The sequence below is a fragment of the Medicago sativa genome, chromosome 6 (assembly GCF_051527215.1).
Source record: "Medicago sativa cultivar Bolivia chromosome 6, Bolivia_mono, whole genome shotgun sequence".
NCBI lineage: Eukaryota > Viridiplantae > Streptophyta > Magnoliopsida > Fabales > Fabaceae > Medicago > Medicago sativa.
The window spans coordinates 3266152-3338240 of NC_140754.1; the positions used below are offsets into that span (position 1 = coordinate 3266152).

Here is a 72089-nt window from a genome sequence, read left to right on the forward strand (position 1 = left end):
TTTCTCCGGTCCTGACATTATTAATTTATAGAGTTTTAACTGTATATATTTTGACTTCAATGAGTCTATTTTAGGCATATCTTGTGCTTGAATAGTTCTCGCCCTTTTTTATTATATTTCATTTGGCTTCTTCAAACAAAAATGATTTAGTCCAGTGCTATTTATCGTTTTTTGGGATTGACATGTAGTAGCTTTTATTTAGATCGATTTAAATGAAAACATTTTTAGATTTTAGTGTTCTTTTAAATCGGTTTAGAATTTAACACCTACTTTTTTATAAGCAATATTATTAAGATAAGATTATTAGTATAGATCACTGGACACTCTAATCCAATACAAAAAGTGAAACAACTAACCCCTTAGACAAGCAACAGGTGAATACGTATGACAAGAGGCTTTGGGTGGGTGATGATTTGTCTCGTAGCTCAGGAATCTTAATAAATTACATTTGTATATATCAAATGCTTTTTTTTTTTTGAAGGATATATCAAATGCTTAATAAAGTATAACTTTAACAATATTGGCTTGTGTCATCACTATGTATGTGAGGTTAACTCGATAGTAGTTATTTAATTTGCTTGTGTATTATTTCTGTTGTTTATATAGAGGGAAACTGCATAATATGTCATTCAATGTTTATGCACAAAATTTCTTCATATAAGTAGAGAAAGAAAAAAAAATGAAAGTTGGACTTGGACCAACCAAATAAATATTTTTAAAGGTAAATTAGTAATTTGACACAAAAAAGAAAGAAGATATATATTTTATTATATAAATGAGCACTGCTACAATTTTGTCTTGTATATATTTATCAGCCCTATAGCTAATATAATTTCTTTTCTATTTCAACTATATTAAGGATTAAGGAAATGTGAAAGAAGAAAAAATATGGAATTTGAGTCTCATATGAGTATATGTAAAGTGAAAAAAAAATAATAGTTGTTTTTCATAAGCATGAGAAAATTAATAGTCGATATATGTCTTTTTTTGTTACACTCGATATATATCGAGTGAAGGCAGAGTTTAGACATATATCATATATGTGTAAACTCTGTCTTCACTTTAATTTACCAACTTAAAATCTAAACTTTTTTATGATCTTTCATCAAAAAATGTTGTGCTCTTAAATCCTAATCTCAACTCTTTGGATCCGTCTTGTTTGCAGAAAAATTAGGGGTTTGTGAGGTGGAGAATATACATAGGTGTTATTTGATCACATGTTTCTAGGTGGGAGCTAAGTGGCATAAAACGTGAATTGTTCCCTTGATTCCATATTCATGAGATGCTTGGAAGATGGAGAATAATATATTGTTGAAATTTGAGTAACGTAGTTTATATATCATTTCTTCAAGAAAGATTCTCACAAATTTTAATTGTTATCTTGTAAAGGATAAAGCAAATCAAGCCATTACTTCTTATTAGGACGAGTGGATGGATCACTTTGTTTATTTTATTTTCATGTATTTTCTATTGGGTCAAGATATATTCCCGTATAATTTAACCAATGGAAAAGACAACTGGCTGACACATGGAAGGTTTATATAAACTTATTAAAAATATGCTTGAATTAAAATATACACAATATTTCGTGATGTGCAATGATTTTAAAGTATTAGTGTACACTCTCTAACAATCTCATATGAGTCCCTAAAAATAATTTCGTATGGAATTAAATTCATGTAGATTTTTTTTACGGAAAAAATGCACGTAGATGTTTTTTTTTTAGAGGACGTAGAAATTAGAATTGGGTCATGTAATAAGACTGATAATAAGTTTCACAAAATAAGAGAATGAGTTATACAAATAAGTATTATAAGAGTGTTTGGCTAGCAATTACGTAATTACGTATTTTGGGGTGCTATGTCCATCAAGTATTAGCTATGTGGTAAAAGTTTAATATTTTTTTCGAAAGAAAAAGTTTAATATTGTAATATCAAAATATCAAGGAATGATGTTTACATTTCTTCTCAAATGATTATTAAAAGGGAAATGTTAACTTGTGCCCTTGGGGCACAAGTTTAGAAACTAAACATAGAAATTTTTTCTTGGAAATTGTTCATTCAATATATTAAAAGTTTAAAATTTTGTCTTTTCAATACAAATGTTACTTTTTAATTCCATTTTTAGTTTCTTAACTTGTGCCCTAAGGGCACAAGTTAACATGACCCTTATTAAAAATATTACCTCCGTCCCTAAATATAGCAGCCTTTTGCAAAAATTACGGAGATTTAGAAAATTGGTTGTAGTATTAAATGTGTATATAATTACTATTGTTTTTACAATTTTATCCTTAAGAGAGAGAGTTAATTTATGTTTTCAACATAATATTTATTGTTGATTGAAGAAAAAGATGCAAAATAAATAAGGGTATGTTGGTAAAGAATTAATTAATGTACTTGGAAATATCAAAGGGGTCTTATAAAAAGGGACAAAAAAATTTCTCAAAAAGGTCTTATAATTAGGGACGGAGGTAGTAATTAGTATCACTATAATTACGTGAGTATAGCTTACACCCTCTGGTCACTATTATAAGCAAAAATCTACTTTTTAGGTTCATTCAATAAATGATGAATGTGGTCCATTAAATAGACCACATACATCATTTATTGAATGAACCTAAAAAATGAAATTTTGCTTATAATAATGACCGGAGGGTGTAGTTGATAGGAATATTACATCATATACACAAAAAGTCAGAGTTTGAGTGTGTGAGTGTGTGTGTGTCTATATATATATATATATATACACACTATGATGCTTCTGGTATAATATCTAGTCATGTGTTTTGTCTTGCACTAGCCACTTTGATTGCCCTTGCACAACCAATCATATCTTCAATTTGCAGATAGCTATACATTAATTGGATGGGGGGATTTTTAGGGAAAGCCAAAAGAAAGTGATAGTATTTATTTTTAAATTACGAGTTATATAAAGTTTGTAAAGTAATCAAAAGACTAATTAAAATTCTAAAATTTACCGATTAATGTTACAAAATAGTTGTCTAAATAAATAAATATTTGGGATATGATTAGAACAATCATGGGGATAGCGAGCAAACTAGAAAGGATCATTGGGATATAGTTTGTCTTGACATAGATAAGGGTGGTTTAGGTGAGGCGAAGAGGCTATGGACATACCAAGAGGGCTTGAGGGTGGTGTGGGGTCAGGTTGAATGAGGGTGACTATTTGGTGAATGGGGGAAGTGGTTTGATGATTATGTGTTCCGAGTGGTGAGAAATGAAGAAGGAATGTCATTTTTACATGCAATTGTTTCTGATACTTAATAACACTGATGAGTATTCTCTCATAGATGTATATGATAGAGAAATGATATTTGAACATCCATTTTATAACAACTTTTGTGACAACTTTCTCTCTCATACTCACATTACTTTTTACTTTATCTCCCTATTACTTTGATTTTCATGCAAATATCTACTTTTTCTTTGTAAATGGTGGTTGTACCAGAAGTTGTCAACCAAATGGTTGTTCAAATAACACTCCTCATATGATATGTTCACTCAAGATAGAGGAGTGATATTTGTACAACTAATATTAGACAACTTTGCGACAACCACTTTTTGTTAGGTGTCTCTTCTTCTTAGTTCCTACTGAATTTGCTTGCAACAAGGTGTCTCTTTTTGTTAGGTGTTATTTCAAAAATAGAATATCAACTATGGATAATTTGATTCATCGTGATATTAGTAACTTTGATTGTTTATCACATTTAGAAGGGTGTAGAAAGGAAGAAAATGTTTATCATCTAATTCATTTTTTTGTGATTTCTTTGGGGGTGTGATATATGTATTATTGATTTTCTTGGACATTTATAGTGTCCTTCCTATAATATCGTTGTTATTCTCCTCAATTTCCATTTTTGCAGTATTCTCTTGGGTCATAAGGATTTTCGCGATGATCTTCAGGTAATTTGGTTGGGTTGTGCTTGAATTTTGTGGAAAGAACGTGATAATCAGTTTTTTAGTTAGAAAGAACTTTCGTTATCGCAGATTTTAGATCAAGTAGTAAAATTCATATAATAGTGGTGCTTTAAATCTAAGAAGAAAAACTTTCAGTATGATTTGAATTTTTTGTGGCTCATTAATCCTCTTAGTTTTTTTTTCTTTTTTTGACATATAACCACTTGAAGTTTTCGCTTTATAACCTTTTTTTGTGTGTAAGTTTACTCTTGTTGAGAGTTATTTTGTTCTTATAATAGAATAGTCTTTGTTCACTTTAATAATAGATTCCTTTAGCTTTTTCAAACGAAAAAACTATTATACTTGAAATACCAAGAAAATACAAGTATCATTTGTATAGGATTTAGTTATAATTTGTCAAACTATAGTGGAAAAATGAACTGAAAATGTTGAGAATATGGTACCATTAGAAATTGAGACTAGACATATAAGGAGATGGAATAATGTGGGAATTACGCGTCCATACTGCGTCGCTCTTCCCAGCAGCATCTCAAATTAACATCATTCTCACAAGTCCAAACAAAATAACCTAGCAGTGGCACCCTATGGCTTAAGTTAAGAATAATACTATATACTATACTACTGTCACTATATACAATATACCTCTACGAATAATATTATACAACCTCCGGTCTTATATAATATATAAAAGAAAGTTTTGTCAACAAAAACTGATGTATCTCGTCTAAACTTTGAATCAAAAACATCAACTTTTGTTGATCCAATTTTTTCTTATATATAAGATTGGATGGAATATTATGTTGTATCATGGAATGTGAGTAAACAGTCAAATTAGTCCCGAACTTTGTAAGGATTTCAGGTGAGCTTATGACTTTACGAACATTTCAAAAAAAAATCTCAGACTTGGTCAAATTTTACTCATATTTGTCATTCAAAGAATATGATAAGGAATAAATTGATAATAATTGGATAAAGTTGGGACCAATTTGATAGTAAATTGTCAAAAAATAGGAACTTAATTGATTATAAGTAGCTTTATATATGGACCAACTTAACGGTTTAATATCCCTAAAAAAAAAAAAAAAAAAAAAAAAAAAAAAAAAAAAAAAACCTTAACGGTTTAATAGAATATGTAACATTTTTTGAATATTCACAATAGTATAGATTTATTTGAGAGTATCCTACAAAATCATCAACTAATTTGATTGTTTACTCTTCTTATACTTTTTATCTTCAACAATTCATTTTAACCTAAAATGTATGGATACATACCACCTACTATATATACTTATACTTTTTTTTTTTTAGGATTACCATGCTTATCCTTTCTTTTTTGAAAGGTACAATACTTATACTTATCTTGTACACAATAGCAATTTATAGCATAACCTAATCCAAATGTACATTTTGAGTATGATCCTATCACATGCATGAAATGACAGTTTGCCCTTCTATCTTTATTTAAAAAATCAAATAAATTTTATCAAATAAATGAATGCATTATTTTTTATTTACTTTCAAGAGATTACTATATTATGAGAAAGTCAGAGGCTGATGGATTCAATGGATGAAGATGTAAGCCAATAACAATGATGCATCCAATGTTTCATTTAATTAAGTGTCTGCCACTACAATTCCCCAACAAATTTATGTGACTGCATCATCTTAGGAGTATAACAGTATTAGTAACTATAACTATAAATGTCAAAACAATAATATATAGCATACTTTGGTCTCTCTCTCTTCCAAAATAAAAATCTATATATTTTTCACATCTTGAATTCAAGCCCCACCATGTGGATTTAATGCAATCCACTTCTTTTTAGTGTATTGTTTTGGATCTTTCTTATATAGTTTAATAGACATTGTTTGTGATGCGTTGGAGATGTTGGCTCAAATGAAAGCATACATAGTAGTTTCGAGTTTTAACAACAAACATAACCATGTGGCCACCTATATTTGGATTCAACTTACTAATTCAATATTCCACTATTGTAACTAGATTAGTGTACCTTTCTCAATGTGCCCCAAAATTAAGAAAACAAAGTTTCATATGTGCTTTGATGGTCATATACTTTAAAATGAATGATGTACCAGTATCCGATAAGTATCTTACATCAATATCTGTCTGATACGTATCAGAAGAATATCCAGAGATTAATTTTATCACGCATAAGTGATATAAGTCTTGAACTTGTTAAATGTACATTTGATTTCATTCTAAAAGTCAACTCAAATGATATATTGAGCTTTATGTTGTCAAAGTTTCAAGTCTAGTGTGTGTATAAACATATACATATATATTTGTGTGTTTGAAAAACTTCATCCTTTGACTTGCTTTTTAGAAGTATAATTCTAATTCATTTAACATCATCATACAAAAGTTTTTTCACCCTTAGATTATTAAGTCCCACCATATATAATTTTGGCTGACACTATCTAGTGGAGATTAGATCTCTAAAGTTAATTCAAATCGTGACTCTTTCAAATAATGGTGATACTTAGCACCTATGACCTATCACATGAGTACCAAAAAAAGTGACATGCCTCTTTTTGACTGAACCACCAAAACCTTCCTAAAGACTTAAATGACCTCTAGAAGGTCCAGTCCCATGTTATCATCACTTCGCCTTGTCCCAAGACTCGTGCTTGGGGGGCTGTGAACCGTCATAATATTCCTAAAGGCTTAGAAGCCCTCCAGAAAGGCTCTAAGACCTCCAGAATGGCTCAGGCGCCCTCCAGAAGGGCTCCTGAGACTCTGGCGCGCTCGCCTTGAGGCACCGCCCTTCTAGGCTTCTAGAAACCTCTAGAAACCGCCTAAAATACATAAATACCCCTGTTGCTTGGGAACCAAGCAACCGAAACCCAAGCCCATGACAGGCTATAAATACTACTCTTGAGAGCATTCTCAAGGCATCTAATCATCAGTCTAAACCCTAGAATCCTAGTATTCCTTACCGTACTTTTCTGCAAGTACAGTTGGCGTCGTCTGTGGGAACCTCGGTAAAACTAACCTAGCCCACACCCTTATTCTAATCGCTATTTAGAAAACACAAACGATAAACTCTATATCGCATTCCTCACTGAGATGGAGAAACCTTTTCTCAATCTCTCAGGCCATATCCACGATGACCCAATCCTCCGGTCACGATGTCGTTCGATGAAAATCAGTTTGAAAGCATGGCAGCAACCTCGCCGCGATAAGAAGTTGCTTCGTCGCCGCATGTCAACACCTCATCTCGTTCTCACACAGAGTAACCACCTCCAAAGTTATACATGGCAAAGTAACTATCGCTACCCACTACGGCAGTTGTTTTCTCATTTCGTCCACCAGGGGCGAGAGAGGTCGCGATTGTAATGTTTTCAGGTACCCCTCCAGCTGTCTCCAAACGATGGCCCATAAAACGATTCCCGAACCTCAGTTTTCATCTCGCCGGGAAGAATTTGGTCGAAGCCGCCGACGCTGCTCGTCCTGCGTATGAATCCAATTACATCCGAATGAATTTTTCGATCAGGTTTTGCATTCCTTTATTATTTAAACACGCACATGTATCTCCCATGGAATAGAATCGAAGCATAAAACAAGTTTCGTAAGTTACGCACCAACTGTGTTGGTAATTGGATTATCGCTCTTTTTCTCTTTCTTATTGAACTGTCTCTGATTTGAAATCAATTAACAGATTGAAACACTAGTTTAAATTATCACCTATATACCTATCTTTTTTTGTTAGTTATGAGTTTTTTGAAGTAGCTTTAGATTGAAGGCTTAAATTTCAATCTCTTATGACGTTCTATATTTGGTGAAGTACATACCCAGTATAGTTAATATTATCCATTGTTGTTACTTATTATGAGCAATTCCACTCCTTTCGTTGGAATATGAAGCTGGAAAAATTACTGGGACATTAATTGCTGATTTATGCTTTTCTACCTGTAGTAAACCAATTGATTGTGTACTTGATAGTAGAGCAGCTGGCCGTGTATGTTACAAGTTAGATATGTTTTATTCCTATAGGAAAGTGGATGGAATTCAAGTTAAATTGCTGAACGGAAATCAATGTTGGCTGAGATTACTAGTGCTATTCATGGCAACTAGTTCAAATATATTAAATGATGTTCTATATTTGCCCTTCTTTAATATCAATTTATTTTCATAACGAATGTTTGAATTAGATTGTGGATTCGATGATGATTGGTTTAGGAATGCTGAACAATGGACTTTACCACCTGGAAGCTACTGTTTTAAGTCTGAAGTGTCAGCTTCAAGTCACCTAATTTGTACTCAGATGAACACTCCAAGGGAACACTGTGCAACCGTAGCAACATCACTCGAGACTCAAGAGCGAAATTTAACAATCAGGTTTCATCTTCCCGATCATTAAGTGTAGAACAAACTGTATGACTAAGGTAATCCAAAAGTACTCATTTATCCAATCAAATTGGTGCCTTATGTCTTTGAAAAAATATTAGTTGTATGAATCGACATCCTCATTTGCTTTGGAGATTATTTTTGGTACATATACATGGACGACCAACTGCCTGATTATTATTCTTTGCTAATCTATTATTTCAGCAACAATATTTCATATCTATTCTGATGGACGAGTGAGTGTAAGAGGAGTAAGAAGTAAGATAATGGGCGAGTTAGTTCCAATTCAACTAGATGAGTTAAGCCACAACTTAATATGAGAAAGAAGAGAATAAGAAATATAGGTAGAAGATATAGTTCCCTTTAACGCGAGAAAAAATAGAATAGTATACTTAAGTAAAAGACGTAATTCATTTAGCAGTAGAATAACAAGAGTAAAATAGCTATAAGTATTCCTTTGTCACTAGCAGAATTATTACAACACCCTTTAACTATCCTAGGTACCCAATGGCACAAGTGAAGTGTAGTATTGTTAAAAGGTCACATAAAAGGGATTCTGTCAAGGAAAGCCTTGGTATTTAAGTGGTCCAGGTGACCCACCTCTCTTTCCTGGGAACCCCTTTTATGCACCATTTACTTTGCAAACTAAACTAATGCTTAGTAAAACATAAGTATTAGACTAATAGCCACATGTTAGGATGAAGACAAAATGGACCCAAATAGAAGAATAAAATGAAGCAGAAGACTTAGTTCTAACTTCATAGGAGGGGGTAGAGACATAGAAAATAAAGTACCAAGCAAGTTAAAATTCAAGTTAGTAGGGAAAATAGAGGGAGTATAAAATAAATAGAACGAAGTGGGCAAGTTAGTATGAATCTAATAAGGAAATAGCGAATTTCGATTTAGGAAAAGTAGTAGGAAGAATTAAATCCAATCTAATAAGAAGAAAGAAAAATATCACAAGATAATTAAGAAAGTTGTGGAGTGAGAAAGGCGAAAAAGAATAGGAAGAGGAGTAAGAAATGTGGGCGAGTTAATAAGAGAAGAATAGTTAGTTCTCATTAAGAATGATTGCATATGATTAAAGGCTCCTTTATTTATGATATTGATTTCTTGAAAGTATGGAAGAATTGTTATATTTCAGATAAATAAGGCTTGGGAGGCAAAACAAGCCCGCCAAAGGCAAGATTAACGAAAGGAGAGTACTCGCCAAACAACACGCCATAATGCATATGGAAGCTATTGTCCCGCCATTAAGAACAGGAATATGAAACTCTAAGTTATCCTAACCTTTATCAAACTTTGAGATTTGTTTTGCAGGTTTTTAACAAAGATAAAAGCCTTCTCAGAGTGAAGCCTTCCCTCAGAGTGGGAAGCATGATTAAAGCCTTCTCAGAGAAAAGTCTTCCCCCAGAGCGGGAAGCAAAAGTCCTCCTTCAGAGTAGGAGGCGCCTTCCATCAGAGTTGGAAGTGAAAAGTCTTCCCCCAGAGCGGGAAGCCAAAAGTCCTCCTTCAGAGTAGGAGGCGCCTTCCATCAGAGTTGGAAGTGAAAAGTCTTCCCCCAGAGCGGGAAGCCAAAAGTCCTCCTTCAGAGTAGGAGGCGCCTTCCATCAGAGTTGGAAGTGAAAAGTCTTCCCCCAGAGCGGGAAGCCAAAAGTCCTCCTTCAGAGTAGGAGGCGCCTTCCATCAGAGTTGGAAGTGAAAAGTCTTCCCCCAGAGCGGGAAGCCAAAAGTCCTCCTTCAGAGTAGGAGGCGCCTTCCATCAGAGTTGGAAGTGAAAAGTCTTCCCCCAGAGCGGGAAGCCAAAAGTCCTCCTTCAGAGTAGGAGGCGCCTTCCATCAGAGTTGGAAGTGAAAAGTCTTCCCCCAGAGCGGGAAGCAAAAGTCCTCCTTCAGAGTAGGAGGCGCCTTCCATCAGAGTTGGAAGTGAAAAGTCTTCCCCCAGAGCGGGAAGCTAAAAGTCCTCCTTCAGAGTAGGAGGCGCCTTCCATCAGAGTTGGAAGTGAAAAGTCTTCCCCCAGAGCGGGAAGCCAAAAGTCCTCCTTCAGAGTAGGAGGCGCCTTCCATCAGAGTTGGAAGTGAAAAGTCTTCCCCCAGAGCGGGAAGCAAAAGTCTTCCCTCAGAGTGGGAGGCGCCTTCCATCAGAGTTGGAAGTGTAAAATAAAAGGTCTTCCCTCAGAGTGGGAAGCACGCCTTCCCTCAGAGTGGGAAGTGCGATTAAAAAAGCGCTACTACTACGACATCAACGAAATCTACAAAATCGACAAGCACCCCAAACGTCAAAGGCTCTGGCGGGGTGAAAAATCGGCAAATCGACTCCATTAGAAAAACAAGAGAGTGGAAAAATAAAGTCTCCAAATCGCCAAACAAATGAAGGTCAACCGAGCCGACAAAAGTCGCCGGAACATCAACGCCAAATGTTGAGAATCTGAGGTGACACAGTCACCGGAGCATATAAGAAAATAAGCACGACAATTCAAAATCGTTGAAAATCCCCGAAGCATCAAAAGTAATAAAATTGTTTATGTAAATCTCCAAAACGAATTCGGCAAACAAAATCGATGCAAATTTAATGAGGAATCGCCATAAAGAAGTCAACTCGTCACGACGTACAAACCACTTCGCCTTGTGCCAAGACTCGTGCTTGGGGGGCTGTGAGAGGTCGACCTATAAAACAATTCGAATATATACTCCTTGGGGGTCTTCGAAGAAAACGTAAAAACACCCTAGGGGGACTCTCCAAGTTCGGACAAACGACGCCCATAGGCACATACAAAACATTAAGCAAATTCAAACACTTCGTCTTGTCCCAAGACTCGTGCTTGGGGGGCTGTGAACCACCAAAACCTTCCTAAAGACTTAAATGACCTCTAGAAGGTCCAGTCCCATGTTATCATCACTTCGCCTTGTCCCAAGACTCGTGCTTGGGGGGCTGTGAACCGTCATAATATTCCTAAAGGCTTAGAAGCCCTCCAGAAAGGCTCTAAGACCTCCAGAATGGCTCAGGCGCCCTCCAGAAGGGCTCCTGAGACTCTGGCGCGCTCGCCTTGAGGCACCGCCCTTCTAGGCTTCTAGAAACCTCTAGAAACCGCCTAAAATACATAAATACCCCTGTTGCTTGGGAACCAAGCAACCGAAACCCAAGCCCATGACAGGCTATAAATACTACTCTTGAGAGCATTCTCAAGGCATCTAATCATCAGTCTAAACCCTAGAATCCTAGTATTCCTTACCGTACTTTTCTGCAAGTACATTGACAAAAATCAAGGTCATCTCTTAGCAGAGATTAATCGATCAAGTTAATTAAAATTTATTTATGAGGTTGATTTCTCGTTAATCGTAACAAATGTTACTATGTGAACCGATTAGAGATCAAAGAATATTGCTATTTACAGCAAAAGATTTTTTCACGAATCATTCACGAGCCTAGTGTTCGTTCACTTGATATATTCCTTAAATCATACCCCACAACCTTCTTGTTTTCTGCCCAGGAAGAGATTTAATTGGTTAATTGTGTTTTGCGATGAGCTCGTGACAATATTTCTTAGGTTAAATAGCTGCTTGAGATCAAACTATCAAGTGAATGAATAAGAGATTTAAAGTTTCTCATTTATAATGTAATTGAGATCTATTTAAGGGATTAATCGGTATCTTCAAACAAATATTTTTAATATTAAGGATGAATTTTTATCATCTTTATTTTTTATTTTTGTCAAATAAAATAGTGATTAAAATTCATCTCTTAAGATAAATAAGTAAGGAATATGGTGTTTAAACACCGACCTCTACATACTTCAATGTTCTGTCAACTGAGCTACATTCGCGGATATTATCATCCTTTTAATATCCTTAAAATAAAAATATGTGTGTACTTTCGAAAGAAAAAAAAATAGAAAAAAACACACGATCATATTCAAGTGTAAATACAAAACATATACTACCAACCGTCATTGGTCACGAGAATAACGTGGTGATTTTGGCTAGTCTGAAAAATTTACCATTGATATAACTGCTACGTAATCTCATTATACATTATTTTTTTACAACAAGGTGGGTTTATTGCATTATTTATTACAGCAGAAAAGACTTTTCTCACTAGATGCACGTACATGTGGACTTACTTTGTATATTTGAACTATGAGCAATGTGACATGGTTGAAAAAGTATAATTGTAATGTAAGCTTATCCTCGTCACGAGTCAAAAGAAAAAGCTTATCCTCACTATAGGTGATCCTAGTTAATTATATATAGGGTATTGAAATTAAAGGTCATAACTTAGTTCTTGAAATGAATAAGATTTTAAAATGATATTTGAAATAAAAGATTCTCAACTGTATTATTGTTTTAGGATAATTGCAAAACTAAATTGATCAAAATGGCCACACAATAAAGGAGGAAAAAAAAGTCCAAAACACGAAGTTAAAATACAAACAATTCAGTTTATTTAAAGTCGGTTTGGTGGTTAGAGTGGGAGAGTTAAGAAGTAGAGTGATAAATGTGATTTTGGGCTCAATTCTCACTTTTAGTAAATACTAACATGTTAATAATTTTCATACTAAGATTGGTCGTTATATATATATATATATATATATATATATATATATATATATATATATATATATATATATATATATATATATATATATATATATATATATGGGTTATGATAGAAGACACCTTTTATGAAGGTGTCTTTTATCAAGTTACTCTATGAGCATTTGCGAAAAGACACCAACTTATTTTTAGGAAGGTGTCTTTTATCAAAGTTATAACTAAAAAGTGAAAATCACACCTTAAGGTGTGACTTGATAAAAGACACCACCAAAGGGTGGCTTGTAACATAACCATATATATATATATATATATATATATATATATATATATATATATATATATATATATCAAAATCAAAGAGTCTAATGCTCTATTCGATAAAAATAGTATATAATTGATAAATTAACTTATAGAGGATAGTTGACAACTAACAAAAAGTTAGTAGCGGATAAACTAATCAGTTGAATTAGTATTGTTTGATAAAGTTAGTAGTTGAAGTAATTTATAAATATGAAACGACATAAAACATATATGATTGATTAATATTTAATTTTTTAAATTAAAATAAGGGAAATGGTAACAAGTGCCCTTGCAAAAAGAAATGCTCTTGGAGAACTTGTTAAAAAAGTTTGAAGTTGAAATTTTATCTTTAAAATTGTGCATTCAACACATTAAAACAACAAAAAGTATTTTTTTTTACATGAAATTTATCAATTATTTCTATTTTTAAATCATTAACAAGTGTCATATGGGCACTTGTTAGCATGACCCTTAAAATAATAGGGTAAAATTGAGAGAGAAAAATGATAAACCATGAACTTCAAGCTATATATAATCTACTTGAATTAGCTTATAAAAGAACATTATAAGCTAATAAAAAGATAAGTTAAAATGAAGGTGATAAAACGATGCTTTGTTTAATTATATGAATCTATAAGCTATAAGGTATCACATATAAGCTAGTTTATTCTTCTTGTCAAATAGATCTTAAATAAACAATGTGAATGCATCCATTTCCTAAAACAACTCACCAACCACACGATAATCTAAACATGTATTTAGATTACAAATTATTTTAGTGTCAATGTTTAAATATTGAGATTTCTGGTGACAGTGCACTGAAAGTGATGCCACAACATTTTCAAACAGACAAGGTAAACAAATTGGATCACCTACAATTATGGTGCATCTGCGGCCGTAAGAAACAAAAGAATGTACAGAGAAAATATATAGATAAGATAGAGAGATGGTAGGAAAATTTAGAGAAATTTCTTGCAATGACTGTGTCATACAGACAATTTAAAAAAAAAATATTCTTACAATTTTCAATCTCGATCATCTGATTTAAATCTATTGTAGAGGTTATCTAAATTGTCCAGTCTCAAATTAACAATCGAGATTCCTAAATAAATAAATAACATTTGGATTGTAGTTAGAGATATAGGTCGTCCGATCTAAAATTAATGGTCAAGGTCATTGATTAATAATTTATTGACTATATAATATGAGTCATCTGATCTTTAACAATCTAGATGCAAAACTATATGCAACCTCGTTTATTTTATAGTAGGGGGGCGAGAGAGAGAGAGAGAGAGAGAGAGAGAGAGAGAGAGAGAGAGAGAGAGAGAGAGAGAGAGAGATATAACATAATCCCAAGTTTTACCGTTCGATCTTGAATTGATGATTGAGATTGTTTATAATTTAATTTATCGATGTATTATTTGATTCATTCAATCTCAAATCAACTATCAAGATCACCTACTGAATCAACTGTGTGAATATGCTACTGCAAGCAATCAAGATCCGTTGATGATATTAATTGATTTATTTTTTATATAAGGATCAACAAATTCTATGATCAATCATATTGTCCATCAATAATTGACTCAATTGAAGTCTGAGCAAAACTCTTTATGGACTGATTCAACATAAAAATTGTTAGACACTCAAAAAATCGAACATGATATATTGAAAGAACTACACTCTCAAGATTCAAATCTACACCAGCAAGCAAGCATACCCCATGCATTACTGATTTATTGCTCAAACAAAAAGTCAAGGCAATAAGGGACAATTAAGTCATTTCACAATGAACCAACTACTATAAAACTCACAGTCATATGCTCAAAAAACTTTAGTCACAGAAAACACCCAGTTGACGCCTCTCACTCACTCACACACACAAAAAAAAGCCTCGCCGGAAAACTCATCTCCGGCATCCGGCGTTCTCCTTCCTCCGGTAAACCCTTCAGTTCAAAACTGAATCCCTTCAAAGACCACCGGAATCGGTGGTTTTTACCTTACAGTGCATGATGGGATCTTGCATATGTCCGTTAGAAACTCCAGCAAGGTTGCTTTGGACAACAAGTTTCTTCCGTCATAAGTTAATGATCTTTTAATCCACAAACCATCATAGAAATATTTCTATAAAAAAAATATCAAGTTTGGAATTAGAAAGAAAAAATATATATATCATTTTTTGTTTCTGATTCTGAAAGATTAATAGTATTAAGAGAAAATTTGTAGCACAACCTTTAACGTGAAGTTTTGAAGTTTGAAGTTGAAAAAATGGAGTCTGGTCGTCTTTACTTTGATTCTCCTGCTTGTCGTGGGAATAACATGAACATGCTGTTTCTTGGAAATGCTGATCTTGGTTTTCGAGGTATTTTTCTTAATCTATTGAGTTTTTATGGTACCATTTTGTTTTTTTGGATTGTAAATTGTTGGTTTTGTTGTTTGGTTTGCTTTGTTTTGTTAAGAATGGTATTTGTTTGGATGGTTGGTGGGACACCTGAAACTCACACACAACTGAGAAGTTCAGGTTCGAACCCGAGTGAAGGTGTTCAGTATAACAATATTGATTTTATGAGTTGAGTTAGGTCTTATGGACAGATGGTGGGAGATTTTCTTTTTTTGGTTAGGAAAAGATATGATATGATTTGATTTGATTTGATTTGATTTGGGTTTTTGGTAAAAGAAGCAACTTGATCGTGTATCAAATTTGGGCACACAAAAAAAGAAGATATGATTTGATTTGAGTTTTTGTTAAAGGAAGCAACTTGGTTGTGCATCAAAATTTGGCTATGAGAAATAATGAATTAGAATTTTTCTCTCTTTTTTTTTAAAAAATTTTGTTTTTTGTTTATGATTTTGTGTTTGTAAGTGTTATGATTTGTGATATAGATGTTGTTTGAAGTGTTTGATGTAGAAAACGAGTGTAAATTGATGAGGTTGTTAATTTTTTGAATTTTTTTGAATGAAAGCAGGAAGGTCAATGATGAGCATGGGGGAAGGCTCAAAAAGGAGACCTTTCTTTAGCTCACCGGATGAACTGTATGATGAGGAGTACTACGAAGAACAGTCACCGGAGAAGAAGCGCCGCCTCACTTCCGAGCAGGTTGGTTTCTTGCCTGCCTGAATGAATTTGGATATGTTTTTCATTATCTTGTGCTGATACTCTAACTATGAAAGAAACTATATTAATTTTTGTCAATTTTTCTCGTCAGCAATTAGTCTCACGTCTAATATGATATGTGTTTAGCTTTTAATTAATGCAATATGTGTGAAAAATGAGGGTTGACTTTCAATAGCAATTTGATTTTGTAGTCATCAATTGATTGATTTTGAAACCATTTATTTATTAGTGTTTGTATATCAAAACTACATGTACTTGTTTATTAGTTTTAGTGATTGGTTAAGGAGAAGTTTAGGTGGAGAACCCAAATCCTCTCTGGTGACTGAAAATTTCCAGTAGGATCGAGTAAGACTGGTTGGGATATAATGATAATATTTGTACAAGTATTATATTCAACCAACTAGATTGATGAGAGAGATATTACATGATATTAGTTTTTGTGATTAACTAACTTTGTGGTTTGATGAATAGGTACATATGTTGGAGAAGAGCTTTGAGGAAGAGAACAAACTTGAGCCAGAGAGGAAAACCCAGTTGGCCAAGAAACTAGGATTGCAACCTAGGCAGGTGGCTGTATGGTTTCAGAACCGTAGGGCTAGATGGAAGACAAAACAACTTGAAAGAGATTATGATGTTCTCAAGTCTTCCTATGATTCCCTACTTTCAACATATGATTCCATTACTAAGGAGAATGAGAAACTCAAATCTGAGGTATTTAACTACATATGTATTGTATAATCAAATGTGTGCATTTATAGTAGTTACGATTAAAATCAAATGTTTTTAATGGTCGGACGGTTATGATTGATCGACAACGTAAAAAAATTGTATATAAATTAAGTATTGTACTATTACTATTATTAGTTAGATTTTGTTATGCTATATATGCAAATTGAGAATTTGGTGAAGTCTGAAATGATTAGTGTTATGCATTAAAAAGGTAATGAATAGAATATAAATTGTCTGTCAAAAGTTATGGGTTTGAGTTTCTGTATAGGATAGAATTAGTGGCTTTACTTTCAGAACTCCATCATAAGAAGCAAATTTCCACTTACCAAAGAAGGTGATTAGGAGCTATCAAAGGAGGTCCTACCCATAAGATTCTACACTATATTAATCACATACTAACAAAGAGTAGCATCTGTTCTGAACCCCACCTGGTGTGAAGAAAAAGCCTTTTCAAAGTAACTATGCGAATATACTTTTCTAGAGTTCTAAAAATATGCTTAAAACTTCATTTTGTGATGAAGACTAATGAGTTTTTTAAAAGAGGGGTATGAAAGGTGGACCATAAAATAGTTAACAAGTGGAAATTGAAGTATTGATTATCTTAACAACATGTTGACTATTTCACAGGTGGTATCCTTAAATGAGAAGCTTCAAGTTCAAGCTAAAGATATGCTTGAAGAACCTTTGTCAGAAAAGAAAGCTGATCCACTTCCAGTGGACATAGCTCAGATTTTCAGCATCAAGGTGGATGACCACATGAGTTCTGGAAGCGTTGGAAGTGCAGTGGTGGACGAGAGTAGCCCCCGTGTCGTTGGTGTCATTGTTGACAGCGTCGATTCATACTTTCCAGCTGACAACTATGCTGGATGTGTGGCTCCTATTGAAAGAGTTCAATCAGAGGAAGATGATGGGAGTGATGATGGGAGGAACTACTTTGATGTGTTTGTTGCATCTGAAACTGAGCAACATAACCATGAAGAGGGAGAGGCACTGAATTGGTGGGGTAATATGTATTATGTTGCATAATTAAGAAAAAGCAAAAGCAAGAACATTGTATAATTAGATGCATCATGTAATTTGGGTGCTTTGGGCGCCTAGGTGTTGAAATGTCTCTAAGCCAAGCTTAGTAAAATAAAAAGTCCAGTAATTTGGGCAATGGCGTCCTTTGTTGTACTTAAAGAAAATTTATAATAAACTATTGAAGTTAATCATAGTTAAGTGTGTGTTCAAGTGTATACTAAGTTCTCCCTCTGATTTTACCTTTCATTTCAAGTAATTTTTTTTACTTTCTATCTACCATACCATCGTTTTCAGACATTTTCTTTAATGCAAAGCAAACAAAATCAACCAAACACATGCATGACCTTTGCTATCAAAGGTAAACAAAAATATAACTGTTAAGGGGATATTTTTCTGTGATTTCATGCTATATGAAATAGGAGTGCACAAGAGTTAAAAACTTGAAACATATTTGCCTCAGTTAAAAAAGTGTATAAAGTTTTTGCAGTGGATGGATCAATTGAAAATTGTATGTATTAGCTTCAACTGGTGGTTAAAAAATCGTTTGGAAATTACCACTGAAGATTTCAACACAAAATAAACTCTATCACGACATTTTTTTTGAACATTTTTATAGTAAACAAACACAACATAATCACATGTCATTTTGTTTACTTATGTGAAATCTTAGTTGAAGAGCACAAGTTCATATCATGCCAGATTTTTATGCTGCTTAACAGATCTAACTCCCAAAGCATTCGAATGATACCAAATGTGAAATCTTGTATAAACCATCCAACCTACACTCCACAAATGATAACAGGTTTGCCTAATCTACATTCAGCACCTCGATAGATTAAAAAAAAATGCTGTTAAAATTGCACAACAGACGCAGGGACCTCTTAACCAGTTACTGTGACATGTACAATAATACTTATTCCCACAAATCAAAAATTACATTAGGATCAACATAGCAGACCTTGTCACAGTCAGCAAGACTTCGTCAAGAGTTAGAGAAATTATATCCTCATTAAGATCCCCACAACCAAGAAGAGAGAAGAATTAGAGAAACATATGCACATAAAGAATCAAACAGAACTCGTCACGAGCTAGGCAAGTCCAATAAAGCAGATGTTAAAATGCATTGACTCTAAAAATTCCCCTGCATTCTAACACATCAGCAATGCCCAAGACAAAATCAAGGTCATGCGTGTGCAGGACTTTTGTCGGGGTGAAAGAGAAAATGTTAAAAGAATGAAATATTGCCTACAACTGCTCAACATAACACTGGTCCGACTTCCATCTTTTCTTTTTTTACTTCTTTTCTTCTATTCCTTCTTTACATTAATTCCATTTGTATACATATATGGATCAGACTCTGCTAGAAAAATCAAAAACATAATACCCCTTCTACCTATGGAGCAACCAATTGGACAGCTGCAGCAAAAATCATTTCAAAATTGGGCGCATCCTCATAATTCCTTCATGCCGGTGCCCTCACTGATAGCAGATAATCCTACAATTCTACTTAGCCAAAAATGAGCATTCAAGTTAGCATGTCAGCTTTACCTATATGTACAACAAGCGCGCAAGTGACACCAGCAGCTGTGGCTGCCCCCTTTAATAACCTGAGCTTGAACCCGTGACCTTTTTCGCCCAAACTCGTGCTCCTTGGATGATCATACCAGACCACAAAAAGTGGACCAGCTTTCTGATTTTCTCAGACAAGAATACAGTATGAGATCAACCATCCAATTCCTTCCTTTTCCTGTTTGACTTCCGGCTTCCTTTGGATTTATCTGCATCCACCGTGATCACTGGTTTCGGTTCCGCTACGGCAGGAGGATCAGAGCTCTCAGTTAAACTTGAATTAGGCATTTTCTCATACATAATGGCTGAATCAAGGGAGTATATGCGAAGAGCAAGAGAAGGCAAAGTAGAGGATTTGGCAGCAGCTGAGAATGATGACCAGTACCACCAGTCATTCTTTAAGAACTCTGTCTTAATCATATCCTCCAGTGTAATTATTGCCTGGATCATCTGAGAAATCGGAAGGAACGTCAATCAACATACTCAAGATTAGGTTAATCTATATTATTCTGCAAGCTAGTTGAGTTAGAACTTAGAAACATAGCATGGGAATTGTGCAATTGCATGTAAACATAAAACATGTACTTCTCATTGATATTGGAGTAAACGTGCAACGTGGAATTAATTAACAAAGTAACTCAGCAAGCTGAGTTGCATTGCTGAAACTATAAGGAATGTGATGTGTAATGTGTGCTTTGGAATGGCTGAATGCCCTTGATGAAGAAATATACATGCAAGAGTGAAAGAAAAAAGACAAACCTCATATATAGTCGTTGCAGATTTAACAAATGCACGCCAGGCCTGTCTTCTGTCCAACTGTGCCTTTGATGGTCTTAGAGCAGCTTTCGGAAGTGCAGCATCCATATCAAGTAGATTAATCTTTAGTTGCTTCAAAATATGAGAAACTTTTCCAACTAATGGTCTCAAGGAGGACAAAGGAACCACACAGCAACCATCAACTCCCTTATCTGAAGCAGGACTACAAATAGATAGCTTCCCATCTCTTTCTTCTCCCAAAGATGATTTGTTGGAATTTCCTGCTGTGTTGCTTCTATTTGCAGCTAAACTTTCCGTAGATTTGCCTGATTTATGGTCATGGCATATGCCAGCTCCGTCAGTGTTTTCCTGAGAAACCTGGCTTTGTGAAGCTTTCGACGCACCACCAGCAACGCCAACATCTTTTATGGTTAAGGGTCGTGTATAATCACTAACAAAAGGAGATACGGAAGGCACAAAGGATGGGGCACCATCTGAACCAATAAGACCAATTTCTCTGACAAGTTCCTTGTTGGAATCATTTGTCACAAACTTTGAGCATGTATCTTCAAAGTTAAATGGGCAAGAGGGGTTTTCATTTGAAAATTTAGTCAATCTCGAATTCACAGAAGAACATCTACTGATTGAGGTTCCAGCTGTTTCTGTGTCAGCTCTGGATTTTTCATGTGAGGTATCACATTTCAAGTTCTTCCTTCCTTTAGAAGATCCATTTTTATCTTTATTCCTCCCTAACGCCAGAAGTCCTGCTTTACATTTTCCACCATTGTGTCCCTCAAACTCCACATCGCTCAAAAAGGTTTTGTGGCAATACAAGCAATGTTTCCTAGAAGGCCATATGGGTTCTAGGCACTCACACCTATACAACTTTTCATCATTGGTTGTTCTGGCCTTTTTATTTTGATTCTTCAAAACCTCAGCAGTATCCAACTCAAAGAAGGGACCGTAATTCTTTTCCAGCAAAGAAGTGGCCTTTGTAACAAGAGAGTTAGGTGCTGTATTTCTTGGCAAACAAACAGGTCCTTGGTCCTCAACCTGACCTTCAGTGTGTGCATTAATAAACTCTTGAGATCTATATTTTGGCCCCAGCATAATGGAATCTCTCAGTTCTTTTTCTTTAGGGTCATAATCATCTAACCAACCCAATAGCTCCTCGATTTCTGAATCAGTTTCATAAACAATCCACGGTGAACTATTGGCTAACGCATTAAGTGGTTGGGACATCAAAGAAGAGCAGCCCTTCATCAGCCCTAACATCTTATAGTTATCCTTCTCAGATAATTTACAATGCTGCAGAGCAGAAAGCTTCTCTCCAGAATCTTTGCTAACTGACAATCCTCTTCCATGCTGAAGAACAGCGCTTGCATCAACAACTATACGTGAACGTCCTCTGGGTGTAGCCAAAGCCCAGTACAGTCGGCCAATGGAATCAATACCCAAAAGATCCCGACGAACAGGGAGCTTCAGAAGCTGTGATCCTACGCTATTTATAGATTCCTGCAGTAGTGAGATATTACGCTTGACGGCATTGAGCTCAAGGTGGTATGGTTCCGACTCATTAACAGCATTTTGGGAAACTTCAACCGGCACACATTGTCCTTCACTGTAACCGTTTATTTCTTGAGGCATATGATTTGAGGATGGAAAAGACTTGGGGGATTTATCTGTACATTGAAACTCCACAGCCACAGGAACAGTCTTAAGCTGTCCATCTATGGAATTCATATTTTGGCTATCAGAATTTGAATGTGTCACAGATATGCTTTTATCAACACTATTGAACCTACACTTCTCTTTGGGAATCTCTTCTGAAGGTAGACTATCATCAAATACCCCAAGACCACTAGGATTGGTGGTTGTAGCATGTGGCTTAACCAGACATTTACTAGTATTTGAGAACAAAGATGTGAACCCTTCCTTAAGACCAACTTCCCCAGTGGTACATTGTGACAATGTACCAAATTTGGCAGCTTTTGTGGATAAAGCGTCTTCCTTAATTTTCAGGTTTTTCCACTCTACAGAAAGTCCACGCAACTTCTGATTTAATTCAGCAGACAACTCAGAACATTGCTCAAGCTGCTGTCGTATCAGGGAAGAATTGAGCAACTCGTCACATAAAAACTTGAGAAGGAGCGTTCTCTGCAACCATTGAAAAAAAAAAATAAGCAAATACAAACACAAAGATGCAGTTTTAGCGATATGCCGTCATTAATCAAGTTGCATACAACAGAGCATTTTGAACTTGATAATAGAAGTCAAATCAAGCATCATAACAATGTTTATAATAGCTCAACTAAGAACAAGGACAGATCCAGACATTTTAATAAGTGGGGTTAAAGTCACATCATAATAAATACAAGTTATTTTTATCAATCTAATAATTACAACACTTTTTTTATACTAAGTTAATTCTTTTGGTCTCTTAATTAATGCTATTAGGACACTCGTTATCATTCTTCCTAGTTTTATAGTTTGTTTTAGAGTAATGAATGGGCTTAAATGGAGACAATAATACCATATAAATGGGGTCACATTGCATAAATATCTAAATATTGGTTTAAAATACAATAAACAAGTGGGGTCAGGTGTGCCTGACTAAGAGATGAGTTTTTGCAATACTTTGATGATGGAAAACCATTAATAGATAAAAAGGATGTTATGTGCCTAAGGAAATCAGGAAATGAAAATCAGCCATTATAGGAGTCAAGGGACAATATATTAATAAAAAAAGAATCATGTTAAGATTCATTTAGATGATAATGAATGGGAAGCATATACCATATTGCCATTACCAAAAAATTGATGCGGCACTTAAGTAGGAAACATAACAATAACAAAGATCCAGTGCAAAATAGAAGACCATACTGCCATTATATTCCAAAGATTTATATGCATTGGATGGGTGAAAGTATACGGAAACATAAATAGGTGTATATCAACAAACCTCTCCCACACTGTACTCCCAATATTCTTTTTCTTCAATTACAGATGATAAATGAGTCAACGCATCCAAGTAAAGACAATTAACTTGTCCCTGGAATTTTTTACTTCTACGTTTTCCAGTAAGCTGTGTTCGTTCTGTGAGATCTTGAGTTGCATGTTTACCACCAATACAAGATGGACAGTACCAGTTTCCTTCAGGGATCCTTGCAAGAGGAGGGTTCAAGCAATATTTATGATACTCAGCGTCACAAGTATCACACAGTAAGACACTGTCATCATCCCTATCGATGCCACAAATTTTACAGACTCCCTCATCCCAAGGGGCTTTCGGAATCTCATTTGATGAAGCAATAAAAGCCTGAACTTCTTTTTTCATTTCAGCATTTATGCATCCCACTTCAGCATAGTCTGTAAACTTTTGCACGTAGGTGACAACCTGTACCCAAGGAAGAAATTTAAATATTCAATAAATAACTGAAAGCACAATACTGATTATGCGTGCACCATCAAAGTACCAACCTCCTCATTGTATAAACTTTCAAAATTCTGGGATAATTTTTCTAACAGTTCAACTAAATCAGATTGATCCCCAAAAGCAACACGAACATTGCTCCACAGCTGCAACATCAAATGTACAATTTAGCGCACTCCATGTATTGAAAAGATTGATACATATTGTAGGAGTGACTTGCATCTAGCAGAAAACATGTTAGAGACCAGTATCCTAATTTTTAAGGAAAACACAAGGAAATAAATAATGGTTCCCTTGATCAATGTACTCAAATGGGACACAAGCAATATAAAAAACACTATATACATAGCCTTTACAAAAGAGAGAAACCATACTATAATACCAGAGAAATTTGGGGCTAAGAGGAAAGAGTATTCTAAAGAAAAAAATTAGCAGACTGCTTGTTTAAGCAATCTAAGTTTGATAGAACACATACCTCACGTACGTCCTCGAGAAAAGCTTCATGTGATCCACCATAAGCTCCAGAAGCCAATCTTAGATCAATAGTCCGGAAGTCAAGAGGGCGGGCCACCATAGCTGGAGTTCCAAGAAGCCCCTCATCATCGTTGTCAGAAGAATTTGTTAATTTTCTTCCCAGCAAATTGCAAAAAACTTTCGAATCATCTAAAGCAGCTGCGCGACGTAACACAATGCGGCATTGTTTCATAATAATGTCAGAAATAGATATAAAAATTTTCTTTTTCCTTCCCTTGTTGGGATTCTGCTGCACTCCATCAGTTACACCATCCAATAATGCAACAACTGCTTTCTGTTTATAAACAACAAGGATATCCAAACTCAGGATTGTGCTTCATTAAAAAAAACAGAGCAAAATTAAGAATAGTTTGTTTTAACCACATGATCTATCACATTGTAAATACAGAATAACATGATGCTTTTAGTTGTCATTATACAATTGATGATCTGAACAGTTTTAAGTAAGAAACTGAGTTTCTGTAATGAATGAGGAAGAATATGTGCGTGTGTGTGTGTGTGCGCGCGCGTGTTGACCATCCATATGGTCAAGATTTCTCTAACACTCATTATACTGTGTGTGTGTGTGTCAGGATGCCTTGAAACTGTAACAGGTGACAACAAAAGGGAGTAATGCAAAATACCTTAGCAGGGTTTTCTGTTATGCATGTGGAGTGATTACTATAAATTACAAGATCACTTGCATTTATAACATATAAGATAATACACTAGAAGGCAACAGACAATTATGATAATATATAATGCAAAATACATGGTGAAACTATGGCATCAGCGTAACCAGAGCAACAAAAATAGTAGTTCTACACTAGTCTTGGGCCGTTTCAATGTACATGCACCCGCAGAGTAAATAATAGAATAAAATAAAGGAGAAATGCCACTGAAGAGCACCTTTGTTGGTCCAGATGCATTGCCCTTGTACACTGCCTTGCTAACTGAGTGCTCCAGTATTTTCCTTGCCCAATCGGGCGGATTCTTTTCTAGAGCTGCATGAACACACCTTCTGATTCGGGTTCCCACATTTGTTGGTAGTTTTCTGACAGGTTCCAGCACTTGTGCCCATTCAGGAATATTACCATCATTCGCCAATTGAGCTTCAGAAGAACCATTTGCATCAGACTCCTCTTCTTCTAGGATGAGTACATCTTTTTCTCTGCTCAAAGAACCAAAAATCTTCTTCGTAGCCTCCGCAAGCAACTGAAAGGAAAGTTTTAAATACAAAAAGGAAAAGGAAAAGGAAAAAAAGCTTCAGTGCTACTTCTATCATTTCTTTCAGTTTAATTACTTCAAGAAAAGTTCCAAACAGGCGCAAAGTATAAAATCTAAAGAAAGTGTATGACACAGGAAAGATACTTCCAGAAATCGAGTAGCAATATGAAACATGCACTCAGGCCATACCGTTCAAACCTGAAGTGAGTGAAGTTAAAACTAGTCAAAATGCCTATACCAACCCATGTGCTACTCCTTGTAAGGAAAACTTGAAAACATAACAGGAAAAGTGAGAGTGGAACTCAGACGGTACAACATTTTGACAAGCAATTTATGAACATAATGTTTGCTAACGCATAATGAGAAGCACTTAGGTTTAGCATGATTCAAAGAATATTCCAAGACTATAGTTGAGTTATAAGCATGACTCCTAAAATGTAAAAAGACAGTCTTAGTCTATTAGTATGCTTAGAAACTTCGCATACTACTACGTACGTATTAAAATGTACATATTAAAGTGATCGGCTTACCATCTGTTTCTTGTATTAGAACCAAAATAATTCTTACTTTAGAATTGAGTTTTAATGCAAATTAATTTACATCAAAACCCATAATTAGCACTATGAAGAAAAAAAATATCTAATCATACTAGGCAAAAGTTAAATTTGTCCATCATTTCTTAAGACAAAAGTTATGCTCTTACCAATGCATCAGCTTCCATCCCAACCACACCAGGAAGGGAACCACACAGCAAACCACCATCACCTCTTAAGCAACGAAATACTTTACCACTTTCCCGGGCAGTAATCTCCGCAGACTCCAGGTTACCGTCCATTGACAAGAAAGCCAAGATATATCTACGCGCTAGTTCTGGCCAAGTCAATTCATTAATCGGAAGCATATTGATCTTGGTCCGCGGAACTGCACTATCCATATCTTTCCTTCTTCCCCGTCTTGTCCGAGCCTCTCCAGGCTCAGAATTTGGATCCACCAGAGCAGCCACTTTCGATTGCAGTTCACCTATTAGCACTCTTAGTAGTGAACTGTGAGCTTTAGTCAAAGACGCACCAAAGCATCTGACATAGGAAGAAGCTCCTGTGGAACCTGATGGACAGGCTTCAGATATTAATCGGCAATCACCATCACCCCCTCGTGAACTTCCACCCATTCCCCTGTCAGATTTCTCAGGGAAATCTAACTCATTGAACCATGGGTTGATAAGTTCCTTCTCAAGCTCTTCTAAGAACAATGGTTCTTTCAGGTCTAGAATTTCATTGAATCTCTCTAAAAGATCCCAAACCTGAAAAACAGAAACAAAACAAAAATGTAGGGCAATGCATCTTAGCAATAAAAAAAAATAAAGCCAAAGAATGTACAAGGGTAAAATAAAAATGTGTTTCACTGCAGACAGGTACATATATACCTGAAAAATGTCACCAATGAGTTCAGTAGGAGCTCTGGAGCACAGTGGTTTCCCAGGAGGTGGACATCGGTTTTCCTTAACGTACTCGGTCAATCTTGCCTTCTTAGGCCTTCTATATAAACCTTGAATTACTTCATCCTGATATTTAGATTGACCTTTACGATCGACCACTAGGTAACCGTTTTCCACTGTTGGCAATGAAGAGCTATTGTTTCTACTACTAAGACGTTCATACTGCAAACAGTCTTGCACACCAAGAAGCGGTTCCAAAATTTCTTGGACAAATTCAGCATCTAGTCCAAATCTATCCTGCTCCAACCACTTCTCTAAGAGCTCATACAGGTCTTTCACGTCACTGTCTGCATAAATTGTGTCTGGAATGCTGACAGATCCAGGTGAACCACAAAATTTATCCAACGAAGTGAAGTGGGTATCATTTTCGCTATTCCTTAAATCCCATCTATGTAAGCCCATTTCACTTTCAACATGTTTACAATAGAATTTAAAAGTTCCGTTCTTCTTGCAGATATCCTTGCAAGCATTGACTAACTTTTGGGAAATAACTCTCCATGCTGAGAATGGGGACCGCTCTTCCACCAAAATTTGACCAATTTCATCACAAAAATTCATAGTATCAGAAAATGAGTATCCAGTATTATATTGAATTGAACCAGCAACTGGCCTTAATCCTTCTGATGCATATGCTTCACTTGAGCAATTGACAACACAACTCAAGATGTCATCTTCTGTTGGTGCACAAGGTTCTAAAAGCATCATCTGGATACTCTCATCACCGTCTAAATCCATACTATCATTAGTCTCTCTCTGACCTTCATTGGTTTGGCTCACAAATTGACAATGATTGTGCATTGAAAGGATGGTTGACCCATCTGGAATAGGAAATTCCGAACATGAACACCTTTTAATCCTAAATATAGGTCCAGAATCACCCCCATCCAAAACTTCGCACGTAAAAAGAGAGCCAGTAATCTTATCATGCCAACAAGATTTATAACCCACAGGAAAGATAAGGTTAACATCATAATATGAAGGTCTCCCATCAACTTTTCCCAAAGAAAGAACAGAGAAGTCCTTAAACTGCAGAGGAAGTTCGTCCTGAAATTTATTAAAAAACTTCAAAATCATGCATGAATAGGTAATTTTACTTTCACTATAAGAATTCCCGAAAATTATAAATTAGTGTGAGAAAACAAAAGTAACAAAACAAAAGGACTATCAATTAGATTCACTTACAGCAAATTGATGAGGGTCGGAGTGACCATTCTCTTTTCTTCTAATCTCAGTGGCTTTTAGGGCGGTTCCCTGAGCATTCACATGTTCCATGCTTAAACCATCAGAAGAACAATCCTTATAATTACTATTGACAAAGGTTCCCTGCTTTTCTGCAAAACCATTGGCTGCCGGAGTTCTAGAAGACTTTCTTTTTCTGGATAGGTGAGGCCCACCAGAAGAAAGAGACGTTTCATTTCTTACTTCAGATTCCATAGAATTGTAGCCAGACGGTAGCCCCAGATAATTAGCTACTTCATACACAGAATCGAATATCTTTCCATCAGGTGCACAGTAAACTGCATACATGTCAGAGCCGATCATTGATGGTCTAAGATCTACTCGCCAACCTTCCACCAGTACACCATGCCTTTCAGATATAAAATCTCTAAGAGCCTGCAAAATTAACTCATTTGGACCTTGAGTCTGAGATGGTACTTCCTCAAAGCTTCTAGCCATTGATTGGGTGTGATTCAATATATCCTCAAAACCCACTCTAACAGGACGTGTCACAGCTCCAGATGCCCTTTGGAAGCCAACCACACTCCCGTTATTGAAGGTTGAATATGTCACTGAAGCACCAAATTGATTGGCAGCAAAAGATTTATCACCCATAGCGTGCTTTCTAAAACAAAAATGAATGTAAACTTTAACCACTTATAACAACTCGGAACCATCAAACTTAAATTATTATTTCTGCAAATTAAAAGAGACAAATGGAACCAGTTTGAATCTTATAATAATAATATGAAGTAAACCAAAAAACCGTAAGTTGGCAATGGCAACTAAGCTACACAAAGCACTTCAGTGTTTAATTAAACTTAGTACGTGACAGGTCAAACATCAAGAACATCAGTAGTATGACATATATGCTTAAGCTTGCTTAATACAAGATGGACAATAGCAGTTCCATTTCAGATGAAAATATGAATTAATTTGCCGTAATCAAAATAAACCCTTGAAATTCCATGAAAAAGTCCTCCAAACTGTATTTTTCATTCTTATTCACACAAAGTCTCTTTTGATTTCAAAGGAATGCAATGACATACAAAATTCCACTCTAAATTCATAAATTCATTAGTACTGCATAAGCCTACAAACATTCCACCAAAGAGGGCAAAAACGAAATCTACACGTGCATTTGATTTGATATTTACTGCTTTCAAAATAAGAAAAAAATGTTAGAAAATTTAATTGATTGCATTCATGGTCATTAATCCCAAATAGCGGTGGACCCCAAAAATGATATTGTGCTGTAGTGCATAGCGGGCCGATGGCTGTAACTCTGAAACTTTTCATACAGATTACATACGTATAAATGCATAAATATTGAAAAAGATACTCAAAATTGATGACATGTTCATCAAGAACAATAATAAGTCATAGATCTTAAACAAATATACAATTAAATATCTCAAAAATCAAGGAAACAAACAGGTTTAAGCTTCGAAGAACGATGAATTACAAAAAAAAAAAAAAAAAAAAAAAAAAAAAAAAACCTGCTGAACAGAGATCTAACAAAAAAACAGAGACAGAGATTGCAAGAGATCACAGTTACTGGAAATTCGTCGGAAAGCTTGAAGATCTGATAGCTGAGGCATACAATTGACAAGAGGCGCTTACAGACTGAGTTAAGAGTGTTCTCACTTTATAAAGGGTGTTATCTTTGAAACCCTAGTTTTCTGACCCAAAAACCCTAAACTAACCCAATACCTACCTCTGAAGCCCTATACTCATGGCCGGCCCAACACATGCTGAGGCCTGATGTGAATTTTTAAATGAGGCTTTTTTAATGTTTTCTGACCCAAAAACCTTAAATTAATAGTATTTTAAGTAAAATTATTATATTTTTATTAAAAATTAGTATAATTGTTTAACCTTGTTTTACCATCGATATTAAAAACCATATATCTAAATTCATTTGTCGTGCTCGTGCTCAGTCAAATAAAAAATAATATCATTTTCTTTGTTTTTCTTCAAAGCCTTTTTGTATATTTTTCACTGTTTATCTCTCTGGCCCAAATTGTACAAACAAAGGGCCGCTGATATGGTAGCAATTCTCATAAAAAAACACATGGTATATACTGTTGGTAGCCTAACCAAATTGCAGGGGCACTGGTACAGGGAACAATAGTATTAGCAAATTGGATAGTGTTAGGGGGAAAACTTGAGGCCCTGGAAAAAGGCCTTGTTGGACCTTCCCCTTGGGCCGGGCCTGCCTAAAATTTAAGGGTATTTTTGGGTTTTCAAGCACTTTCAGAAACGCATCCCAGGAGCACACGACCTGCCACAATTTATGCCACGGTAGAAGCCATGAGGCCCACAACATTGAAACGTAACACAACATGGCATAGACCTCTGTAACGGCAAAACACCGTGATTACGGCGCAATCTTACATTATTAGCAACATGGGTTGCATTTAAATGAAAATATTTCTTAAAAACGGGATCAAAACTTATATGGAAACGGATATTTGAAAATGTGGAGGTAACTAGACTCAAGAAAGGGTGTGATTACAAATGTGGCAGATTTGATTCTTCATTAGGAACCAATTCCCCCTTTCACAACCTTATCATGGCGGTCTATGCCACGTCTGGATACGGTTCAATGTTGTGGGCCTTGTGGCTGCTATCGTGGCAGTTCATCCACTCCAGGGATGCGTTTCTGAAAGTGCTCGAAAACCCAAAATCACCCTTAAATTTTTGGGTTGCGAAGGTAGGAATTGGGTTTGTTTGGGGTTTTTGGGTCAGAAAAATAGGGTTTTAAAGATGAACACCCTTTATAAACTGAAATGTACCCGACCCTGACGTGGCATAGAACTCTGTAACGGCAATTCTTACTCTATTGACAACACGGGTTGCATCTAAATGAAAATATTTCCCAAAATGGGATCAAAACTTATATGGAAATGGATATTTGAAATGTGGAGGCAGCTAGTATCAAGAAAGGATGTGATTACAAATTCCCCCTTCCCTACCCAGTCGCTAACATTTTCCTATAATCTATATTTAAAAAAGAAAAGCCACCTATCTCGCAAAAATTACTCCAAGTTCTTTTTTGAAGGAAAAAACTTACTCAAAGTTGACTACTAACAAGGGAATGCATGCGGCCATAAACAATAAGAGAAAAAAAAAATGTGATTTTTGAAGTAAAATCACACTTACATATTCTACCAGCCAAACGCCCCACATTCCTATAATCATACAATTTAGGGTTCCCGTCGCCCAAAAATACAACTAAACTATTTCTAGCTAATCTAAACAAATCTTTTAAACTTTGAAAACTCAAAACCAAAAAACAAACCAAAGTGGAGATAAAAAACACACAAATTTCTGAACACAACAAACAACAACACGTTAAAATATCCACAAACATTCCTCCATCCCAACAACAACAAAGCCTTATCCCACTAAGTGGAGTCAGTTATGGAGTCTTTGCAAGTTACAAAGATCAAACGACGTCATAATGTTCTATCATATTCATATATCATATCTTTATCCAACTCATTAATCTCTATATCTTTCTTACCAGTTTCTCTTAAGAGTTTTTCTAGGACTTCCTCTGCCTCTAGAAACTTGACTACGCTCCATCTAAGCCACTCTCCTTACTATCAAATCTACATGTCTTCCGTCTACATGCCCAAACCACATGAACCGAGTTTCCACCATTTTTTTCTACTATAGGTGCTACCCCAAAACTATTTACTAGCTAACCTAAACAAACGTTCTAAGCTTCAAAAATTCAAAACAAAAACTAAAATAAACACAAGTTTCTGAACACAGCAACTACACATTAAAACATCCACGTACATTCTTCCATCCCAACAACAACAGCAACCAAGTCTTATCCCACTAAGTGGGGTCGACTATATGGATCAAACTACGTCATAATGTTCTATCATATACTATATTTCTATCCAACTCAGTGATCTCTAAATTTTTCTTGATAGTTTCTCTTATAGTTTTTTCTAGCTCTTAGTTCTACTGACGATAATAACAAGCTTACATTACTTACATATATCCAAATTCAAACCTTAATCAAAAAACATGCAAAAGGGTTTAAACATTCAAAAACTACCAAGAGTTTTTTTTTTTTTTCATACCTCGATTCATGCAACTCTTCCCCATCAACATCACTAGGCGGGGAAGCATTAATATCTAGCAACTGTTTACTCTTCACACCCAACGGCCATCTTTTACTTTTCACACCCCCCGCTAAACACTCACCACACACCCACTCTCCTATACTCGCCGCTCCAATTCTTCCACCACGAACTCCAGCACACGCCAAATGAAAACTCCGTTCACATCCATCACACACCAAACCACCGGCGCCGGACTTAGAACAAACAGCACAGGAAGTGACACCGCCGGGAAGAGGCGCAGGACCACCGGGAGGAGGGGCGGGATTCTCGTGATAAGTACGAACGATGTCGACGGTGAAGTCAGGTAGGGTTTCAACGAAGGAAGAAGAAGGTGAAGGTGAAGGGATCTCGTTAAGGTCGATGCAGAGGATTGAACGCGTGTCAATTTGATGAGGTGGTTGTTGCGGCGGCGGAAGGTTGTTACCTGCGGCGGTGGAATCGGTTAGTTCCGCCATGATCATCGGAGTGAGTTAGTTACGAAGAATGAGTTAGGGATTAAGGGTTGAAGCATTGTACGAATTGTACGAATCGGTGTGAGATTTTGTGTGAAGAGATCGAAGAGAGAGAAAGAGAGAGAGGTTTTTTAGAGAGAGAGAAAGAGTTTCAGAAAAGGGAAAGACAGGGATGGGACCGTATCGAAGAGTAAACTCACACTCGTAAATCTCTTTCTGTGTTTATGTGTTTCTATGTTTCTATTCTCTCTCTTTCATCTATCTCTTCGTGTGTACTTAGCCGTGACACGACATGGACATCGGACACGGTACTTGATTCTATATGTTTCTATTCTTTCTCTCTTTTCTATCTCTGCGTATCTACCGACTTGAGACATGATGTGGACATTAGACATGATGTTGTTTTGATCGATAAAAACTTGAACAAAACAATAAGTTAATTTGACGTAATCACATGTGTAGTGTTGGACATCAGATACATTTTTTCATTAGAAGTGTTGATGTTGATATATAGAAGTTGAAAGTCTATTGAGTTTCATTATACACGATTCTGATCGGTAGAAATTTGAAAAAACTAATTGGACATAATCACATGTGTAGTGTTGGACATCGGACGCGTTTTTTTTGTTAGTAGTGTTGATGTTGATGTTGAACCAAAAATCTTTTTGATGAATGTTTTAATGATAACAAACCTTATGGAATAAAACGCTAAGTTTTATGAATAGTGATCTACTGATGTTTGCACTTTAGTCTTTTCAGAGAAGTAGACAAGAAATAAGTCTCTTACAAGTGCATATATATACTGGATAAAAGAATACCAAAACAGTAGCATCACAAGCTCAAAGATGATATAAAAACAATATTGTTTGAATCAAAAGAGTGTTGATTATAGATTCAACAAGAAGATGAATTTTATGATTATTTGACTCATCCTCGTCACCACATGGTTTTCAACAAAGCCTTAAAGATTCGACGAATAAAAGGATAATATTTGAAAGAAATGATCTTCAAATAGTTTCTAAAAGAGTTTAAGGAAAAGGCACAAAAGTTTCATTCAAGAGAATGAATGAATGTACCTTCATGATTACATGCATGCCTAAACTAAAACATCTCAAAGATACTCAATGGGCAAGAAACATTGTGTGAAATCACTGAGAGGAATTATGAGAAAAATCACATCACCAGACAAAATAATTCAAGGTTAATTGGCCAAGAAGATATTGTCTTCTCATATAAAAGAGAACATTATCAACTTTGATGAAAAGAATGTTCTCATGATGAAGATGATTATTACACTTGAAATTATTCTTATTCCTTCATCGAAATGATTAGAATCAACTCTAAAGAGAAACCAATCCATGAATGAATTATTCATTAAGTCATTCATCAATTGGAGAATTATCAAGGAAGAAAATTCATGATAAAATGCATGAAAATTCTATCATAAGATTTATGATGATCTAAGAATCTTCCATCATTTTTCAAGATATGATTTGGGAGAATAATAATCAATCAAAGAAATTTTTACTTTAAGAAAGGTTTATCATGTTCTTACAAACAACATTCTAGTCATACATTGTGAAGAGAACATCCTCACTTGATGTTTTTAAAATATAACACATATTTACATTTATTATCTTGTTATCTACTAATGTTTTTTGTGAGAATGTTTCAGTGAGAATGTTCTCGAAAACGTTCTGACTTCACAAAGATAACAAAGCATCTTCATCAAAACAAAGGACAAATATGATCTATTAATTAATGAACAAGAGTGTGCAGAATTAAAGGTCAAGAATAATGGTTATTCTCTTTGTCCCACCAAAAGAAGGATCAAAATCATAAGAGATCAAGATTCCTTAAAATGGCATTTAAAGGTGTAGCAAATCTAGAGTGTATGTGCACATGGACCACAAGACTACAAAGGAATAATGATTAGGCCCCATGAGATTTTCGACCCATTAAGGAATGAATGGAAAAAGGTCCATTAAGGAAAGTTTCTTCAAATGATATTTTCACATGACATCATCAAAGGAGTCACTCTATGACATCATACAATGACATCAAGAATACATCATCTCAAGTGGCCTCCAAGTTTCTAAAAGAAGGCAAACAGCTCATAGACACCTTGCAAAAACGTGTTGCTTCATGCCCAAGTTTTGGTTGACACTGAAAAAACGTTCTTGAGAACGTTCTCTGAAGACAGCTTGCACACTTGTTCCCCAAGCAACATTTGGAGCTCATTTTTTAGTTTGAAATGGATTCAAACAGCTCTTTTGTGACCTGTCCTCAAAGGCTATTCGTGCTCTATAAATAGAAGAGGTCATTGAAGGTTTAGAGCAAGAGTTTGAAATGTAAAGCTTTGATAACCCTCTCTCTCAAAGCAAGAACATTCTCTCGATCATTCTCTTCAACAAACACTAAGCAAACTCCATAATCATCACTATATTTATTCTCTATATCTCTTTTGTTTGAGATATCTATTTGAGTTTGTGTTTGTAAAAGTCTCTTTTGTTTTGAGACGTGATCTAAAATCTTCCATCATACAAAGTGTAAAGAGCTAAGTCTCAAGTCTATTGGGCTTAATAGTTTGAGATAGAAAAGTTCCAACCTTTCTTGTGCGAAAGCAAAGAATTGTAGAAGCCTGCTGAGGTTGATAATACAGGGGTTACAGACTGATCTGGTGTGATCAAGACCTTATAGTGTTGGTTAGAAGTTTCTACCAACTGAATACTATAGTGGATAATCTCACACGAAGTGTGGGGACTGGAAGTAGCCGGGTTTGGTGAACCAGGATAACTCTCATGTGTTATTCTTCTTTCTCTCTCCCTCTCTCTCTATCTTTTATTTTTACACGATATGCACACACCATCACACGCATTAATATTTATTTATCTCCAGAATATTCTGGTCCTAATTAATCACAACAAAATTAATCCAGAATTCTCTGGTCCTTAAATAACCATTAATATTGTTTTATCATGCAGCTTAATAATTAATTATAACTTCGTTATATTTATCCAGAGTTCTCTGGTCCTTAATTAACCATAATATTATTTTATCATTCAGTTTAAATAATTAATCTCATAACTGTTATCCAGAACATTCTGGTCCTTAGTAAAACTGCTTAATTATTTAACCTTACTCTATCCAGAACATTCTGGTCCTTGACAAAATAGTTTTCACATTTTATCTTAAATATCATTTTTCTCATTCTACTTATATAATCATTCTCCAGAACATTCTGGTCCTTGACAAAACTATTTAATCATTTAAGGTTTATTTAATCCAGAACATTCTGGTCGTGTATAAATCAATTGTTATATATCTAATACTTTAATCTTGTTAGACTAACATTTACCAAGAACCTTCTTGAGTATATATACTTATTTAAGTTGCAGGACTAAATTTTAAAAGGGTCACAATTCAAACCCCCCCTTTCTTGTGACTATTTCTTCCACTTCAGTTGATGATATAGAGATCGAGATTTTATTGAGTTTCAGCAAATTAAGCGAGGTTCGTATAAATTTGAGGAATTTTTTTTGAACAAAATATAAATTTGAAGGAATTAGTTTAAGTTTTAAACTGTAAATGATTATGTGTGGAATTGACATAATTGGTATGAAATTTGGTCGTATTTGTATGAGTTTGGTGTAATTCACGTGAGTTTTATTTTTTTTTGAAGGACGTGAGTTTTATTATTATTACTCTCTTTTGTCTTGTTATATCTATCGAACACCCGTGCAAACACGTATCTTTTTTTAAGGGACAAACATAGATGTTGGACATGGCGACATTCAGGGGCGGTTTTACCGCCCGGCGACCCCGGGCGGTCGCCCGGGCTCAATCAAATTTTTTTGCATTCTAGGCTCAACAAAAACGCCCACTAACACACTTCAAAAAAAAAAAATTGGGCAAATTCTCAAGAAAGCTCAATACAGGTAAAAATAATATATTAATACTGCATTGAGAAGTGCTCAACACTCTAGTATTAGTTGAACACTGGACCCACATGAGTAATCCACATTGTTAGTACATTCACTTCTACTGTCTACTCTATGTATTTATAGCCAGTGGTCCTCTCATTTGTTTTCAAAATCTCCGATGTGGGACTTCAAATATTAGTCTCACCACATGTTTAACACAACCATTCACTAAAATCTGCCAGACCACCGCATGTTTTTAGCCAACTGCACCAAATTCCTTCCAACAAGGGCACATCATGATTCCTCCTCTATCCACAATCAAAATTCTTATACTTTTGTTTCAAGAATTTTTCCAATCAACACATTGTCTTCAAAGACTTTTATAGTAAACAATAGAGCCTGAAGTTTTAATCTGCAAATTTCGGTCTGGTGTGGAGTGTATTAGTCGAATGTGATCTAGTGTTAATGCTTCGTATGTGTGATTGTTGGAGTTTTAGTGATCAAGTCTCATCTCAATCTAAGAAAGTAAATTTAAATTAGTGTATAGAAGGTTTAGGCCAAGTCAGTTAGCCATTTATCCTTTTAGTTTAGCATTAGGCTTTTGTACAATAGCAGCAACTAGCCATTTGTCCTTTCCTGCTTCTCATGATTCCTCCTCTATCCACAACCAAAACACTTATACTTTTGTTTCAAGAATTTCTCTAACCAAGTCAGTTAGCCATTTACTTCCTGTTTATCCTTTAGTTTAGCATCAGTAGGCCAAGTTAGTTAGCCATTTATCCATTTATCCTTTAGGTAATTGTATCCTTCTGCTACACTATATTTCTATATTTAAAAAATACTTTATATTTTTACTAGTATTACGAACCGACTCGTACCGAAGCTCTATACCCCCAGACGCACTGAATTCTTCGAATGTCGCGTACCGCGAACCCGAACCCGTACCGCGTACCAAAGCTCTATACCCCCAGACGCACTAAATTTTTCGCCCAGGCTCGGTAAATATCCTGGCTCCGCCACTGGCGACATTGATATGGTTACATCGATATTGGTAAAAAAAAATGAAGGAAAAGAATATGAGTTAATTGAACTTGGTCACATGTATTGGTGTTGAATACCAACAAGTGTTGAATATCATATATATTTTTATTAGAAGTGTTGATGTCGCAAAGGTTGAAATTCTTATGGGTTATGTCAATTATGTGAAATTCATATGAATTTTAATCAATAGATAATTGTGTGTTGAAATATTTATTTGAGAGTGTGTTGTTAGTTTTTTTTTTTAGGGAGTGCTGTTAGCTTGTTAGCAATCTCTTCTATCGTATTATCAGTGTTTTGAAAATTGAAGTCAAATAAAACTATTTTTTAACAAACATGTAAAACTAGTTGATTGATAGGAGAATTTGTATTGTTTATGATTTAGTTAGCATAATGATTTTCTTATTGTTTTGTTTTGGTTCGAGCGGTTTGATTGCATTTTTGTTTGTTTTCGCTTTACAATTTTGACGTTTTAATGAAGTTTTATATGAGAAGCTATTGTTTGTAGATTTGGTCGAAAGTCCAAACATGTTTAATTGGTACTCCTTCTATCCCTAATTGTAGGACAATTTACAAACAAAAAAAAATGTCACTTACTCACTTTATGATTTCATGTCTCAAAGAGTCTTTACGTAGCTGCCATTTGTAGATTTGGTTCAAACAAGTGTTCGCAGGTATTTCTCCACAATAACAAACACATGCTAAAATTGTTAAACTATACTCCCTCCGTTCCTATTTATAAGAGAAATTTGGGTCAACAAAAGTTGATGTATCTAGTTAAAAATTCGATCCAAATACATTCATTTTTGTTGACCTAAATTTCTCTTGTAAATAGGACCGGAGGGAGTATAATTTAGTCTATGCTTGTTTCTGTGGTGGCATCACGTGTTGGACACAAAATGAGATTGATTTTTCTTTTAAATTCGTGCAAATATACTATATTTGGATTCGAGAGATATGTTAAACATGAAACCTAACACATAGTTAGATTTTTTTTTTTTATAAAAATACACTCAGTTAGATGTTGTCGACTTGATGTCCAGTTTAATTATAAATTTTTTTAAATAAAATAAAAGTGGAGGTATTGAACTTTTGCTTGAAGAAAGCAAAGAAAGAATAAAAAATATATGGTGTGATATATGTTCTTGTTTTGTGATAAGTTTCTTCCATGTGAAATGAAAATAAAATATTTTGCTCCTTCTTCTATATTAGGTTTATGTGCCCCGGTTTTTGTTTTTTTTTTTTTTTTATGTTAATTTTTGTTTTTGTTTTTCTTTTTTCATAAATGAATTTCTAGCTTAAATGGAGAGGAAAAAAAAAGTATCATATGAATTTTCGTTCAACAAATGACTAAATATCAGTATATTTTTCCCTTCTTTTCGATTAGGTTTATGTGCCTAGATTTTAGTTTTCCCTTTTCCATAAATGAATTTCTAGCTTATATATATATAAAAAAAAAAGTATCATATGAATTTTTGTTCGACAAATGACTAAATATCATTATAATTTATGAACGTAAACATTTGAAAATTATGGCCAACAAACGATTAAATGATTTTTTGTGTTTTCATTTTGTGATAAGTTTCTTCCATGTCAACTTTTTATCTCTTTTCTACCATAATAATCTTGATAACAAATATGTCTTCTTGCGCCTTAAACCAATAAAATAAATGAAATTGGAGAAATATTTTTCTTCTATGATGCATTCACAACTTCTTCTACTTTCTTTTTATTATGTCTTATTATTGTCGTTGAAAATGGTATAAACATTAAAAAGAAGGGTTACAAGTAACATATCGATAAAAGCAAAACAAACATATTTTCAAATTTTTGAAAACTCAATAACGGAACCGACGAATAGTTCAAGAAGAATATTTTGTAATATGTTTAGCTAATCAATTGAATCAAGTTTACGACGGCTTCTTCCATGGACCAGTTTTCAATATGTTCCACCATGGATCAGTTTTTTTTGACCTGGAATTCCGGTTGCCACTTGATGTTTTACCTGTTGCTTCCGGTTTATTCCAATTATTTGTATTTTTAAGAAATCGATTTTCAATAACTTAAAATCAAGTTTATGACGTCAATTAACAATAACTTTACCAAAATCAAAATCCAACATTTTAACAAAATCAAAATCCTAGAATATTTCTCCGAAAAAAATTCGAAATCGTTGATTCCTGTTTCCTCGTTCGTGCAAATCGTTGCGAATCTGTTGCAGTTAACATTGTTTTGAGTAAGTATATTTTCTTCGACTATCTTTGCGATAAACGATGCTAGATGTTAGCTGTGTTAAATCCAAGGGGTTTTTAGATCTTTACTTATATTAGCCTTTCAAAGTGGTGTTAGATCCTAAAGTTAGCCGTGCCATTGTTAATCTGGAGTTTAGTTGTTTATGAATATGAAATAATTAGATGAAATCTTAAAGGAATACATACATGGTGCTCAGATTGCATTTGCAACACTGTTGAAAAGAATTAATGACTGGTGATGATCTTGCAAATTTGAGTTAAATCGACAGTGTTTGTTGATTTGAAATGTTGTCACGCCTTACTAACAATATATGCAAATTTTTGTTAAATGGTGGATTGATTTTAACTGTTAAAATACTTTCTTACTTGTAGCAGAACATTAACAATATCATGTCTATGAATGACTACAATCAAGGCTCAACACAACATTTGAGTAACAATAGCAATGGAACTGAAAGTAGTTCGTATGAATATGAGAATGGGGATTGCGAGTTTGAAGATGAGATGCATGAGCATGCTTTTGAAGCAGATATGAATGAGAATATGAATGAGGATGAGGATGAGGATGAGGATGAGGATGAGGATGAGATTGGGGATGGTGAGTATGAAGATGAGCATGAGATTATGAATGAGGATGAGAGTGGGGATGATGAGTATGAAGCTGAGGATAAGAATATGAATGAGGATGATGGTGGGGATGGTAATGAGAATGGGAATGAAGATGAGAATTTGGACAACACTGACGAAGAATTCGATGAACATAACCCAGAAGAAGATCCAATTACCATAAATGGTATGCCTGATATATTGAAGGTGAATATGAAAAATATTAGCATTGAAGATGTTGGGAGGTATGATTTTTTAAATTTAGAAACTGCATATCAATTCTATAGTTGGTATTCAAGATTGAATGGTTTCTCTGTCCGCAAAAGCAAGCTTGTTAGGAATGTAAAGGGTGAGAAGTTGCAACAAACATTTGTTTGTTCTAGTGAGGGTTACAGGGAAACTAATGAGAGAACTACGCCAACTCCAAAGCGTGAACCAAGACGTGAAAGTAGGTGTGGTTGTTTGGCTAAATTTCGTGTTCACGTTAATATTCATACAGAAAGATGGTATGTGACTCTCTTTGCTGATGAACACAACCATACATTGATTGAAGATAAATATTGTTCTATGTTACCTGGACATAGAAAGTTTACGGAGGCTGATATTTCCCAAATTCTAAACTTTAAAAAAGTTGGAATTAGGACTTGTCAAGTATATGGTGCATTTGCAAACAACTGTGGGGGATATGGGAAGATAGGTTTTAGAAGGAAGGACCTATACAATCAAGTTGCCAAACAACGACATCTACGAGCGGCTGATGCATCCACTGCACTAAAGTTTCTTAGAGATTTGGGAACCAAAGACCCGATGATGTTTGTTAGACACACAGTTGATAATGAGGGGAGGTTGGAACATCTTTTCTGGTGCGATGGTGAGAGCAGATTGAATTATAGGTTGTTTGGTGATGTTGTAGCATTTGATGCGACATATAGGAAGATCAAGTATATGTGTCCTTTTGTTGTGTTTTCTGGAGTTAATCACCACAATCAAACAATTATTTTTGCAACTGCTCTCGTATCAAATGAGACCGAAGAAACATATGTATGGCTACTTGAACAAATGATGGAGGCAATGGAAGGCACGGCTCCAACATCAGTTATAACTGACGGTGATTTATCCATGAGGAATGCAATTCGTAATGTTTTTCCTGGAGCTCATCATAGGTTATGTGCATGGCATTTGCTACGCAATGCAGTTAGCAATGTAGGTGTTCCTGATTTCATGCCATACCTAAAAAGGTGCATGTTGGGTGACATTGATGTTAGTCGGTTTGAAGAAACCTGGGATGAAATGGTGAGTAAGTTTGGATTGGAAGACAACATTTGGATACAAGATTTGTACGAGAGAAGAAACATGTGGGCTACAGCTTTGATACGAGGTAATTTTTTTGCTGGGATAAGGACGACATCAAGGTGTGAGGCGTTGCATAGCCATATTGGAAAGTATGTTCACTCCAGATGCAATTTAACTGATTTTGTTCAACAATTTCATAGATGCCTAACATACTTTAGATTCAGGGAAGTGGAAGCTAATTTTGAAGGATTATACGGTGAGTTTGTTTTGCAAACAAATTTGAAATCCTTAGAGAGGTTTGCATCTGTCCATTTTACAAATAGGATATTTCTTTTATTTCGTCCGACGTTAAAGAAAGCTTTGTCACTAAGAATCTGCGATCGCCTTAAGACGGGAATGCATGAAATTTACCTTGTTAAAAAGTGGAATGATACCGGATCAGTGTGGAATGTTTTATACTGCCCTACAACTGGGGATTTTAGATGTAATTGCCAAAGGATGGAGTCCTTGGGGTTGCCTTGTCATCATATTATCGCTGTACTAGTGATATTAGAAAAGGATGAGCTGCCCAGTTGTTTGGTGTTGAAAAGATGGACTAAGAAAGCCAAGGAAGAATTCAGTGGAACTCACACAGATGGCTCTTTCTACTGGGAATCAAATTCGACTGCAAAGCTTGCCAATCTACATTATTTATTCAAAGAATTAGCAGTGGTTGCACACGGTGATGATGAAGACTATAAACACATTGTTGATGTGATGACAGTTGAATTGAATAAGCTGAAGGTGAAGCATGCAAATGGTGGCAATGTACATGAAACTAACACTGAAACTGACAACATTGCAAACATTGAAGAGACAGTAATGAATCCCCCAGTTGTGAGAACAAAGGGATGTGGACCGAGTACGTCAGCTGGAACGGGTAGGGGAAGAGGGCAACACAAGTGTGGCAACTGCGGTGTAATTGGTCACAACAGAAGGTCCTGTAATGGCGTTCCACAAAATCAAAATCTGGAGGATGAGGACGCTAATGGTTCTGGTGACATGATGGACGACACTGACGGTTGAACATACTGACGGTTAAATGGTGAGTTAATCATTTGTCTATAACAAATTTTTGTGATGAATTTATTATTTCTCACGATTGGTTGTTTTCTGTTTTCTTATAGTATCGTTTCGAAGGGCCTATACGCGGATGAGTTAGTGGCATAAATGCAACGTTTGTTGAAGAAGTGCGTGAAGTTATGTATTTGGCGGAATAAATTTTGCAACTGTACTGGTTTATGTGTCGAAGAGATTGACATTATAAATTTATGTATTTAAATGTAGCATCAAAAATAGATATCACATTAATTGAGTCGAACCAAGCTACTTATTATTATGAAGGATGCATTTGATAACCATCGTGGATATTGAATACGTTATTGAACTAAGGTTTTGAATAACATATGTAGACAAACACTTGCACAGTTGCACTTAGTTGTAAGAAACAATATTCCGAACACTATCGAAGAATCTCTTTCAAAAAAAAAAAAAAAACTCTATCCCTCTCAAAAAAAAAAACCATATTCCAAAATGAAATATTTTTACTAGGCAAGACTTAAAATGGGTTGTTGTAACCAAAAAAAAATTCTGCTCTTTACCCAAACCGTTTCGCTCATTCCCAAAGTAAATGTCCAAAATACCCCAACACATGTTAACTCACGCTAGTGTTAAATTTGCGTAACTTAACTCACGGTGCGTGACTTAACTGACGCTACGTGACTTAAGTCACGCTGAAAAAATCACATTGAATCTCAACGCAAGTTAACTCACGTTAGTTATAATCCTGCAAAAATCACAATGAATCCCAACGTGAGTTAACTCACGTTGGTTTCCTTCATATATTACTATATGTTGCTATCATTCTTATAATAATCACTGAAGCTATTACTTTATGTATTTGCTTTCATATTCTTATAATAATCACTGAAGCTATTACTTTATGTATTTGCTTTCATACTATATGTTGCTATCATTTTTATAATAATCATTGAAGCTATTATTTTATGTATTTGCTTTCATATATTACTATATCTTACTATATTACTATATGTTGCTATCAGTCCTATTTTATTTGTATTTTCACATCTGTTTACTATTCGGTTTATTGCATTTTGTACGTGAGTGTTTTGGTTGACAAGCTCTCTGTTTCTATCTCAGGTACATGATACTAGCAGCAACAACAACAATATTGTGTTTTTCTGTTGCCCACTAGCCATGAAAACCAACGTGAGTTAACTCACGTTGGGATTTCAATGTGATTTTTGCAGATTTATAACTAGCGTGAGTTAACTCACGCTGGGCTTTAGTGTATTTTTTTTTTTTTTGCGTGACTTAAGACACGCAGCGTGAGTTAACTCACGCAAATTTAACACTACCGCAAGTTAGCTTATGCTACGTGAGTTAACATGCGTAGGGGTATTTTGGACATTTACTTTGGGAATGAGCGAAACGGTTTGGATAAAGAGCAGAATTCACAAAAAAAAAACATGTCCTTGGTTGTTTGTCTTTCATAAAATCATGCCAACAAAAAATGTGTGAGTCCATATACTTTCGTGTGGGCCTATAAAATCCAAGAGAGACCGACCCTAAGCCCATGTAGTTGACCCAAAACATAAATGCAACGTTGACAGTTGTCGTTGTTAGAAAGTCCCTTGTTTAGTAAGCTTTGGTAAGATAACGACACAAACCCTTCATGTCTTCTGTCTCTCTCTAAACACTCTTTCGCTGAGAATAGTAGAATGGCGCTTACTCTCCGAAAGTTCTATACAGTTATTGATCCAAACAAGGTACGTTTGATTGTCCCGTTTATTGTTCCCTTGGTCTTGTTTGGTGTACGAAACTTGTAACCCATTTATTGTCGCTAATCAAGGATGTTTGTTGTATTAGTTAGATAGTGTTAGTTTTATCTTTGATTATGTTTAAAGAATGGTTGTATCTGGGTCAGCTCTTTTGTCGACCGGTTGTTTATACTTAATTTTTTGGGTTATTATGAACCCTAAATTTCAAAAATCACTTCACTTGTAGTTTAATTTCATTAACTTATTGAACGACACTATTAGGGTTTGTATTGTTGATCCTAGTGTGATCCAGAAATGCAAGTAACTGTAATTGTTGAGCTATTTAGGGTTTGTATTTTACAGGATACTGCTGCCATTCCTTGGTATTTCCGCGAGCACTTTCAAGATGAGCTTCAGAATGAGCATAAAGTATTGTTTGTCGATACCAGGGGTAGCACATTTGCGGTTTGTATTTTAATGTACGATTCTGTGGCTTATTTCTATAGAGGTTTGAATCGTTTGCTAGAACACTACCAACAACCTAATGGGCTAAACCTTGTTCTGAACTATAATGGAAACTGTATGTTCTACATGGGCGTTCTTGATCTGGATATGATGGAGGTAGTCAACAAGGAATTGGTATACTATGGCGATATTGACTACTCAGCAGCTCCTGAACTGTTTGATACATCCAAAGCTCCACCTGAAGTACCAACTCTTACACAACCATCTGTTGAAGTTGGTTGTTGTGATGATCTCCCATATGCATCAATTGCCAAAGATCTCCCAAATGCTGATGAACTCAAAGGTCCACCCGATGCGCCTGAGATCATAGCATCATCAAATGTCAATAAGCTCCCAAATGATGATCCCAATCCTCAGTTGTCCGATGTGGAAATGACAGAGTCTGATGGGGAGGGAATTGGTGGCGATAACATGGTCATTTGCATCATACCACTTACCGAACGCAAAGTCACAGTAAATAATCTGGTAACGTTATGTTATGCTTGTAAACTCATTTGCGTATGAAAGTTATTATGTTTAATATGTTGACTGAATAATAATATTTAAGGTAAAATATATGCAGTACCTGCCCTCTAGTTTTGTGCGGGATGCATTTGTGAATGACAAACCAAGTTCCGTGAGTCTCATAGATGCAGTGGGTGATGTGTACAAGTGCTCCTTGTTTTGGAAACATAATGGAAGTAATCATGAAGCTTATCTTAGGGGTAAGTGGACTGCTTATACAAAGAGGAGTGGATTGTTTTCTGGCTGTAAAGTTCGGTTGGCAGTTGATCCGGTTAAACCGGAAATTATCTATGCTAGGATGGCACCTCCTGAAGAAGTTTGATGCATCGGTTGTTGTAGTGATATCGTTTTTGTGGGGCTTGCATGCCCCTTTTAGTTTTATGTGTGGTACTTTTATGTCCCATTTTGGGAAAAACTTTGACAACTTGTAATATGTGTGCAAGTATGCGTATGTAATGACGGCCATCGTAGTGTTATGTATGCAGAATGTGTATTTTCAGCTATCTATTTTTAAGGTTGTGTTTTCTTGAACAAATTACAAGTTTGAGTGGTGATGAAACGAAGCGACACCATCATACGTTTATCCTTCTTTCCCATTATATAAAATACCTCTTATTTCCACTTTATTAAACCTCAAACATTGAAGATCTCCCTGTAGATGTTCTTGCTTCCATTGCAGTACAAGTTAGTTTATTCGGTGGCACTACACTGCATTTTTTCCACATTTGGACAAACAATAAGTAAATATTTTTAATACAGAACTTAGATAAATTAATTATGCTTTGTGTCTTACATGTATCAGTATATTTTTTTTTTTTTGTATTTGGAAGACATTTATTAAGCACCGATGTTTTATATACAAAACCAAACAATTATTGTTTTACCATACACAACAATAACCAATTAAAGGTGACCATTAACACGTAAACAACAACTTATGGTTTTTCTTTTGAATTTTCTAATGATTTACGGAATTTTTTAAAAATAATAAACCGCTTGTGAATGCTCAGCGAATGGAACATTTGTAACGTTTTTTGCAGATGGAAAATGAGAAGAACAATTCGAACAAAGGAATTCGAAGGTAAATAAGTCGTTCAAAGGTAAATAAGTCGGACAACATATAAAAGATGAAATTGTACACAGACATAATTATCCATAACATAACAGAAAGTACAGACTTAATTTTAAAAATCTACGACAAACTTAAACAATGAATAACTACTGATCCAACCAATTATGGTTCGTAACCCACTTCTTTGAGGAACCATTCAACTTCAACGTCAAGACGACAATTAATGCAAGTGTCAAATTCGTAGTCCTCATCTGAAAGGGCCATCTGAACACCTCTCTTCAGTCGTGGTTCTTTGCAAGCTGCAGATCGATCAACGCATATCCTTGAGTATACCAAAGCATATGGCCACGATTCTTCTCTTAGTGTCCAATATCCATCAGAAAGCATAGCCTCTCGAATCATCTGTCTGCATTTGTACAGTTTCTTTTGAGACCACAACTCATTTAATGATGTTCTTCCCATGCTTATTTTCTCAACATTACCAGAAAAGATGTTCAGTATCGCTAGCGAATACTTTGCACCATCGTGACCCTGTTGTACAGCGATATATAGCAAGTCTTTAACAGAATCATAGTTTGGATGTGGAACTCGAATATTTAAGAGACCCATTCGAAAGCAAAACTCTGGATTTCCACTGGATTCAAACAAGTTGTAGAAATAATCCCTATTCTCATTGGCACTGTTCAACAGTGATATCTCCAATGCACAGCAATTCAAAACTTTTTCAATCAGACAGTACTTATTCAAAGCTTTGCATGTTTGTCTCAAATGGAGAAGGTCTTTCAGTGAAGATGTAGCAACCAACGTGATTATAAAGATTAAAAGGTCTTCAGGAAGATGTGCAAGCATATGATGATTTGGGTAAGTGTGGCTGCAACATGGATATTCAATGCAGACAATTGGTATTAGTTTTCAGCCAATGATGACTATGTATTAAGAATATACCCAGATGTAAAAACACAAGTGCCTCACCTAATTGCTTAAAAAATTGTTATGTTATAGGTAGTGTTGCATATGGACAAATTTAGAACCAGATCCAAGAGTTATGACAGGCAAACAATAACAAAGAAAAACAAAAATTTACAGTAAATAAATGGTAAATTCAAATTGGATGAACCAAAAGACGGCGATTGCCATATCAGATCTGATTTTATGGGATCCAAACAATAATTTAATTATCATGGGATCCAAACAATAATTTAATTATCGAAGGTTTTGGAATGTGTTGGTGTCCTTTTTTGGAAAACTTTTTGGTCGGAGATGGTGCAACCAGAAAATAATAATCTTTAAAGCAGTAAATGACAAAATTGATAAACAAGGACAAACAAACAATTACATAGATAGTGACACACAACGTGCATGCAATACCAAATGTAGATAGCGAAAGCAGATAATGGCCGACATAAGAAACAATAAGAATATACAGAATGCAGTCGTTGACTTACTCTGAGCCTGAGGATGAAGAGGACGACATCATCGATGTTCGAAAATTCAAGTGAGAATCCAAACGAGAATCTTGAGCGAATAGTCAGGTTCAAAGAAAACGATGGATCACCATTCAATGGATAAATTATAGTTGTAAAGACACAACCCTTGACGGTACAAGTACACCGTTGTGGATTACGTTTGTGTGGACCACAACGTTTTGGCTGATAACCTTACATAAAGGGAAGAATCTTAGGTGGGGTCATTCCTTTCCTATTATTACAAAATGGGGAATTTTTTTTTTTTCTGCCCCTATCACCAAAAAAAATGATATATCTGCCCCTAGTTGAAAATTATTGCTGTAAATGCCCTTGTTCTTCATTTGAAATGGCGAGCATGACACTTTTTCAACCATTCTCTGCAAGCTTGCAGGCTTTCTCTGGCTTTTCCCTGTACAATCTGTGTGTTCTTAATTTAAGTTGGCGAGCATGAATATTTTAAGTTGGGGAATTAGTCACTTTAGTCCCTGAATGGGGAACGATTCGTCAATTTAGTCCCTGAATGCAGATAATATGCAAAACAGTCACTGCATGGTCAATTTCAGGGACTAAAGTGACTAACGAAGTCTACATTCAGGGACTAAATTGACTAACGGAGTCTGCATTCAGGGACTAAATTGACTAACAAAGTCTACATTCAGGGACTATTTTGCAATTTATCTGCTTTCAGGGACTAAATTGACGAATCGTTCCCCATTCAGGGACTAAAGTGACTAATTCCCCTTTTAAGTTTTCTTCTTGTTCTTCATTTGAAATGGCGAGCATGCATTTATTTTTTTTTGAATTTTTTTTCCTGCTTGTCCTTTGAAATGGCGAGCAAAGGGTTTAAGTGATAAAGAAGTTATGAGTTTGCATTAAATAATCATAACAACTAACATTTTGTTATTTAAGAAAATTATTCAATTAATAAAATCAATAAATATCACTTCCATATTGACCAAAAAAAGAACTCCACCAACATTACATTGTAGATACAACTTCCATTAAAATGGTCACATTACTACAAACTTTAAAAATGGTAATTGAGCTGTATTATAAAATATGATAATCGAGCTGTATTATAAACAAAAAAAATGATAATTGAGCTGCAAAGGGAAGAAACATTGGAAGAAGCAATCAAAGTGAAGCATTTGCTCGCCATTTCAAAGGACAAGCAGGAAAAAAAATTCAAAAAAATAAAATAATGCATGCCCGCCATTTTAGATGTGGAGCATGGGGAAAAAAATTACATGCTCGCCATTTCAAATGAAGAACAAGAAGAAAACTTAAAATATTCATGGTCGCCAACTTAAATTAAGAACACACAGATTGTACAGGGAAAAGCCAGAGAAAGCCTGCAAGCTTGCAGAGAATGGTTGAAAAAATGTCATGCTCGCCATTTCAAATGAAGAACAAGGGCATTTACAGCAATAATTTTCAACTAGGGGCAGATATATCATTTTTTTTGGTGATAGGGGCAGGAAAAAAAAATTCCCAAAATGGGGAAATAGTCACTTTAGTCCCTGAATGAGGAACGAATAGTCACAATAGTCCCTCAATGTATCGAAATTTCAAAATAGTCCCTGATTGTGCATTTTGTTACTCAAAATAGTCCTTGATATTAAAATTTAGTCCTTCAATAGATTTACTTATTATCATATTAGTCCTTAAACGTACTTACTTATTGTCATTTTAGTCCCTATATAACAAGAGTTATTGTGAGTATTAAGGGATTATTTAAGTGTTAGGGACTATTTTGACTAACAAAATGGACAATCAGGGACCATTTTAAAATTTTGATACATTAAAGGACTATTATGACTACTTGCTACACATTCAGGGACCAAAGTGACTATTACCCCATTACAAAATTGATAAATGAGTGATGTGTATTCGTGGGACTAACTCAAGTAAAAAAAAAGTGCGTCTCCGTTGTGGATGCTTTATCATCAGAAAATCTTCAACGACTTATTTTTACACGTAAGACTAGTATAAATACGATAACGTGGAACAACAATAGAGGGTGTAGTCACCGTGTGCCCTAAGGGCAGTCTTTAAGCATTCGAAATTAAGTAATTATATTTACTCCATCCGTTTCAAAATGAGTGTCGTTTTAGCCAAAAAAAATTGTTTCCAAATGAATGTCACTTTCAGTTTCCAATGCAATAATAATTTTTTCTTTTCAATTGTACCCTCCAATTAATACTCAGCACACTACTTTCAAAGTATTACTTTTAAAACTAACCAATAGTTAATGAGGAAAATTTGGTAAAATAACCATTCTCTTTCTTTTAATCATTGCATTTCTTAATATGCGTGTAAACACCTACAACGACACTCATTTTGAAACGGAGGGAATATAAAATCACAAAGATTTTTTATTCGAATAAAAAGATACCATTCAACCTTACATTTTCAAGTCCGATATAAATGTGTTTATCTGTTGTGGATGCTCTTGAATACCATTATTGATGCTTTTGATAAATAAGATTTGACCAATATTTACTATAATTGCTAATGGGTCTTGTTAACGAGTACCCTCGGGGCACTCTTTAAGCATCCTATATTTAGTAATTATTCTTTTAAAAAGTAAACTATTACAATTTCCAATGCATTCAATGCATAACTTTTCATTAAAACCTTACTAATTAAAGTGCTTAAAGAGTGTCTCGTTAACATTTCCCATTGTTAATATGAAAGAAAATAATTATTTTCTTCAAAAGGACACCTAAGTTAGTAGTAATTAGTTTAATGATTTGGTGTACCGATACATTCAATATTATGGGTGTATCGTATAATTTGACAAACAAAAATATCGGAATTTTGCTATTCTCCGAAGACACTTTGCTTGCGCCAAACCGAAATACCAAAAATATCACTGCACTACTTAACCAACACAAGTGTTAAAGCCTACTGATAGTAAGTACACACAGTCAGGGACCTAACAGTAAATTGAGGATATTGATTTTCGATTCAGGGACCTAATTGACAGTAAGTATACACATCAGGGATCTAACAGTAAATTGAGTACATTGATTTTCGATTCAGGGATCAAAGTGACCATTATTTTACTTTCCCTTTAGTCCCTGTTACATTTCATACTCCTTGTCAGCGTGCCACATCATCACTTAACAGATTTTTTTAAAGGCAGGGATTAAAGTGATAACGGAAGTGTAGAGTCAGGAAGTTGTTTGTATTTAATCATGAGTCAGCTAGGGACCTATGTGATAGCGAGGTGCAAAGTCAGGGACTAAAGTGACTATTTTCTCAATACTTTTTCTAAAGAAAATACTAAAAAAAGAAAATGTCCGTACAAGTCTAAATGAGCATTGGTTTGTACAAGAGTCGCGTCGTTTGTCCTCCTTACACTGCATTTAAAACTTGCAGGTACCAATAAAACACACTTTTCGGCTTAAAAAAAATAAAACACAGTTTTCTTCTCCCACAACGCTGCGTACGAAAGAAGGTGTCTGAAAAGTCAGCATCCACTTTTGCCTTCATCCTGTGCAAACGAAACACTCAGAAGAAACATGGTTTTCCAAAGGAGGGTATTCAACATCGCGGTCAACCCAAACCAGGTATGGTGCTCTAATCTTCAACAACCAATGATTCAAAATGCGATGCTAAAAAGTTCTTCAGAATGATTGTTTTTTTTGTTTCCCGATACACTTCCATATCTGGTGGATGTTGCATTGCATGCATTGATTCATCAGTGGCATAGTATATTGATGACTCTGATTATGTTATTTTTTATTTCCGTTTTTTTTTCTTCTTAAATACAGATTGTTCAATATTGTAGTTGTAGATTGCATGCATTGATTCATCAGTTGCTCAGTATATTGATGACTCTGATTATGTTATTTATTTTTTCTTTTTTTTATTTTGTTTCTTAAATACATATTGTCCAATGTTGTAGTTGTAGATTCCCTTAAAAAAGGGCAACCCGGTGCACTAGAGCTCCCGCATATGCAGGGTAAAAAAAAAAACCATAATTTTGTTTCTCATACACTTCCATTCTTTGTATTTTGTTGTGTTGTGAGTGGCGGAGCCATGATTTTTATGAAGCCCGGGCGAAAAAAAATTTGCAATACATTTATAGGGGTTTACATAAGAAATTGCAAGCAAATAATAAAAAATTTAAAGAAATTGCCCAATTTATAGGGGTTTATATAAGAAATTCAAGGGGATTTACCATAGTTTTAAAACTCGGCTCGGTCATCGACTCGGCAGAGGCACTGAGTCACTGAGTCGATGGTTGAACCATCGGGTCATTGGTTGAACCGCATGACAGAATCGGATGACTCGGTTAGATAACTCGGTGTTAAGATTAAATTTGTATAGGTATTTAATTAGATTAAATCGGATTGAACCGGTGACTCGATTACTCCAACAACTAAAATAATAATATATATATATATATATATATAAAATAAAAATAAATATCCAACAAACATAATTTAATAGACTAATTATTCATGCGATAAAAAAAAGCGAAGAGTAATTATTCATGAGCTTTAAATAAAATATTTGAGCTTTATAATTATATTTTTGTTAGGGAAGCTTTATAATTATATATGTCTATGATTTTGTCCGTTAATATTGTGAGTTATTTTTATAAAAAAAATCGATAGGTATTTGCCTTGTAAAGTATTAAACGTTAATTTTGTGAGGCATTTTAATCAACTAAAAAATAATAATTGATGGGTATTTGCATTGTACAGTATTCAATATTTTGACAATTATAATCTTATCCAAAAATTTGCTTAATATATTCTTATTAAAAGAATATTTAAAACAAAATGAACAAGCACTTCAGTGGTTAGGAAGTTGTTTCTTATTGGGTGGGTCACAAGTTCAACTCCCATCTGTGGCATTTTTTGTAACATGATTTAACTTAAAAGCAAAAAAAAAAAAAAGAGAAGAACCGGTTCAACCCATAACTCGGCCGAGTCACCGATTTTTACCGAGTTTGACCGGTTCTCGCCGAGCCAACTGCATGGCCGATCCGAAGGTATGCTCGAACCAGTCTACCCACCGGTTCCCGGTTCGACCGGTCCAACCGGCCGGTTCGAGCCGAGTTTCAAAACTATGGGATTTACATAAGAAATTGCAAAAAAATTTGGGCCGGAGCCCGGGCGAGTGCCCGGGCTCGCCGGGCCTTAGAACAATGGTTATAATTACCAGTTTTTCTCTTTTTTGAAGGATTATTACTAGTTTTGTATTGCTCTTCTTTTTTGTATAATTTCTTCGAAACACACAACATTAAATAATAATACCCTCGCCTTTGCTTATAGATTTTCAATACTTTTGGTTGTAAACATACTGTTGTTGTTGTTTGTATTCTGTAGCTTACGGCTCGTGTCCCATGGTATTTTTACGAACGTTTCAAAGGTCAAATAGAGCATAGAGTTTGGTTTCAGGATACCAGAGGGTCTAGGTTTGGAGTATGTTACGGAGAGATCAATGGCGGTGGTTGCTTCTATTCAGGTCTTCAGAACCTGCTTGATCATTATGAGCAACCATTAGGTCTAAACCTACGATTGACCTATGACGATAACGGGATGTTTCATATGCTTCCATTCACTCTTGACATGGATGAGGTAACTAATCGTCAATTGAGGAACTATGACCATAGCTCAAGGTTGCATGTCAATGAGTTCCTGCGTACATTTAGATACTTTGATTCCGACTCATCTTCGTCTTCGTCTTCGTCTTCGTCTTCGTCATCTGATGATGGCCAATTTCAAATTAATGCTGCTGCTATTGTGGGTTCTGGTGTTGCTGTTGGTGGTGATAATGGTGCCGTTGCTGCTGCTGATTTATTTCCAGCAGTTCCACCGGGTTTCGAAGTAGGAGGCCCGTCAAATCCAATTAATGATGCGCACAACTCTCCTCCCATTCCTGATGATGGTGATATGGTAGTTGTTCCTGACCCAGTACCAGTGGTGGAAGAACAAAATCCACAAACTGCCGCTGCAGTAGCCCAGATTCAGAACGTGGCTAATTTCTGGGATGATGATGAGGAACCTGCTTTCGATATTGGTGATAATGAGGAGGCTGATATGGATGTCGAAATGGATGTGGTAGATGCTGAGGATGCACATGGCAATCCCCAGTTGGAGACACATGTTTTAACGCTTGCTGCGTACATGGTGAAATGCAGCAACATGGTGAGTTACTTTGAAAAAATAAAAAAAAAACATATCCACGCTTTATACAGTTATTTATTGTGGTTTGGCAAGTGTGTGACTGTTGACATGAATTAATTATTGTTATCTGTCAACTGCAGCTTGTACCAGCAAAATTTGCTCGGCGAGCATTTGGGAATACAAGACCAACCTTCATCACGATCCGAGATGAGTTCCACCGTGAGTATCCAATCGATATTAAGTGGAATGAAAAACCGGATAAAGCTACATCGGTATTTTTCAGGGGCGGTTGGGGTGAATTCGTTAGAGAGAACAGATTTGTGGAAGGCACAAGGGTGTTGCTCACTTTAAACAAGACTAACCCAACTGTCCTGCACGTGAGGCAGGTCGTTATGGTGTAAAGGTAATGACGAAGACTAGGGCAGTAAGTTAACTACTATGATGTTTTTTGTTGGTTATGTAAATGTTGAATATTTGTGTTAGCATTATGTTGGTTATGATTGTATGGTGATTTCGGATGTTGGTTATGATTGTATGGTGATTTTGGTTGGACGTAGAGCAAGATTTTAGTGTATAGTCATGATTGTGGTTTGTATGATGTTTATGTTAGTGTGACGATTGTGGCAGGAATCGAACCCATGCCATTCCATACAAAAAACATATTAATTTAGGAGTTAAGGACGTAGAGCAAGATTTTAGTGTATAGTCATGAATGTGGATTTGTGGTTTGTATGATGTTTATGTTAGTGTGATGATTGTGGCAGGAATCGAACCCATGCCATTTCATACAAAAAACATATTATTATTAGGAGTGGCAAGAATCGAACCCATGCCATTCCATCTGCAAATTGGCACCCACTTCCACTGCAACTAAGGAAAAAGGAAACATTGTTGTTTCTATAACCCTAACATGATATATATATATATATATATATATATATATATATATATATATATATATATATATATATTAGGTGTGGCAGGAATCGAACCCACGACATTCCATCTGCAAACTGGCACCCATGCCATTTCATACAAAAAAAAAAAAATATTAATATTAGGAGTGGCAGGGAATCGAAGGTGTGGCAGGAATCGAACCCACGACATTCCATCTGCAAACTGGCACCCATGCCATTTCATACAAAAAAAAAAAAAATATTAATATTAGGAATCGAAGGGAATCGAACCATGCCATTCCATCTGCAAATTGGCACCCACTTCCACTGCAACAAAGGAAACATTGTTGTATCTATAACCCTAACATGATATATATATAGCAATCTTAGGGGATACCATGGCCCCTGCTAGTGCCCAAGGAGATCTCCCCTGATTCCATCAAAATACAAAAGAAAACAAAACAAGAATATAACAGAGTCATTGCCCATTTTACGACCTATTGCTATTACACATAAATAGGTTAATGATGTTGATTGTTATCCACCAATTAAGACATTTGAATGCCCCAAAAGAAAACCATTAGCAGTCGTTACAAAACAAAAGTTGATTTTTTTTTTCACCAAAAAGATACCAGAATATTGGTCATCCCTACACGCTGTCCACCTTCCTTAAGCGTTTTCAGCTTCAACTTTATTTCTCGCGTGCTTCACTGCACCTGATAGAAGTGCTGGCAGCCACTGATTATGAGGTCCCATGAGTAGGCGAAGAGCCATCTTCAGACGAACAACATCTTCCACAAGCTGCACATACATGTAGGAAAAGTTAACCATGAACAACCCCACACCAATGGTATTAATAGTTACCTATATGTTTTAACCTACCACGTGGGGCAAATTTGGGATGAATCCATGTTCCATTGTCATCCATTCCATAACCCATAGCCCAGAGTTATTGCTGTACAACAAGAAAAAGACGCTTGAAGACAATTTGGCATTGTGCAAAAAGTATATAACACATAAGTTGCATTATGGGACAAATAAACAATAAGTTTGTTGTTGTCTGAACGATTGTTGTTATTAAGATTACGGATCGCATATAAACAAGCATACCTATCGGTGTTTACCGGAATACCCATGCTAGCAACAACTGGCCAACCAGTGATATGGTCATCCAATGTTGGGTAGGATGGCTGACCATACACAGCGGGTATCAACTGATCCAATCTCTTGCACTGTTTTGATGTATACAATGCATTATTCCATAAAACTGAGTAGTTAGCATTGATTCTTTTTTATCAGCATAATTTCAGTTATCACAATGGAGCAGTAGATTATAAATTACAATTATAAATAATGAACATTACCAATGCCTTAATGTGCCTTGTCCTTAGCCCAGCATCGTCTGACATAGGGTTTGAATCAAACTTGTACACTGTCTTGTCCTTGATAGACACAACTATCAAATACCAATGCATATTGGTCTGGTCTTCGACAGGTATGTAAATCTAACATTGCATCAGTTTGTAATACATAAGTTAGTTTTTAAAGGAAATATCACAAGTGTATTGAATACCAACTTTCGATAATGGATTTATTATTACCAACGAAAGCTTTGGGTAAGGGAGCAGCCATGATTTATGTAACAAGATGATTTGTTCATTTGTACTTCCTTCCAGAACGTCATACTAAAAGAATTGAATGATGTCAGTGAAGAATTTATTATGTGAGTTGTATGTTAATAGCGTTGAATTTAGTTCGTAACAAACCCTCACCATAAAGGCAGGAGGGAGACACCATACTAATGGATCCATTCGTTGCTGTTGATCCCAGGTTATTGTAGCTGCCATCATCTCGATAGTCTAAGCAACCAAAACATTACAAGTTATACAATTGTGCTTTGTTGTCCATATATACGAAGATAAACAAGCAGTTGCTTTCATGATAATTAAAACTACCTTTGGGCCAACAATTCGCGCGGGGGTTAGAGTTTGAAAGTCATAACGTGTCCCGACATAATGTCCACATACATATACTTTATCCCTGCGTACATTAATGACATGTAAGGATATATTCTAATAAACACATTCAATAAAAAATAGGTATATTAATACTAACCAAGGCTTCAAATCCTTGTCAAACACAAATTCACTAACAATAGCCTCTTGAGATGCTATATTCGTGTCTTCCCCGGCTACACATCCAATGTTTACATGCTGCAATGTAAATAAGATAATATAGCGCAAAACGTTAGCATAAGCAGCATATATACATGTACAACAATGAATGCACTATTATACCTTGTGTGAAGCATGATCATCAACATTGTTCTCTTCCTCAATAATCTCACTTGACTTTCCCTTTTTCACTATCTTCTTTCCTTTAGATGCAGTCCCAGCATGATGATCAACTGTCTTCTCATACTCAACAGCCTCACTTGACTTTCCCTTTTTCTTTATCTTGTTTCCTTGAGGTGCAGTCCCAGTAGCCCCAATAGGTCTTTTTAACTTGGGAGGTCTTGTTGCCTGATGCACATTGGTTTTCTGGTTTGGCTTACCTTTAGCAAATGATAGTTTCCTACTAGGAATTTTGACGTCCGTCATAGGGCATTTTTCAGTTCCATCACCCTACATTGTGTGTTACATGTACATGTTAAACAACTCAATTTTTGGACACTTCAACATGAATATAAACCAAAAAATAAATCGTAAAAAATGGAAACATAAAGTAAAGTCATTTAGAGTGGCGGATCTACATGGGAGCCCATGGTAGCCATGGCTCCCCCCAGCATTCTAATGCATTCTATAAACAAGAGGTTCTAACATGATCTAACACGAGGGCGTGAGTTCGAGTCCTATGTCTCTGTTTTCAATATTTCTTTATTTTCTTTCTTTTTTATAGTAATTTTTTTGTTTTTGTTCTCAAAAAGTGTCAGCCAAGATTCGAACCCAATATTTCTTTATTTTCTTTCTTTTTTATAGTAATTTTTTTGTTTTTGTTCTCAAAAAGTGTCAGCCAAGATTCGAACCCGTGACCGTCAGGCAAAAATGAAGCGCAGCATCCATCAACACCAGATTACAATTTGTATCTCAACATTAAAACAATAGATATATATAGGTTATAAATATTTGGGTCCCCCTAACAAATTAGTCAAGATCCGCCACTTTTAGGCTCAGGATCACTAACCATTAACTCCTTTTTCTTTGGACGAGTAAAGGCTTCCCTCAGTCCACTCTTTTTTTCCATAGTTTGAATTTCTTCATCAGAACTGAAATGGACTATGCTGGCATCGCTGTTAGTAGCAAAACTCGTGTGTTTAATCTGACGAGATGCCTTGCTTGATGTTGTCCGTATTTTCATGTCTTCTTCAGCTGGCCACAATGGAGTCTTTGGTTCAGTTTTTGATGGAACACTGATGTTAGGTTCAGCAGTTGGTGTACCATTTCCGTTTTTTCTCAGCAGCATGCCCAGATCAACTTGCATCAAATGTTGTTTATGAACAACATCTGATACTTTTCCAGATAGGTTCTGAAATATTTTTAACACAACGATATCAACTTACTGTAAAACACGATCTGGATTGGTTTGTGATGCATTTTTTAAAGAAAGAACAATGACAATGAAAAAGAAAAATTACCTCCACCGCATTGAATACGGTTGCAAGCGATATGTCCTTCGAACTAGATACATCATTCACCACCCTCACTGTGTTGTACAACTGCAACATTTAAAATCCACTTATCCACATGTTTTTATTGATAAACAAAGATTGTGATTAACCAAAAAACATTAAGCATAAGAAGTTTGACGATATATACCCCATCAAATAAGTTTCTTTGACTGTCATCCGTAACATGTGATGAAGACTGCAAGTTTGTAGAATTTTCTTGTTCACGGCGATTTTCCATGTCTTTGTACATGACCGATGGAAAAAAAGGTGGATTCACGGTTGTATTTGGATTCATTGGCAGTTAAGTTCGAAAGATGACTGGAAATGTTGTTGAAAATGTGAAGGGAATTGCGGTGTGTTGGATTAATGTTAGTGATTTGTAATGAGAATAGATATAGATGGTAATGTGGTACTATCTCCCAATAGACCAAAATACCCTTGACCAGAAGCATGTACATGCATTTAATGCAATTTCCATCATAGCAAACACACTGACACGTTTCTCAATACAATATTGTCTATACAAAAGCCCCGGAGAATAAGTCACTGAAGTGCTGCCCGCCCCCAAAAGCCCCAGTCTCAATACAATATTGTCTATACAAAAGCCCGGAAAATACTTGGGTGACATAATGTCACCGTGACATTAAATCTGGACCACACAAATGTACTCATGAATGTGTTGTGTGGCCCAGATGCAAATGACAATGTGTGTTGTGTGGCCCAAATTTAATGTTATGGTGACATTATGTCACCCAAGTGCTGTCCACAAAAGCCCCAGTCTACAATATTGTCTACAAACTAGTTGTAAATAGTAACTATGTAAATCGATTTGATATAATTCATATTGAACAAATCATTTTAAATTAATATTGAGCGACATTAAGATTGATTAAATAAAGAAATAATATTCACAATGTTATTAATGGGTAACATCTTATATCCATTCAATGCTATTTACAACAGCTACATTGATTAATTTAACGGTAAGTTAAAGGTATTTTTCCATTTTTTCCATGCTAATTGTAAGTTAATGCACACAGTTGTTAGAAATAGGTTCAAAATAGATTAAGGGGATGGTCGAACAATTACAATAGCCAGACTACAAATAAGATTACTACACAAACAACAAACACATTGTCTAACAACCATTTTGTGACAACCTATGTGACAACTTTATCTCTCATGCTCACATTATATTTTTACTTTCTCTCTCTATTGCTTTGGTTTCCGTGTCACTGTCTACTTTTCCTTTGAAAATTGGTGGTTGTCACAAAAGTTGTTGATTTTTGGTTGTTAGAATATCATTGCTCTTATAATATTACGTATTTCCTTAAATATATTAATTTCCAGATTATCTTTAACTTTTCCACTATCCATGAGGAATGCATTTGAATTAAAGGGACATTTCAAGTGTTGCCACTGTCCGGTCTTATTCCACTAATGTACTAAGACCATCACCAATGGTGGTGTCTTTACCAATTAAGACACCGTACCTAATAGGTACCCCCATTGGGGAATTTTTTTTTGGGGTCTCTTAAGACCCGGGGTCTTATTTAAGACCCCCAACTTTAAACGAGACCCGCACGCTTTTAATATTAAAAAATTGAAATGTAGTGATATAAAGTTATTGATAGTTGATTAGTGGGTCCCATTTAAGAACTTTGTGTGAGATCTGGGTTGGAGGGATTGAGTGCTTATTAGGTACTGCTATTAAAAAATGATAAAAGAGTGATGTGTACGTGTGGGACCCATTTAAGTACCCAAAAATGGGTGTCTCCATTGTGGATGCTCTAATGTAAAATTAGCTGGTGTTTGTGTATGCCCCTCATCCTTAATCCTTTAGGTATTTATCATGATATGTTAAACATTAAGAAACAAGACATCTAGATAGGAGACATTGTAATCCTTGATGAATAGTTTGTTTATGGGTCATGTTAACCGGTGCCTCCGGGGCACTGGTTAAGGAAGCCAAAAGAAGAAATTGCAAATCAAAAAAGACACTTTTTAAGCTTTTTATGCATTGATTACACAGCTTTCAATGCAAAAATTACTATATTTGCTCCCTTAACCAGTGCCCCGGGGGCATTGGTTAAGGTTTCCCTTTGTTTATTTGTGTTATTTAATCGCTACACATTGTAATGAGATTACCAATTTATTTGGCCACGGTCTACGTCCTAATCGCTACAATATCAATGAGAATACCAATTTATTTGGCCACGTTATACGTCATATATGCCAATATCCATCAGTATGCAAAGAATCCTTACGCTTATCTGCTCTGCAAATGGTATCACTCAATAATACATCCAATGCACAACAAATACTTGTTCGTTGAAACAAAACTTCTTCAAAAATTTACTTTTTTGTCTCAACCTGACTTAGGTATCTCAGTGAAAAGGTAGCAACAAAAGTGATTATAAATTTTAAAATATCTTGAGAATGATTTTGAAGGCAAAATTGTCGATTCGGACTTGATCTTAACAGTTGGTGAAAAGAATCCCTACATTTATCTGCTCTGCAAATGGTATCACTCAATGATTGTAACTGTTTTGGTGGTTGAATAACCAATTACCTGCATTCGTCGTGCATTCGCGAAAGAAAGAGTCACTACAGTTAGCATTTTTCATTAATTTAAGTGCCTGTAGACAAATGTGATTTTTCATTAAATTATTAACTTGATGTTAACCAATTGATCACCGTGGATTAGGAGGGGTTCAATTTATCACGTTACTGCATGCATGCATGCAAAGGGTGGACATTATTGAAAAGGCTACGTGTTCCGCTCTTTTTACCAAATGATTGTTGTGAAGAAGACAAAAAGCGACGTGAGAGATTGAGAGGTCGGTGCCCGGTGGTACGTGGAAATATAAGGTAACAGCCAATACGTGGAAAGATATTTGAATAGCCAATTACACACGTTATTTGCTTTGTCTCATAAGTGGTAAAAATTAACTGCAAACAGGCAACGTTACATTTAGGAATCGTTACATCTATCTAAAAAGCGGCATCATCACGGTTCAACAACAATCGACCCAACTTTTCATTTTTCAAACGTTACTTAACAACAACCAACAATCACTATAAAAAAAACGCATACATCACTTAATCACTTTCACACATAAAATAAAATAGACAACCCTTCATAAGCAAAATTCAATAAAAAATATTCTTCATTCGAAGTCAACCACCAAAACAATGAAAGATAACAATATGCTTCTAAATCTTCCTGAAGATATTTTATTCTTTATAATCATGTTGGTTGCTACATCTTCACTCAAAGACCTACTCCATTTGAGACAAACATGCAAATTTTTAAAGGATTTTTGTTTGACTGAACGAGTTTTAAAGTGTTGTGCGTTGGATGTATCATTTAACAACACCCTTCGCAGACCAAATGAACTTAGGGATTCTTTTCACCAACTGTTAAGATCAAGTGAGAATCGAGAGTTTTGCTTTCGAATGGGTATGTTAAACATTCGTTTTGATACTCCTAACTATGATTACGCTAGAGAGTTACTAAATATTGCCGTACAACAAGGTCACGATGGAGCAAAGTATGCGCTGGGGATAATAAACATCTTTTCTGGCAATGTTGAGACACATGACATGGGAAGAACATCATTAACTGAGTTGTGGTCTGAAAAGAAATTGTTCGAATGCAGACAGATGATTCTGGAGTCTTTGCGTACTGATGGATATTGGCATAAAGGACGTAGACCGTGGCCAAATAACATGGTATTCTCAAATGTATGTGTTAAACGATTTAAACCATGCAAAGGACTACGACTAAAGAGAGGTCGTTGGATCGCGTATTCAGAGGACGACTACGAATTTGACATTTGCATTAATTGTCGTCTTGATGTGGAATTGAAATGGTTCCTTGTAAAAGTTGATTACAAGCGTCCGGATGAACTATATTAATTAGATGGATACGTAGTCATGAATTTCTTCAAGCTCGTCAAAGATTTTTTAAGTTTGTTAAGTGTGTAGTTGTATAATTTATCTACAATGTATATTTGCAAACGTGTTAAGGTTAAAGCTCCTACCAATTATAATTTCTATTTTAATTAATTTAGTTTGTTAAGTGTGTATACAACCCAATCAATCGTAAGATTATGATAGTTGTATGTTTGTCATAGTGCAATTATTGTGTGAATTTTACCTTTTAAAATAATAAAATTGGTATATTATTAACTTGTATAATTATTCCATTTCAACACACATTTGTCATTACAATGTGGAGATTAAATAACACAATTAGGTTTGCTTAAAAAAAAATAAAAAAAACAACACAAAAAGGAAATACATATAATATCTAGAGGAAATAAACATAACAATATTAGAGGGATTCTCCAAGTCTGATATCTAGAGTGTGGAGAGATGTTGTCACCAAAAAAAGAAGAGTGTGGATAGATGTTAGTGTTCCTCATGTTTAAAAATTAATCTCCAAATTACCACCCTTTTGAGATAACTGACACTGCTAGTCTGCTACCATTCTTTTTTTTTTTTTTTTACTTGACATCATTTTCCTCAAATTAAAGGAGACGTATGTTTGCTTTGGGAGTTTTTTTTTTTGACACAATGTTTGCTTTGGGAGTGGAACATCACAAATGGAATTTTTTTGGGTAAATAGAATTTTTTTTTTTTTTAGGTGTTATCTTGTTACACTTATGGGTCCGTTACCGCGAAAACGGGCGCGGCAAAAATTCTTTGGTTGCCACCGATACGGTTTTTACATGTTTTCAGTCTGAGATGAAAAATCACACCGAAACATCAGTTAAGACTGTAACAATCAGTCGATACAACTGTAACTGTCCGTTACGAATAATTCATATCGCGATCACCGCAATCCGTAAATAATATTTCAGCATTACCATGACATTAGAGCTACAAACAAGAGTTTATTGGAGGCTATATAGAAATATTATAGAGAAAAGTGTCGTTTTTTGTTATGTGTCCAAATCTAATGAACCAAATCTACTCTATATATATACACAAAAGAAAATGATGAATTTTGGTCGGAAAAAAATTAAGAACAAATAATTGTCTAATTGACATAAAAAAATTAGGTTGAGATAATAATAATTTAGAACATCAAAACAACCAATAGGATTTATTTTCCCAAGTTTATTGTTTGGCTATAAACATAGCATTTTTAATATTACGTATTTCCTTAAATATATTAATTTATAGTTTATCTTTAAATTTGCCACTATCGATGAGGAATGCATTTGAATTAAAGGGACGTTTCAAGTGTCGCCAATGGACACATCCACGACCATATAGGGTGGTTCTTTTAACCTTTACAATAACGTCCACCCTTTGCATGCAAGCACTAACGTGAAATTAAGGTTACCAATACTAATATTTTATTTGAAAATGATCATGTTTGATCCCTTTCTTGAAATTGTCATTAAATTTCAAATGAACAACATATAGAGACTCATATCGTAGTTAAATATGCATAATTGTTAATGATATTAGGAAATATATTATGTTCTTGGCCCTAATATTCCGATGGGGGTAATTTGAGTTCCTGCTCCGGTCTTATTCCACTAATGTACTAATGTAAAATTAGCTTAATGGTGTTTGTGTATATGGTGAAGTCCTTAATCCTTTCAGTTTTTATCATGTTATGTTAAACATTAAGAAAGAAGACATCTTGATAGCAGACATTGTAATCCTTGAATAGTTTGTTTATGTGTGTTATTTAATCGCTACATTGTCGAAAGAAAGAGTCACTACGTTTAGCATATTTCATTAATTCAAGTGCCTGTAGACAAATGTGATTTTTCATTAATATGTTAATGTGATTTTTCATTAATTTGTTAACTTTGATGTTAACCAATTGATCACCGTGTAGGGGTTCAAAGTTCAATAAAGGGTTGTGTTTTACTTATCACCACGTACTGCATGCATGCATGTAATTGGGTGGACATTATTGAAAAGGCTATGTGGTCCGCCCTTTTTATAAAATGATTGTTGTGAAGAAGACAAAAAGCGACGTGAGATATTGAAGAGGTTGGTGGTACGTGGAAATATAAGGTAATAGCCAATGGTACGTGGAAAGATATTTGAATAGCCAATTACACGTTATTTGCTTTGTCTCATACTAGTGGTAAAAATTAACTGCAAACAGGCAACGTTACATTTAGGAATCGTTACATCTATCTAAAAAGTGGCATCATCACGGTTCAACAACAATCGACCCAACCTTTTATTTTTCAACCGTTGCCTAACAACAACCAACAATCACTATAAATAAAAAAACGCATACACCATGCATAGGCAAACTTCAATAAAAAATATTCTTCATTCGAAGTCAACCACCAAAACAATGAAAGATAAAATTATGCTTCTAAATCTTCCTGAAGATATTTTATTCTTTATAATCACGTTGGTTGCTACATCTTCACTCAAAGACCTACTCCATTTGAGACAAACATGCAAATTTTTGAAGGATTTTTGTTTGAATGAACGAGTTTTAAAGTGTTGTGCGTTAGATGTATCATTTGACAGCACCCTTCGCACACCAAATGAACTTAGGGATTCTTTTCACCAACTGTTAAGATCAAGTAAGAATCGAGAGTTTTGCTTTCGAATGGGTATGTTAAACATTCGTTTTGATACTCCTAACTATGATTACGCTAGAGAGTTACTAAACATTGCCGTACAACAAGGTCACGATGGAGCAAAGTATGCGCTGGGGATACTAAACATCTTTTCTGGCAATGTTGAGACACATGACATGGGAAGAACATCATTAACTGAGTTGTGGTCTGAAAAGAAATTGTTCGAATGCAGACAGATGATTCTGGAGTCTTTACGTACTGATGGATATTGGCATAAAGGACGTAGACCGTGGCCAACTAACCTGGTATTCTCAAATGTATGTGTTAAACGATTTAAACCATGCAAAGGACTACGACGAAAGGGACGTTGTTTGATCGAGTTTTCAAAGGATGACTACCAACTTGACACTTGCATTAATTGTCGTCTTGACGTGGAATTGGAATGGTTCCTTGTAAGAGTGGATTACAAGCATCCGGATGAACTATATTAATTGGAAGGATGCGTAGTCATGAATTTCTTTAAACGCGTCAAAGATTTTTTAAGTTTGTTAACTGTGTAGTTGTGTAATTTTATCTACAATTTATATTTGCAAACGTGTTAAGGTTAAAACTCCTACCAATTATAATTTTTGTTTTAATTAATTTAGTTTGTTAAGTGTGTACAACCCAATCAATCTTAAGATTATGATAGTTCTGTGTTTGTCATAGTGCAATTATTGTGTGAATTTTACCTTTTAAACTAATAAAAATGGTATATTATTAACTTGTATAATTGTTCCATATTAACACACATTTGTCATTACAATGTAGAGATTAAATATTGTCATACGCCACTATCACCAATTCATGTTTTAGACTCGCCATTTCCTTAAGGTAATCACTTCTATTTATGCCTAAACACACTTCCTCATTTAGGTATAGTTTAAGGACTCTTACATTTAATCTACACTCTAACGGCTTGCTTAAACTCATTAACTCTCTCATAGATGTTTTAGAGTCCACTGAAAGGGATATGCTGAAATTTCATGGAAAACACAGCATGACCCACGTGCGGTATTTTAATCATAACTAAAGTTGTATAATATAAATGCAGTCCAACAAAAAGCAACTAGGTTTGCTTAAAAAAAACACAAATAGGAAATATAAATAATATATAGAGTAAATAAAACTAACAATATCAGAAGAATTCACCAAGTCTGATATAATGTTGTCACAGTCAACCATGATCCAAAAATAAAAAGAGTAATGATATTTTGACATCCATTTGATGACGACTTTGTTGACAACCTTGTTTTTCTCACTTCTTATTGGTCAAAAACAATGGAGAGAGAAAAAGGAAGAGAGAGGATAACAACATCATGTGAGTATGAGAGAGAAAATTGTCCAAAAGTTGTCTAAAAGTGGTTGTCAAAATATCATTTATAAAAAAAAAAAGAGCATGGCCCCTCCCTCGTCCTAGCTGTCACCGTCATATATATAGCCCATACCCCGACTATTTTTTGGGCAGTTCCTGCAACATTACACTGTATGAACGTGACAGGAGATTTTTCAACTGTAGCACTGTATTAAAAATTAATCACCAAACTACCACCCTTTTGAGATAGAGAAATTCTAACTTGGACACAACCCTAAATTAATTTCATTTGGACACACACACATAAATGAAGAAAAAATAAAAGAGAATGAATTTGAATGATGTGACTAAATAATTTTTCTTTAAATTTATTACACTTGTGTGTGTGTGACCAAATAAATTTGATTTGGGTCTGTGACCATGTAAGAATTGCTACCATTCTTTTTTTTTGACTTGACATCATTTTCTCCAAATTGGAAGACACGTGTGTTTGCTTTGGGAATGGAATATCACAAACTTCATTGTTTTTTCTTTAATATTATTTTTTTCTTCATTGTTCTATTTTATTGATTTGTTTGATATTAAAAATATAAATAAACTTCATCTGATGCATGGTTTTTCTTCCTCCAACGCTTGCCGATTGTTTGTCACACCCCAACCCGATCTGTGCCTGAATTTCAGATAGACACGAGTCAATCAAAAAGTGTTGTTAGGCGTCTAAATAGTAATTGGCAAAACTTCATGAGGACTTTCAAGAACACAAAGATGAAGAAAAAAAAAGTAACCAATATGGGTTAGCATTTTTCTTATATACAGTCGCGCGTATATAAATTATTTTATGAAGTCATGAGGACTTTCAAGAACACAAAGATGAAGAAAAAAAAAGTAACCAATATGGGTTAGCATTTTTCTTATATACAGTCGCGCGTATATAAATTATTTTATGAAGTCATAAGCAATGTTAATTTTTGTGCTTTCAGGACACTCAATGACTCAACCAAGCATCACACAATACCGGAATCAAATAAGGGATTGGTCTGATGATGCTGTGAAGTGGGTCGATGATATTCCAAAGAAACAATGGTTACAAGCACATGATGAAGGGAGACGTTGGGGGCACATGACAACTAACATTTTCGACTGCATGAACAATGTACTAAAAGGGGTGCGTAATCTTCCAACCAATCCAATTGTTCGGGCAACCTATTACAGGTCTACTGAACTTTTCGTAAAGAGAGGGAGTAAGGCCCAAGCAATGATGGCATCCGGTAAAATTTACTCAGATAAAGTCATGGATAATCTTGCCAAAGAACGAACAATATCAAACACTCATCAAGTCTACATTCACAATTGTGGGCAACATATTTTTAGTGTTCAGGAGTTGATTCATCCACCAAGCGGCCGACCAACAGGCACATTCATGGCAGACCTTGACAAACAATGGTGTGATATTGTGGTGAATTTCAGGCATTACATTATCCTTGCTCGCATGTTATAGCCACTTGGGCAAAAATTCACCATAACTTCATGATGTATGTGTCTCTCTGCTACACATTACAATATGTTTACAATGTTTATCAAGAGGAGTTTCAACCAGTTCCTCTTCAATCCTACTGGCCAGAATATAATGGAATTGAATTGTGCCACAATCCAATCATGCGGAGAGATCGAAAAGATCGTCCACAGTCTGTCGAATTCATACTGAAATGGATCAAAGGGAAAGTAGTAGACACCCAAAGAGATGTAGTATATGCCGGAATGAGGGACACAACAAGAAAAAATGTCCTAACAATACTAATGTTTCTGAAATAAATTGATTTGTTGTTATATATCAATTTCGTCTTTTGATATGTAGTGTTTTGGAAGGTCAAATTAATGTAATCTATAATATATTTTATGTGTCAAATTTTATTTTACATTTTTCTTTGATATCATTAATTAAATAACTAATTTTTTAATTAAATTTAAACAAACCAAGGCGGCTTAGGATGTACACACTAAGCAAAATACATGAAATTAAATCGTAACTTAGGCTTGGTAGCAGTTTAAGGCGGCTTCTAGCGTGCGCGGCCGTTTCACGTCTCTCACGGTGCGCGAGCCAAAAAAACCTGCAATTGCAGGTCACCACCAGTTTTAATAGTTTTATATTACTTTTGCTATTTATACTTTTTACCCACCTAAGTTAATTAAAAATATTCCACTCTAGTTTTATTATTTACGAAATCCCCCCCCCCTATCAAGACGGGAAATACTTGTGTGACATTAATGTCACGGTGACATTAAATCTGGACTACACATTGGGTGACATTTGATGTGTTGTGTGGCCCAGATGCAATGGCAATGACAATGTGTGGCCCAGATGCAATGGCACGGTGACATTAATGTCACCCAAGTAAGACAACTACTACCTCCGTCCCTAATTATATGACCCTTTTGGAAAAATAACGGGAATTAAGAAAATTGAAAGTGGTAATAAATTTGTTTGTAATTACTATTGTTTTTACAAATTTGTCCTTTAAGAGAGAGGATTAGTGTATGTTTTCAATGTAGTATTTAATGTTGATTGAAGAAAAAGATATAAAATAAATAGGGGTATGTTGGTAAAGAAATAATTAATATATTTGGAAATAGCAAATGGGTCTTATAAAAAGAGACAAAAAAAATTCTCAAAAGGTTCCTATAATTAGGGACGGAGGTAGTATTTATTTAAGGTGTTAAGTGTTTAAATAAATTTGAAATAGAAATAGAAATAAAACAAATATAGAAACCCTTCTTCTATATTAGTTTGTTCGAAAAAGAATCTGAGTGCAAACCTGTGTGCATTGGAAAATTATCTGCCGCCATTGAAGGAGATCTAAGGTAAGTTGATATTGTTCTTAGACAAATAATGTCGAATCTTCTACCTCATCAATTTATTTAATTTGTTTTTTTATGATTTTGTTATGAATCTGTTGAATCACATGAACTAGATAGTTGATAATGTCAAATATATTTTACCTTATCTTATTTCTTCAGAAAATCATGTTAAAGCTTGATCTTTTGCTTCAACATTATTTATTTATTTTTTTATTAATTTTTTATTTATATTTTGATATGAATCAGTTGAATCACATGATTTAGATAGCTGATAATGTCAAATAAATTTACCTTATCTTCAAAAAAAATTTGTTAAAGCCTGATCGTTTGCTTCAACATTTTTTATTTTTTATTTTTAAGATTTTGTTATTGATCTGTTTATCCACATGACTAAGTCGGTTTATATTTATGTTGTAATTTTAGGTTTAACTTTAAGACATGGAAGCCAGATCTGACACTGAACTTAATTTGTCCTTGAATATTGGTATGGGGAATCCAGCTGTAAGTGCATCTACCTGTTTAATGTAGAATTGATTTAAGCTAATTTTGTATTTTGCTCTAAAAAGGACTTGCCATTACAGGCTCAAAGTGAAGGAAGTGATGGTGACAGCATATCCGCTGTGGGATCAAGTGACGGAGTTGTGCTTGGAAGTTCAGCTGGAGAGGAAATTCTACATGACCCAGACAATGATGGAGGGGCCGGGCTTGGAAGTTCGGATGGAGACGAAATTATACATGACCCAGACAATGATGGAGGTGTTGGGCTTGGAAGTTCAGATGACTATGCTGGTGGAGTTGGACGTGGAAGTTCAGACGGAGAGGAAATTTTACATGACCTGGACAACGATGGTGTGCACGTTAGTGACGATGATTCTCAAACTGAAGTGATTGTTATAAAAGATATGGTTGACATAATGAAGATAGACATGCGCAACTTTTCTGCACCTGATATAGCAAGGTATGAGTTTGCTGAGTTGGATGTAGCTTACATGTTTTACACTTGGTTTGCCCGAAATTATGGATTCTCTGTTCGCAAAGGGCAAGTGATAAGGAATCGGTTTGGAGACGTGGTTCAACAAACTTTTCTATGTTCATGCGAAGGTTTTAGAAATAACAGTGGATTAACAGTTGAGGAAAGAAAGCGCGAGTCAAAAAATGCGACAAGGTGTGGGTGTATGGCAAAATTAAGAGTGCATGTGAACATTTTGTCTAAGCGTTGGTATGTCACTGTATTTGTGGTTGACCACAATCATGAGTTGAATGGTACTTTGGTTGGGTTACTTCCAGCTTATAGAAAGATTAGTGAATGTGATATACAAGAAATTGGACGCAACATGAGAGTAGGGGTAAGACCATATCAGGTGTATGGAACGATGGCTAACATAGCTGGTGGATTTCAAAAGGTTGGCTTTGTTAAAAACGACCTGTATAACCAGATCGGTAGGCAACGCAATCAGTTTTACACAGATGCATCTGATGCAGTGAAATATCTTCGAGGTCTCAAAGCTAAAGATCCACTTATGTTTGTGACACATTCAACTGACACGGAGAGAAGGCTCGAGCGTTTGTTTTTTTGCGATGGTGAAAGTCGAATGAACTATGACATATTTGGAGATGTTATTGCCTTTGATGCAACTTACCGGAAAAACAAGTACAATTGCCCGTTTGTGATCTTTTCAGGTGTTAATCACCATAATCAGACAATTGTCTTTGGCACCGGTATAGTAATCAGCGAGACTGAAGAGACGTATGTCTGGTTACTGGAACAATTGCTAAGTGCGATGAATGGAAAGCAGCCGTTGTCAGTGATAACCGATGGCGATCTTGCAATGAAAAATGCAATTAAGAGGGTATTCCCTAATGCCCACCATCGTCTGTGTGCGTGGCATTTGCTAAGAAATGCATCGACCAACATTGGGATCCCTGAATTTATGTCTTATCTGAAAAGATGCATGCTGAGTGACGTTGAGGTGAGTAAATTTGAAAGTCTGTGGGCTGAAATGGTTGAAAAGTTTGGGTTACAAGACAACAGCTGGATCAAGGAAATGTACGACAAACGACAAATGTGGGCAACTGCCCATATAAGAGGAAGTTTTTTCGCTGGTTTAAGAAGCACTTCTCGATGCGAGGCACTCCACGGCCACATGGGACAGTTTGTGCACTCACGTATTAACATGACTGATTTTGTTCAACAATTCCACAGGTGCCTAACTTATTTCCGTTTTAGGGAGATTCAGTCAGATTTCGAATCAAATTACGGTTCTCCGG

At 35.2% G+C, this 72089-nt stretch overlaps 4 protein-coding genes across 5 annotated transcripts in view; 3 read left to right on the forward strand and 1 right to left on the reverse strand.

Annotated features, from left to right (window-relative positions):
- The first annotated feature begins 14996 nt into the window (after positions 1-14996).
- HB-1 (homeobox 1) lies at positions 14997-18239 on the forward strand. 2 transcript variants are annotated; one of them, XM_085718897.1, is made up of 4 exons: positions 14997-15522; positions 16124-16257; positions 16747-16986; positions 17632-18239. In XM_085718897.1, the coding sequence occupies exons 1-4, from the start codon at positions 15429-15431 to the stop codon at positions 18028-18030; spliced, it is 867 nt and encodes a 288-aa protein (XP_085575023.1). In that variant the 5' UTR covers positions 14997-15428; the 3' UTR covers positions 18031-18239. The 2 variants fall into 2 exon arrangements, with proteins under 2 accessions (XP_085575023.1, XP_085575024.1); XM_085718898.1 differs by having other exon boundaries at positions 16127-16257.
- Positions 18240-18909: 670 nt separating this feature from the next.
- On the reverse strand, positions 18910-33029 carry MBD9 (methyl-CPG-binding domain 9). The gene is made up of 10 exons (XM_085718896.1): positions 32339-33029; positions 28200-28860; positions 26946-28061; positions 26226-26822; positions 25205-25510; positions 24258-24590; positions 23830-23928; positions 23312-23746; positions 20353-22506; positions 18910-20043 (listed from the first exon to the last, which is right to left on the reverse strand). The coding sequence occupies exons 1-10, from the start codon at positions 32839-32841 to the stop codon at positions 19747-19749; spliced, it is 6501 nt and encodes a 2166-aa protein (XP_085575022.1). The 5' UTR covers positions 32842-33029; the 3' UTR covers positions 18910-19746.
- Positions 33030-39713: 6684 nt separating this feature from the next.
- On the forward strand, positions 39714-43646 carry LOC146912088 (protein FAR1-RELATED SEQUENCE 5-like). Its single transcript, XM_085717272.1, has one exon. The coding sequence runs from the start codon at positions 40436-40438 to the stop codon at positions 43007-43009; it is 2574 nt and encodes an 857-aa protein (XP_085573398.1). The 5' UTR covers positions 39714-40435; the 3' UTR covers positions 43010-43646.
- Positions 43647-70259: 26613 nt separating this feature from the next.
- LOC146912089 (protein FAR1-RELATED SEQUENCE 5-like) overlaps positions 70260-72089 on the forward strand; it is a 5260-nt gene continuing 3430 nt past the window's right edge. The window contains exons 1-2 of the mRNA XM_085720686.1: positions 70260-70322; positions 70403-72089. The exon at positions 70403-72089 is cut by the window's right edge and continues 893 nt beyond it. Of these exons, the coding sequence (XP_085576812.1) occupies positions 70260-70322; positions 70403-72089 (1750 nt within the window). The remainder of the gene's footprint in view (positions 70323-70402) is intronic.

Bases quoted from the DNA above. Each gene is read 5' to 3' on its own strand.
- MBD9 (XM_085718896.1), bottom strand. From the start codon at position 32,841: ATGATCATGGCGGAACTAACCGATTCCACCGCCGCAGGTAACAACCTT. The intron at 25,511-26,225 runs GTAAGAGCATAA...CTTTCCTTTCAG, and splicing joins GGATGGAAGCTGATGCATTG to TTGCTTGCGGAGGCTACGAA. The intron at 22,507-23,311 runs GTTTGTTGATAT...CAATGGTTGCAG, and splicing joins GGGAGTACAGTGTGGGAGAG to AGAACGCTCCTTCTCAAGTT.
- HB-1 (XM_085718897.1), top strand. From the start codon at position 15,429: ATGGAGTCTGGTCGTCTTTACTTTGATTCTCCTGCTTGTCGTGGGAAT. The intron at 15,523-16,123 runs GTATTTTTCTTA...TTTGAATGAAAG, and splicing joins TGCTGATCTTGGTTTTCGAG to CAGGAAGGTCAATGATGAGC. The intron at 16,258-16,746 runs GTTGGTTTCTTG...TTTGATGAATAG, and splicing joins GCCGCCTCACTTCCGAGCAG to GTACATATGTTGGAGAAGAG.
- LOC146912088 (XM_085717272.1), top strand. From the start codon at position 40,436: ATGTCTATGAATGACTACAATCAAGGCTCAACACAACATTTGAGTAAC.